At 37.8% G+C, this 72,089-nt stretch overlaps 1 protein-coding gene across 4 annotated transcripts; it reads left to right on the plus strand.

Moving 5' to 3' along the window:
• Positions 1–15,355: 15,355 nt before the first annotated feature.
• Positions 15,356–58,680, plus strand: LOC135217199 (nuclear factor interleukin-3-regulated protein-like). Of its 4 annotated transcripts, none has more exons than XM_064252932.1 (2): positions 15,356–15,740; positions 56,844–58,680. In XM_064252932.1, exon 2 carries the CDS (start codon positions 56,864–56,866, stop codon positions 58,301–58,303), a length of 1,440 nt encoding a protein of 479 aa, XP_064109002.1. In that variant the 5' UTR covers positions 15,356–15,740; positions 56,844–56,863; the 3' UTR covers positions 58,304–58,680. The 4 variants fall into 4 exon arrangements, with proteins under 4 accessions (XP_064109002.1, XP_064109000.1, XP_064108999.1 ...); XM_064252930.1 differs by lacking the exon at positions 15,356–15,740 and adding an exon at positions 50,725–50,904; XM_064252929.1 differs by lacking the exon at positions 15,356–15,740 and adding an exon at positions 50,957–52,139.
• Positions 58,681–72,089: the final 13,409 nt, after the last annotated feature.

Raw genomic sequence — 72,089 nt, forward strand, 5'->3', positions numbered from 1 at the left:
GTAATGATGTAACATGTCCAACTCCCGGGATGATCTATCTTTACCGATAAGCAAGCAGATAATGTGGCAGGTCAAGCAAATTTACGCTGAACCTGCAAAATAGTGGAGAGCGTGCCAAGGAATCCATCCAGGCTGTGCAACTGCAACAGTTCACACCACGTGACCCTGCCTTGTGGTGCAACGGTTCCTCGTTTTAGCTTGTTTGGGTTTTATCCCCACTCTATGAAGTTCGTTAACAGCCAGTCTCTTAATGAAAAAAAAGTTATGAAGACACGACATTTATGACAGCTATATCCTCTGTCATTCCACTTGCGAAAAATACGACTTTTTCTTGCAACAAAATCTCGAGCGCAACTTTGCCGACATATATGAAACGCTTCAGCCATTAACGCTCTCTTCCGAACGATAGAAAACAACGAAGATTCTTCACTTTATGATTTTCCTGTTGTCTGTTTACTCGGAAAACAATCGCTTGTTAAATCTTATCCCAAATTACCATACAAGGTGACGTCATCCCACGGCCACGTGACCTAGAATTACGGGTTCCGAACACCTGCACGATAGCCAACAGCTATGAGTCATCATCGCATTGCCAAAAATTAAATCACCATATCTCGATGATGCATTCCCGCTACCTCTTTACTTGCTAAACAGTATGGCATCAGAACAGAACTGCTTTCGCAAAAGGACATGAGATGAGAGCAAAGAGAAACTCTGTCAGTAGCAGATGCTTGTCCGAAAGGGGGTTCGAGTTACAAGGACGAAAAATCAAGCTTTGCGAGCTATGTTGGCAGACGTGTCGGTGGCCATACCTTAGTAACCGACCGTCGTCAACTCCTCCCCGTCACAAGGCAGAGCAGTGCTCGTGTGCAACAGCATCGCGGAATAAGTTGGGGGAGGGTGCTAACACAGTATATATCTTTTCCCGCTGGATAATTTACTAAGAAATCTTATTAGTTGTATTACACTTGGCACTATCTGTAGCCAAGGTCCAAATAATGAGACTGGCTGTAGCAAGTGCAATGGACAATCCAAACTGAGGCGTAGAAAGGAGGCCAGCCTGCCAACAAAATTTAGAAATTTTAAATCAATCGGATATTATATACTTTTTATTAATAAATGAAATCCTTCGATTCTGCCTTGCGTCACTCAAAAAAAGATTCGTCCAGTATTCTGAAGCCCTAGAATAAATGAATAGGGCCTACGACAACACCAAATCCATAAGGCAGCAGCATCCTGAGCTATGCTTAGCGAAGGGGTTATTTTTAGGCTTAATTTCCCTCCAACTGTGGTAGCCCAGAGTGCACTGAACGCTGCGCAGGGACGGGAGAGGGAGTCTCGGCGGATGTGGGTAGCAGAAGGCCTTAAAGGTCGGCAGGAGTGGCGGGGGGGGGGGGGGGGGGGGGGGGGGGGGGGGGGGGGGGGGGGGGGTGGGTGGGGGGGGGGGGGGGGGGGGGGGGGGGGGGGGGGGTGGGGGGGGGGGAGGGGGGGGGTGGGGGGGGGGGGGGGGGGGGGGGGGGGGTGGGGGGGGGGGGGGGGGGGGAGGGGGGGGGGGGGGGGTGGGGGGGGGGGGGGGGGGGGGGGGGGGGGGGGGGGGGGGGGGGGGGGGGGGGGGGGGGGGGGGGGGGGGGGGGGGGGGGGGGGGGGGGGGGGGGGGGGGGGGGGGGGGGAGTAAGGCAACGATAGATACCACCAAGTAGTGATTGCAGCAAGGGAAAAGTAATACCGTCCCGAGTTAGTGATGATGATATTCAGAGAAATAAATTCTGCAATGTTGAAACGTTTTACACAACGCATAATGCAAAAGCCCAACAGGGAACCTTAGGTAAAATTATAACATGAACGCCCAAACAGCGGAATGTTCCTGTCGTTAAATCCGCTCAGGGCATTATTTCGTTATTTCTATAAGAAAGCCAGAATGCATCACAACACGCGGGCCACACGCCATGAGAATGCCAATGACATCAGAGACACAAGCGGCGGATGTAGTACATAATGTCACTCTCCGACCCTAGGCGCGGGAGTGGGAAGCCACTATACAACAGCATATTGCGCAGATCGACCCATCGTAAACAAAACCGTATGGGTGGCTGCATTTCACCCATTAGGCGACGGTTATTCTACTCAGGTATATTCGTGACTGGCCGAGAGAGAACATTAACAGCGTTACGGGCCGGTAAAGCTGGCAGGGTATGAATCTCAGGTGGTGTTGTTGCTTCAGGACAAGGCTGTTGCCAGGCAGATCCTCTCGGGGGAAGCGGGACAAGTAGTTCATTCTAATAAACAAGCTGATTTAGAAATTGCGTGCAGGATCTTGCTTCACTCTTGACTTATGATTTAATACTACGCCCGCTCTCCCAATGCTTCCTCTGCTGTTAAACGATGTTGTTTTTATTCTTTACGATGTTGATTTTGTTCTTTATTTCTTTTTCATTATTTTTTAATTATCTAGGCCCCTCTGCAGACCGTTGTGTAATGTTGTTATACAGCCTATAACGATTAAATAAATTTTGGTTTACTTTGGACTCTTCGCTCTGACTGAAAAACGACATATTTTAACTAAAAATTTTAAACAATATTCACACTATCGCACAAAATCGTCACTCGTCAGCTGACCATAATTGTTATGAGAGAGAGAGAGAGAGAGAGAGAGAGAGAGAGAGAGAGAGAGAGAGAGAGAGAGAGAGGGTAAAAACTCAGCGACTCCTTGTTCACCTTTTTAGAGAAATATTCATAACAGGTAGTCCAAATCCTAATCTCAAGTATTTATAAAAACGAGAAATTCTGCCTAAATGAAAAAACCAAACAATCACTAATAAGATTGTGTTTCTCATGAAACAGCGAATGTAAACCATCTTCCATTAAGCAAAGAAAGGATACTAAACACTAAATATTTAAATTTACTATCTGCCATAAATTTTAGAACCCAGACTCGAAATTAAATTTTATCGCTTTTGGTTACATGAATCAAGTTAAAATAAGCTTTGTACAAAATCGTTACACTTACGACCATCCTCCTGCTGATGTTGCTTTGAAATAGCAACTTCCCGTTCATATTGAGAGATATCTAACTAATTGCAAACATACCATTCTCATAAAAAGGTGAATATGTACTTGCTAAGCACAGGCTGTGCGTAGTCCAAGAGGCATTGATAGCGTTTCATTTATGCCTAATATCTATCTGTGGACCTAAACATCAGATGCTAAGAAGACCGGGCCTGCAAAGTGAGCATATTTAGTTTTCTCTTTCAACAATGTATAGTAACTTTTCGTACACACAAACACACGTATATATATAAATATATATATATATATATAATATATATATATATATATATATATATATATGAAATCATAATCACACTGCCACATGACCTATATATGAATTAGTAAAAAAAGGTACAATGAAACCCTGATTGTAAAACCTGACCAGTTTCGTCTTTACATTTAAGACATTTCAGAGTACTAATACATAGTGGTATAAGTTTACAAAATATATGTAAGAGGGACAGTACAAACGACCATACAGACCGTTGGAAACCAAATATTCACACCTGACAGGTGAGAAGAGAGAGTGGAAGGTTTTGTAAACTGGTTAGCGTCTGGGGGTCAAGTACTCTATTTACAAATCTGTTTATCTTTGCAGCTGGCCTCACGCCTTATTCCTTAATCCAATACCAAGTACCCTTTTTAAAATCCGTACATTTTACACTTTGCTTACGAAATTAATGGCCCTTAGACGCTAACGAGTTATGGATCTTCCCACTCTCTCCCCACCTGTCAGGTGTGAATATTTGTTGCCAACTGTCCATATATTTGTTTGTAAGGAAAATGTTTTAGATTTAAAGACGAAACTGGTCGGGATTTACACATAGTAATCCTTTAGCCAAACCCCTGATTAACGTCCAACAAAAGCCAATCCGAATAGACACAGGAGTATACGAAATCCCTTGCTTTGACTGCAGTCAATTTTACATTGGCTTTACAAGAAAATCACTCCCCCCACCACCCCCCCCCACCGGATTAATACAACATAAACGTTCAGTTAGGTATGGACAACAGAGCTCAACAATTCTTCATTTTTAATAACCATAACAGAATAAGCTGGAATTTGTCACTTATAATTTATAGCAGCAATTGTCGGTTCAAAACCCAGATGGTAGAATCAGCTTTCATTAAAGAAAGAAACACAATCAATATCTCAAAGGGTGTGTGGAATGCAGGTATTATAGATAAAATCTTCTTCCAACCAGCTATTAAGAAGATTACAGAGAAACTGTCAACCGGGGTGGCTTAACGGCTGACCTGCGACCTCTTGGTATTAATACTGCTTTTTCTGTAACTTTTCTCATTCATCCCTTACCTGAAGAGAGAGAGAGTTTGGTCTCTGAAGTATAGTATTTACTTTCTACATTTTGGTGCTTTTATGACCTCCTTTCATTACATGGCATTCTGTTTTAACAATATATTTCACACACACTCACACACACACACACACACACACATATATATATATATATATATATATATATATATATATATATATATATATATATATATACAGTAAAATATAATGAAATCATACACATTTCGGAAAATTAATTCAAAACATTTGGGTACCACTAATTCTGACATGACGAACAGACAATACCAAACAAACATCGTTCTACATTATAAGAAAGGTATAAGGATCCGACATTCTGTGAAAATTACCTCCAATACGTTATGGTTAACTGACCATTCTGTTACATAAATTATTCAACAAAATAAGAATGGATCTTCATGAATGTCCTAGGAACATTAGCCACGGCAAAGCCACTTACTGTACAGGGAAATCCTTATCCACTCTCTTTGAATTGGTGAGATCAAGATCGCCATTTTCCGGCAATTTTAAATCCCCTCTTAAATACCATATTCCATTTGTCCAACATTTTATTTCAACTGACACTTGCTCTTTGCTCAAGCTGTTGCTTGTACATTTACACTAAACACGTGGTGGACAAACAGGGTTATTACCTTTGATGAATACGCTCGTCAAAACTTCACCGGCAATTTTTTTTAACGTGTCACACATTAAAAAAATGGTCATTGCATTCATTATCACCGAGGCGAAACATCCATGTCTTGCCTCATTTTTTGTCTTTTTTTTCTCTCCGTTAGTAAATCAAACATTTTGTATATTACTTTTATCCAACTTAAACATGACTGTTTCTCGAGTCTGAAAAACACACATGTCCACAAGAGGCAATAGACTCTCTGGCATGGAAGTCTTCTCTCAGAACATATTCCAGTAAGTTGAAGTCCTCACACTGAGACGCCATGCCCTTGTGGAAGCGATTGACATCCATTTAATATATGAATTTAGGTCATTACTTCCCATGCTCTGCCCAACAAGCGTGGAAAATGCAGGGGGCGAGTTGTGCCATGGAAGCCATAATAATTCAAGTGTACCATTCTGAATTCACAGGCCTAAGATCGAGGTCTGATCCAAGGGTCTCCTTCCTTTACTGATATGATTCTGTGAATGACCAAATATAATTCTATTCAAGCTTATTTGTTTCACTCCCATTGCAGAGCTGCAACATCACCAAAGGAAAAAAATATTCTTAGCAACAGTCACACACTAACAACTCTCTAATGGAGATGTGAATAATAGCAAATCTCAGTGAAACATCAAGTAACATCCGCTGAACATCACCCAACTTGTCTTTAAAACTCGTCTAGCTCACAGTATCCAAAAAACTCATTATATGCATAAGCACCCAAAGTCGTATGCCCCTTTTGCTTTTGCTGTAAATACTGTAAAAATAAAGAACTGCAATTTTCTAAAAAAAAAAACAAAAACAACTGTGACATTTGTAACTCTGTGACAATCAAAATATATTTTCTTATTACTTCGCTAATAATAAAACTAACACATTTCTGTTATCTTGTTAGGGATAATTAATTCTTCTAAAAGGCAGGACGTTTGCAACCAGCTTTCACGTTTCATGTAGGAGTGTGACGATATAAAACCCAGGGGAAGTTGCAAATAGGTTTATTCTCTTAATTGTGTGTGATGCTTATTCTGTTTCTTAGATACAGCACCTTGGCTGCTTTTTTTGGAAAACAGTGAACAAGGTGAGCCCTCGCGTCCTTGTCTGAATCAGAATTTCGTCGGGATATAATTTCTGGTTCAATGGTTGTAGTATTTTTACCACAATCGAAAGTTACTATACGATTATACTTACTTAAAGAAATTTCTTTTTGTCGGAGAACACAATCGATGCTAACAGTAATATTCATCATAGAAAAGGAGATTCACTCGTTATATCAAAAGGAGTCACAGCATTTTCTTGAATATCCTTTTGATTTTCCAAGGACAAGGCAATGAGATGGCCCAAGAAAGTCCAGGGCTATTGCACTAGCCCTGTTGAACGATAGGCGATACCGATTTAGAAATTAGCGCAGTAAAATTATACAGAGAAAGGGGTAAAACCATCTGCTGATTTTTAACACAGAAGAAAGTGGAATGGTGCTCGTTTGCTACCAGCGTCTTCAACATGCGCCTCATGAGATCTGTGTTTAAAAAAAAAGCCTGATGGATGCCTACATAAGTCTCATTGGTGCCACTTATAATCATAATTGTAAATGAACACTCTACATGCGAAGAGTTATATGGAACCAATATCTTTGGTCCTCTTACTATTCTTACTTGAACCTACAATAACTTCGAAAATTCCGAGATGTAAAACAACTGGGCAATCCGTGAAGGAAAATTACAAAGAACTGCCAAGGTCACTAAATGTACCCTGGTCATGAAAAGAATCTCGCGAAGTTTTTATATCCTGATTAAACTAAATCCTCGAAATGAGGCGACTGTAAATAATGTGCCATACCTCGAGCAGAGTTCTATACACTTTGGTCGGAAAATCTCCGTCTTCAAAGTTTGATTACTATTTCATACCATATTCAGTAAAAGGTTGAAAATTCTGCAGACACCGAAGTAAACCTCTCCTGAGAGAGTCTTTCTCCCCCCTTTGTCCTCCTCCTTTGAAAACACCAAGAATGGTTTTGACAAAAACGTAGACATTATCCAAAACTGATTCAACTATTCTAAAATTAAGTCTTTTTATGTTGCTACTAGTGTAGGCTGAGATTTTGTTTACACTATTCTTACCGAATCTACGCTTTGAACGACAAGGGATAAAAGTAGAAAAGTTACGATCGTGCGAAGAGGTTACTGCTGCCATGTTCACAACCGAAAGGGCAAAAGCGAAACGGTTGCCGCATCATTTACTATGAATGAGAAGCACAGAAACAGAAGATCCTCTCTCAGGAATCACCGCAAAAGGGCGGCTGAGCAGGAAACAGTATTATAATTAAACTTACGGAGAAAAATTCCCTTTGAAAAGAAGCCCCCGCCCCACCTCCAAAAACAGAACAATCGAATTGGGTTGCAAATATAACACTCTCTGGATGGGCAGACAAATTTTTACTACGGTCAACCTACAATAGGAATTTAACTTTGATAGTTTTAGTTACTTGAATAAACATCTTTACTAGGCAATCATAATCTTGTGCTACAAAGGACAAAGTCAGAAGCTCTTCTACACAAAGGAAGTCAAAACAGTGTATTATAAAGCTAGTTGTGTCAACGAAAATCTATTCTTAAATGGCAGGTACACCACTTCTAAGTAAGAACAAGTTCAAACATGTAGATATAAGCATAAACTAACATAATAAAGTAAAAAAGATTAAAAAAAAAAAAAAAAAAAAAAAAAAAAAAAAAAGAAAAAAAAAAAAGGGGGGGGGGGGGGGGGAAAAAAAAAAAAAAAAAAAAAAAAAAAAAAGGGGGGGGGGGGGGTCTGGCAGCACCATCCGCCAAGAACATGCGGCAAGTGGAGACATCACTGTCATAGCACTATAAAGACAGGCGAAGAACGTAGACGCTACCCATTACTAACGGATGTTCTTAATCATAACACTTATATTAACGAGTGCTTTTCGCTATATCAGAGAACTTGACATAAAACACCCTTCCCTCTACTTACTACTGTTCGTGCAAACAATCGGAAAAAATAGATAACGAGACTGGGGAAAAGGTATATATGTGTAGCTTAAAATATTTTCGATAACCAGCTCGAATCTAAGCAAAGTTGGCCACAGCAGTCTCTGTCACTCTCCTTCTCAAGTTGTTTTTTTTTTTTTTTTTTTTTTTTTTTTAACGAAATAATCCATGTTTTGACTTCTAATGTTGTACATAATCGTCAGTGTACGCATACTGCACTCTCCGATTGATTACCAATTGCAGTAGAATAATAAGTGTTAGGAACATGTCCCATATAAAGGTTTTTGGTAGGTCTTTGAATACAAAATAAGGTTTACTGTTTAAGGCTTTAATACAAAAACAGGAATCCATAAAGTTAAATAACACTTCCGTAAATTATCAGCATAGACATTCTTCTACATATGAAAAAGGTACAATTGGTTAGAATAGGAATGAATGGTAAGGACTATTATAAAAAAATATATATATATAGATATAAAATTGTTTACAATACCATAAATTGCATTTAACGGCATTCAAAAAGGTTTACTTCACAGTACCTAATGTAAAGCAGCCTTTCAAACACCGACTTAGATTATATAGTTTCAAAATAATGATTTTTGCTTCAGCAAAGGACCTGAATTTTGGAACCTGTCACATGTCGAGAAGTACGAGTGGAATAAATAATTTTCCAACATATCTTCATGAAAACTCGCTCCTTGTTTTTAATAAATTTTGTTAAATGCTTTGTTAATTAATTTTTTTTTTTTCATTTCAAACACTGAAGTGACATCACGCTGACAAATAGCGCTAACATGAACATTTATAGCATTAAACAGATGATTTCGTTCAAGAACGCAACTAGAATATAAAACGTATTCGATGGATTATATTTCATGGGGTAGAAAATCCTAAAAATGTCAAGTACACTGGGTACGTAGTGCTTACTGCTTCTTAGAAGAGCAGTAGCTTGTTCCTTACACTAATGTTTTGATAATAAGTAATGAAAAAACAAATACGTTAAATGCAATCTATCACCACTCACACGGAGAATAACTATATACGGAGAAAATATTAAAAGAATACATCATAGCATCTAAAAAGGGCAAAAAACGGCAACTGTCATATTTATTTGAAACTGATCTGGAGACGTGTTTTATAAGCATATACAACTCCATCCAATAAGCATTTTCTTATCACACTGAGGATGAGACATATTCATTTGTTTGACTGCTATGGAAGATGAAAAAAAATATGCAAATATACAATGGCAATCAATATCATTCAACATCATTTAATCTGAATGAATAAATAAAGAAGGGGGATATTAGCCAAAAAAGAAAAAAAATAATGCTTCATAAACGGATCAAACTCCACATCATCTGGACGCTACCCGTAAACACCAGCGAAACGGAAGAGGAGAGCTACTGTGCTTTGCAAGTAAGGAGGAGAAAGAGGAGCAAAAAGTTGGGCCTAAGTGAGGAAACCTCTGAGAGAGAGAATGGGGGGATGGAGGTAGAAGGGGAGAATGAAGAGGATGGAGGGATATAGGGAAGCAGAAGTCGACCGGGTTCATTGGGTACTATGCTAGTTGCTATGGAGGGGTGAGAATAAAGTCTCCCTCTCCCCGCCCCCAAATGGCATTGACATTCCAGCCCTTATTCTTCCTATCTACCCTTTTAATTTATGTATTTCAGGCAACTTTGTTATTTTCAGAGCGCCCTAGTATCGCTGCTCCTCTAATGACACGAAAAGTACTGTTCAGAAAACAAAAGACTTCACAGATCTCAAGGACGACTAAATTAAGAAATGATGCACAGTGGTAGATTTGCAGCAGTCGAGATGTTCAACACAGGGAAGGGAGCGCGCGCAACGGTCACCAGAATAGGCCTAATGTAACCCTCCACAGCGCCACCTATGATGACGTAATAGGCAACGCCCGCTCCGAAGAAAAGCACGGGGAAAAGGGAAAGGCAAGAGGGGGGTCGTTGAAAACCAGGGGGGGGGGGGAGATAGGAGGAGGAGTAGGTGGTTACTTGTCAAGAGACTAATATGTGTACCCACTGACCTTTTGTAGGCCTTGTTGAAATCCCTGAAACGATACGTCATCTTGCCAAGGGTGTAATAAATTCTTTGGTACCTAGTATTTCGGAGTCATTCTCCCTCAAATTTAATGTTCACTGTCCAACTGTAATTTCTCAAGAGAAAAGCTGAAAACAGAGTTGGGTAACTATATTTAACGCGGAGACAGCGCTTCACCTTGACATTCAAAAGGACACGAAAGGCAACTCATAGGCCTATTCGCTGAATTAAAACCCATTCTCATTCTAAAGGCATAAAGAGATAAGCTCAGTTAGGGTTAAAAAAGGAAGGACTTACTACAGTACATGCAATGATTTAATGGCGTCTATCCGTTAATGTTTTTTGTATTAGTGTAGTTTCTCCTGCACACAAGAATGAAAGAATATCAACGAAGACTGCTGAAGACCTAAGCTCTACTAGACAGAGAGTAAGGCTAAGACTTAACCTTCACCGGGAAACCTTCAACCAGTTGCAAATCGAGGAACATTCCTTGGGGTCTTTGGCAACATTTCGGAGAGAAAGAGAGGTCGATGTCTCTTACCACGTAGGCCTAAATAAACCCAGGGTTGGGAACTCGAGACGCGCGTATCCTCGGGTGATGTAACTGACGCCGTCATCCACTAGGCCTATCCATTTTTTCTGCGCTTCAAGCAACCCACCTGCTCATTGCCCCCTGCTGTACAGCAGAAATATGCATCACGCTCCCTTCACACCTCAAACCAAAGTATTCACTTGCCAAATAATAAAATATCAATACTCTGCGATTATCATATCACACGATTTCGGCAGCCTGGCACCTCGGGCATTATATTATTTCGTAATAGCTATATATTAACGCCGTCGTCCGTATTAACAGAGAGCCTACGTACGTAACATGATTATCAGGATTCTCATTCTGCTTATTTTGTAGCGCACTCGGAATCAGTTACAAGTATAACATTAATGCATCTACTTCATTAGGATATCTCAAAATATTAATGATTATTCCGAATGTTGACGAATGCTGTAGATTGACATCATAAATAACTTCAATACTACAGCACTGAGCATTTCTAAAGTATAACAAGGAGTTAGTTTGATGAAAATTATCAGAATTCACTAATTATTGAAAGTGCCTACAAATTTGAAATAAAAGTAATACGAAAACTGACAAAAGACAAGAAACCTCAATACACAGTATCCTGCATTATCATTATCAGCTTGTTAAAAAAAACTATTTAGTCATAATATTTCCTCGTTCTTTCCAACAAAGATTATTTTCTAATTTCATTTCAAGTACATTTGATGACATAAAGACTCCATATTGCCAAAAACTTGTTATTCTATTTGAACTGCATATTGATAAAAATTCACAAACTCCTAAATCCTACGCCACTTCTAATTTACTACCAAGTTTTTAAACCCTTCCGCCCTCTCTTCTTTAAATCTCTTCCTGGTCCTTTCCCCATTTTATAGTCCAAACATAACTTGGGTTAGACCCATACAGTATTCTACTCCCAGTCCCTACACAACCCACCCCATCTGGTCCACAATGAGAAGGTTCTCCTTGAGCAAGGCTGAAGCCCATTCGTTGAGAATAATATACGTGTACTCTATGACCCTGGCAGAGCTCCGACGCACTTAATTCGCCCCGTCTAGGACCAGAGACTCTGTGACAGGGTTGCCATATTCTCTCTTCTCAGGCCATTTAACGGAGGCAGAAAAATATTGTCTCCCCTCTGCTTCTTTGCTGAAAGACAGTTTAACATCGGCAGGTCTGATTTGAAGAGATAAAATATTGCAACACAGATCAACTCCTTTACACAAGTGTGCAAATCATGGTTAGTTCGAAACATTGAACCAAACATCATGCGCTGGACTAAAATTCAATATCATTCCAGGGCAACAATTTTCTTTCGCTGGAAAAAAAAAAAATAAAAGACATACTGATTTTCCTCAAGGGTGAAATAAATCTCGACGACTTAGTGTAATAAAGATAAAGTTGTTTCCCTAATATTTTGAAAATTGGTTTTCACAAGAACTGTCCAAGTATTCGAAGACAAGTTATCAAAGTTATCAAGTTATCCGAATTTCGGTTTCTGCTGCCATTATTAAGATAGAGGAACATCCTTATTTTCATACTACAATTGCATGACGTCTTTCCTTCATGAATGGACGTTCTTCCTCCCCAAAACATTAACAGCGAAGAATAGAAAAATCATACGCGTTAATTTCATTATTATAAGTTATTGTGAATGGTGTTCAAAGGTCTTTTTAATGTCTGACATATTCGCTCATTCAAGTTCGATTATTTAATTTACAAGACCAACGGCGACATGAAATGATACAATGTAAAAAGCACTAGAAATGTTTTATAATACGAACTGCGGATATAAATCAGAACACAGCAACATGATAATATAACACTTAATTAAAATGATAACGTTGACTTCTTGTGTGAAAGCCGTTTTGATATCTACTCTCTTCAGTATCAAAAGACTGCCATCCCTTGAATTTCTCATTGATAGAATGGAATGAAAAACATTGTAATATTCTTATATTTCCTTGTCCTTCGTAGGGCCACAACACACACACACACACACACACACACACACATATATATATATATATATTATATATAAAATACTATGAGAGAGAGAGAGAGAGAGAGAGAGAGAGAGAGAGAGAGAGAGAGAGAGAAGAGAGAGTTCATCTGTCACACAAAACCCCAAAAAAATTAGTATGACATCATCAACCATAAGGAAGAAAAGTAACAAAAAATGCCCCATCTCGTGTCCTTTAACGTATGATGTTACACCACTTCTTATATAATGTCAACGAACGTTCTTAATCTTTAATTTCCAGCAGCATAATTTACGCATTGGGCAATAAGCTTTTGTTTTATAAACTAGCCAACAGATCACATAATTCTGAACAAGCCAAAAGTCAATCAAACGTGAAAGAACTCGTCATAAAAGTGTTTTTTTTTTCCTTTTTTTTTATTTTTTACAAAATCTACGGTGCTGGATCATGTAAGTTTGGATCATGTAAGTTTGTTTGCTATGGCAGAATGGCTTAAAATAAATAGAAAATAATACCTACATGACAAATTGTCACATGTCCACTGAAACACGATACGCATGGAAAAAGAGTATTCCGGAAGTTGTTAGTCAATATATGTTTATGACCGGATTTCATGAAGACACGTACTTTTCAGAAATATATGAGCGTATCCTCAACAGTACCTTTACGATAAATTCTACTTATTCCATTTCCATGACTAATTTCATTTACCGTTGGGCCAGGAAAATCTCCCCTAAATTATAAAAATATGCACATAATTAAAAATGAGTCTTCCCATTGATGAATGAAGTTCTTGATAGCACAACAGTTGTATTGATATAGACAATGCTCAAATTCTTAAAGCGTATCGTAACAAATTTATGACTGATTTAGCACTCACACTTTAGTCATCCACTCTCCATGTGATAATAGCATGACAGAGATAACAGCTTATTTCATAACCTACCTCTCGTTGGCACTGTGGGCTCAAAAAGCAAATACTGTACCACGAACAATTGCAGCATAACCGCAAAGCACAGTATATGCAGAATGTCAGATTTCCTTACTTGAAAATCATATTTTTGTATTTCAGGAAGACAAAGAAACGACTTCCTTTTCTTGACGCACAATCATCAAATTTTTACTACACACTTTCGTGTTTGTATTTTTCTTATTAACGTGCACGTTCCATCTAAACAAGCAAATTCATCACATGCCATCAGCAAGCGTCAACGGAACAGAACCCCTCAGTACGAGAAAATCAGAAAACGCAAGCAACATGTAATACTTATAAACCAGGTACAACGCCACATGCGCTACCTCAGTGATTCATTAGCTCGGTTGATATTAACTAAAAAAATGTTTCCTCATCACGGATACGATTTACCGTGTTTATATATATATATATATATATATATATATATATATATATATATATATATATATATATATATATATATATATATTCTCTTTTATCTAAGACATAACCGCGTTCATTTGATGAACGGATATTTTATTTCTGAGGGGCACCTGCAAGAAAAACAGAACACCTTCTGTACAAGCCATGTCTCATTCGTTTCCTTAGAAATCCATCAAACGTTCCATGAGATGGATGATGTCAGAGGATGAGATATAATGAATAGTTGCATCCCCAAAGAGGAAGGATTGCATCGTCGAGGTCAGTCCGATTTTAAATGTTGAAAGGACGGAACAAATTCTGACAATGAGAGAGAGAGAGAGAGAGAGAGAGAGAGAGAGAGAGAGAGAGAGAGAGAGAGAGAGAGAGAGAGAGCATTGAAAACGGTTACGGTTACACATGAACTAAAGCACGAAACCAAAATTGAACGGATAGCGAAACAAATTAAACTTGAAACGAAAGCTTTCTAAAAAGTATAATACAAGCGTGAATATACTGCATGTAATTTGCAGGTGTTCTGGGCCCTGAATTTCTACCCAAAGACCTTTCAAGTAATTATGGACCAGGGTCATTACAACCATCTACTTTAAATCATCCGAGCCACTAAGAATCTAAAGAACTTCCACAAAAGTTGATCGCCATTCAAGCATTTCAAAACTAGAAAATAAATAAATTTTCCCTCTCTCTGGATCGAATACCGTCTCCGAAGTCTTGCTCTTTCCCTCCTCAATTTCCTCCTTTTCGTCCCTCACTTCCCATACGCACGGTTTCTCATCGTACCTAGTGACCTCTGTGCCATCAGGCTTGGCTCTAGCAGACTGCTCTCTCTCTCTCTCTCTCTCTCTCTCTCTCTCTCTCTCTCTCTCTCTCTCTCTCTCTCTCTCTCTCTCTCCAGCGAATCTACCACTCTAAAGCGGGTTTGCGCACGTATCGAATATTTCACGTTTTGTAAAGATGCTTTTTCATCGATGGCATTCTCGTGTACAGAAGACACTGGCTATCTTGGGTTTAGAAACGTTATCGAAGCGAAGCTTATCGCTGCCAGTGCTATGGTCCTCATAATAGCTGTGGCGGTGTTGTACCCTAACAACCTCTTCTTACCAGGAGTCCGCTTGGCTATCCTCCTCCTCCTCAGAAGCCCCTCCCGGTCGAGGCTCCCCCAATCCTCTCTTTCTCTCCCTTTGTGACGTCACGCGTTAAACCCCTCCCCACGGACTGTGGGGCTCCTCTCACCCTCCCTCTCTTTCTCTCACTCACTCTACGGGCAAAGTAAAGTTACTCTGTTCTCGGCTACGCGATCTGAACGTCCGCTACCAGAACCTCTTGTTGTCATCGGATCGTCCTCGAAGCCCCCGGGGTTTTGAAAAACGTTTCTTTCAACGTTTTGGGAGTGCTGTGATAACAGTGTATTCGCCTGCGGTGTATTTCACTTCAGGAGGTAACATTACAGTGGAAGAAGTGGCATAACGAACGGTTTTACGTAAGCGCTACAGGTGTAGTCTGAGGAGAGAGGCTAGCTTACTATCTATAGCCACAACCGACCAAACAAATTGGAGTTCATCTGAACGACTGAAATTAACCGGGCTTCAGTCTGCAAGCAAACGCCCCAACAAAAACAACTCTGAATATCCTATTGTCGACTGTGCATTAAGAAAAATGGAACCCGCCAAGGTAAGATTATTTTTTGCATTGTTGCCTAGTAATAAACGTAACTATTCTAAGAGTATGAAAGTAGCACGTACTTCAAGTGAAGGAACGGATCCTAAACCTACATTATTTCCTGCTAACATTTTTAATTTGGCCAAGCATTAGCGAAACTGCGTATGTCCACTGGATTGATTTAAAAACAATGACCCGGAAACATTCGCGAGCTAGTGGTTACTAAATGTTATTTATGCAAAATATTGGTAAATAAAGGAGTGAATTAACTAGGTTACTGAAAACAAGCGCTGGATAGAAATAATTTCATACAGGACTCTACAGCAGTTTTAATATGGCGGGCGATTACCAGTTGCGTAATGTTTTAGAAAGGAAACAAAGCAAGAGAGAGAGAAGGCGAAATTGCGTAACTGAAGCCATAAGTAAACCAATCTACTTGCAGTCTACTTGCATAAGTAAGAGTCGCTGTTGAGTGCGACTCGTTACCGAACACATCATACCAGTCATTGCTTTGACGCGTCTCCATGGCAACCAGGAAGTCATTATTATTATATATGAATTCCATTTCACTTGAGTTGACATATTATGAATATTCAGTTCAACCTACATAATTGTTACGTGTGTTAATAAGCGAGACACGTGCAATGGAGGTCACGTGCAGAAAAAACAATTACATAATGTGAAGCTCTACCTTGCTTCGCTTCTGCTGCTTCCATTATTGCATATTATTATACAGTGGTGCTTTAGTTTACCCGAGTTCTCTATATCGGCGGATTTCCGCATCCCTCCGATAAACTTCTAATATTTCCAATCGCTTGAGTCCTTCGTTATTTTCAGACTCGCTACGCGGAGTAATGATGCCGTCACGTGCACAGTTGTAACTTTGAAACTTCTATGAGAGAGAGAGAGAGAGAGAGAGAGAGAGAGAGAGAATTTGTAGTTCACATGAAGATTTAATCACAAATTTAAATCTCTTAAAACAAGACTTAAAAAAGTATCCATATATGCGTACTTTTAAACGTGGTAGTTCATAAGTCACGCAGTATTTTCTTTTTTTCACTCTTCCGCTAAAAACTACGCACAAAAGGAAATCTCCGGACCTTGTAAAAACGCTGTGCTATGCCTCTTTTCAAAGCACACGTCCAAAGGAAGAAGAAAAACAGGACGTAAAAGGAGAAACAAAGTGTGCCGAAAATAAACTACTCTTCGGAAGGACTGCGTCACGTGCAAAACTTGGGACTCACGTGACTGAAACCTCAGGTGATGTGACTGTCAGCTTAAGCGGAATCTGCTGAAGGAAAGGAAGGGGGAGTGGAAGGGGATGTTACGAAGCTGGGTGTGGGTTGGGGGGGATATGGGGTATTATATGGAACAAATAGCCCCGAGAATTCCTTGACAATCCGTTGCCAGGGAAGGGGACACTGCTACAAATTTGAGACAAAGAAATATTTGCTTTGGGACCCTGTTCATTGAAAATGCCACGTATTGAATTCGAAAACTTTCTTTAAATTTCGACGATGACTGCGACGTGACTTAATACCTTAGAAATTGGGTTTATAGATTTATGGTTACACTAATTTCTTATGACTATCGATGTTTACATTCATATACCTACTGTTCTTCTTATACTTATATAATATATATATATATATATATTATATATATTATATACTACCTATATGTTTGTGTGTGTGTGTGTGTGTGCGCGCGCGCGCGGGCATGCTTGTCTATTATTATGTCATGCATATTGATTTAAATTAACTACTAAATAAATTAAAATTTAAAACGGTACTGTTATTTTTGGTAAGCATAAAATATACTATATTATAAAATGAAAATGTCGGCTAATTCAAGATAAATTTCAAATGTAACAAAGAGAAAATGGTGGATTTGTACAAAAGTTAAGTTTTTCGTTTAAAGAAAGATTCTATATATTATGTATAATATGAACATGAATATGAATATATAATATATATATATATATATATATATCTATATATATATATATATATATAAACGCTCAAAGGTTACATCATATATATGTTTACAAAAAAGCAAACACTATGAATTGGCGCGAAAATTACAGATAGGTTGGTAAGTCTACCTCTATTATATTTAATTTCAATATTGATGATTAATTATATCAAAGTTGCTTTTTAGGGCGTTACGGGACCATGCCTTTGTGATGCAGTATCTAAAATTTCCCAATTTAACAGACAGGCTCACAAATGCCGTTTCTAAGACTACTGGTAGCTCATCCACTATGATATCTGGCTATACATAACACAAAACATCAACATACACGTATGTATATATATATATATATTATATATATATATATATATAGTATATATATGAATATATATATATAGTATCTATATATAATATATTAAATATATATATATATATATAAATATATATATAAAATATAAATACACACAATTGCCCAGGTAAATTTCCAATGGTTAAATTATAAAAATACAGATAGATTCAATTGCTAGTAAGACGGGCAATGTTCCGCGTCACCTTTTTCATGAGAGCGAGGGAGATAGACTGAAAAGAGAGAGATGATTATTATGTCTCTAAAGCGTTCTGAGTGACCTCCGCTCAACGATCTTTCAAATATCATTAGTGCCACCCATCTGACGCGTCTTTTCATTCAGGGGAGGATAAAGGGGAAGAGGAAACAACGGACCGAGCAAACTCTGGAAAAACAGGCTTCCCACGTTCGCCTCAGGTCACGTGAATCTGCTCTCTCTTACACAATCAGTTCGGGTGAGCCGCTACCGCTTTGCTCCGGCTGATGTGGTGTCCTCCCTTTGCCTGACTCACATGATCCTCCAGCCTCAGGGCTGCAGCTTTTCCAGGCAGCCACCCACTTTTACACACACACACACACACACACATACATTACATTCTTTCCTTTGTGCCGAATATCACCATTTATTAGTACTCCAGATATACGAACTTTAAATAGGAGGATGTAGGTTCTTTTACATAAAATAATTCATCATTCGGAATTCTTTTTAAGATATTCTTACTAACCACTGGGTCTTTCGTATCGACCTCGGTACTCCATTTCTGAGGTCACTTGAAATAAAAGGAGATATAATCGTCGCCAATTGTTAAAATGATTCTGTCTGCATCATAATCCGGTTTATAAATAAATACAATATGTGTATGTATATATTATATATATATATATATATATATATATATATATATAATACGTATATATATATATATATCATATATATATATATATATCGAGCTACAATGTCCTTTAATATCTAATTCACTCTACCTCGGAATTAATATATTTTCATATATGCTTAACCGAAGGGGAATTTTTTCTCGATAATAGATTTGCCTGGACCAGGGCGCGAACCTTTATGGATCCTTTCAAACCCAGGAACGTCAGTGAAGCGTTACCTACTACACCAACGCTTCACTGACGTTCCTGGGTTTGAAAGGATCCATAGGTTCGCGCCCTGGTCCAGGCAAATCTATTATCGAGAAAAAATTCCCCTTCGGTTTAAGCATATATGAAAATATATTAAATTCCGAGGGTGAAGTGAATTAGATATTAAAGGACATTGTAGCTCGATATATGTATATGAATCACGGAAATGTGATATGACTTGTATATATATATATATATATATATATATTATATATATATATATATATATATATATATATGTACATATATAACATACTAATAAAGGATGTGACCATCTTATTTAACTTAGTATATATCAAAGCAATGCAACACGTGATTTCAGATGTTATTACGCGCCGCTTCTTACTGAAACCTTTCCCCTGGATTACCGGCACACATTATCGCCCTCACGAGACCTCAACTAAGTCCTTCCCTACCTCGAAACCTGCTGGAACAAACGTCAAGGAGAGAGAGAGAGAGAGAGAGAGAGAGAGAGAGAGAGTCGGAGTGGGCGGCTGTTGCATATGTGTTGCTAACCGAAGGCCTTAGAGACGGCGAGGTTGTTGGGTTGGAGGTAGAGCACGGTGGGGCAGGGGGTTCTTTCCATCGATCGACCACTTACGTCCCTATGAGTTATTTTGCACAATAATTCACGTTTGCAATGGAGGATATTTATATAACGGGCAGATTACAATGCGAAGATAAGCAAGCAAAGACGTAAACATGTATATCCAGATAAACATTTGATTTGGAGGGGCGCCTCTCTTCGCAAAGCAAAAGCTTACACTTTATGCCATAATGCAGAAAGTTTTCACCTTTAAAAATGAATTAATTGCTTCTAACTTTATCATACACATAAAATTACAGCTTTTAATGGGCGTATTTTTTTTTTAAACTGAATATTTTTAACTACATACCAGTGATAGAAGAGAAATAAGGCATGTGAGAGAGAGATCGAGGCAGAGAGATCGAGGAGAGAGGAGAGAGAGAGAGAGAGAGAGAGAGAGAGATGAATAACTGACACAGCTCGAGCGGTCGGGTTTGTCACGTGTAATGGCTTAGCAACTCGTGTGACTGAAAAACGCTGACTGCTGGGTTTTCTATGACCTCTCGAAGCAATTGCAAACAGCCACCGTAATATGGACTCAGTCCAAGGCCGCCTCAAGGTCAATGGGCAGATCGTATCGTAACGAAGGGCGCATAATATAATATTATAATATATATATATATAGTATAATATAGTATACATTATACCTTATATATATTATATATATATATATATAATGTATGTATATAATAATATATAAATTTATATTATATATTATATATATATATGATATTAATATAATAGTATAGTATAATATATATATAGACCTCCAAAGGGTTTAATTCAACCTTTTTATGTCCCATGCAATTTCTCAGCCCTAGATGCAGTCCATCACAGCCAACTAACTGCCTGGTACGAAACTTCCTGCCTATGTCCAAAGTGACACAGTTGAGTTCTAAGGAAATGAGTCTAAATCTCGCGCACACAGATCTTTAATAGATATGGTTATAAGCCCAATCCTTACTAGTAATTGTAAACCCTTATAAATTTTTCCAATTTCATGTATGAATGTATATGTACGTATGTTCCTCAGAGTACAGGTATGTCTTTATATATGTATGAGATTTTCGTCACAACCAAGAATACACTTTGTTATTTGCTTTCGCTATCAGGACTTCTCAACCGCCTCCTTTCCTTTTCCTGTCTAAAGATAGCTACATTCCAAAGTATCACACTTAACCCTGCCGCACATTCAGAGTAGTTGTCTCGACCGCCTTTACTTGCCCACACATTACGAAATATGACGTAAGCACCGAATCCGTGATGTTGATGGGCTGGACTTAAATACTGGGAAGGGGTAAGTAACATCACCCTGCCATAATGGTCCTCTTTATGTCGCGCGCATTCAGTGCAATACGAGCTCATCATAACTCTCTCTCTCTCTCTCCATAAGAAAGTTTCTCTTATATTTTCCTTCAAGAGTTACTCGTTCAAGGAAAACTATTTTAAGATCTGTATAACCCTGTTGTGAGTTCTTGTGTTCCACTTAAACTTGATTTGCCAGAGGTACAATTCGGATGCAGTGAGGACTAAAGACAATGATCCCCGTCTGGAGATTCTTCTTTACTGATTACCCGAGTCAACTCGTTTCATAATGTAATCTACCTTTTAGCTATAGTATTTATATAGATTATATATTCAAACCCCGACTAAAATAATAAAGTTATTAACATGTTAAGTAGATAAAGCAGATTCAGTTACCGATTTAGGTTTTGTTTATTTCTTGAGGTTACAAGGCTTCTATCGGATTTTTTCTCTTCTAGAATATTGCAGGCCTAGAATATGTAGTAGTAAATTATTATTATTGCTAAAACAATAATAATTGTAATAATAATTTTACATTACATATTATCATTATTATTTACGACAAGTGCCAGAGTCACGTGCAGCGGGAGAATGCCACGTGCGAGGGAGGGAGGGAGGGAGGGAGGGCTGCATCAGCAAGGGATGCCGTTCCCGGGACTGGCCTTCATCCTTCTCCTCCACTTCCCCACTTCGACCATGATTATCTTCGTTTCTTGTTTGTGCTTCTTCCTCGCATATGTCTTCGACTTTAGTCTGCACTACAGTTAACCTGATTATTTCAGACATCATTATATCATCAGCTAAAATTGTTTGGATCGATTACATCACCACCTTCGCAGCTGATGAAATATTCAACCGCTATATACGGTAATGTGTTTATTTTTCTCTGGCGAGGGTTTTTACGCTTGAGAGAGAGAGAGAGAGAGAGAGAGAGAGAGAGAGAGAGAGAGAGAGAGAGAATTATTTACCCTATGCGGCAACTGTGCATAAAACTTGATTACGTGAACCTACATGTTTGTGCAATAGCCAGCATCACAATAATTCTTCATCAATGAACGAAACAACTTAGGCTACGCAATCGTGCAGCAATTTTTGTCGTCTCTCATTCCGTTGTTTACGACAGGTGTTTGGAAATGAAAATTATGGCTGAGGACAATGATTATATGATGACAATTGTTTAGCCTCATTTCATAAGCTCTTTGCTGATCCTTGAATAGCCACACTTTCATGTTCACATACCGCATGCGTTTGCAGGATGATTAGAAACTTGAGTTTTGGGATGGCGGAAGAAGTTGTATTGTGTGAAATTAAGAAAGACGTCTCAGTTTTGATATCGGCATTAAAAAAAAAAAAAAAAAAAAAAGCTCTTATATGACTTGGTGTAAATTTAACCTTCTGTTCCTTATAACAGCGAGGAACGTTTCAAACCCGAGTGTACAGTTTGCTAACCAGACTTCTGCGTAATTGCAACTGCTGCTTATACAAGAAGTTCAAAATCTAGTTAATTCGTCTCATATCCTTCATTCTACCTATTTAGAGTTCACGTCGTGGTATGGAAATATTAACGACGTAGCAGAAACGTGATGCTCAGCCGCAAAATGTATGCGAGAACATTTTAGCGAATGACCCTTTTATTAGCTTTTTAGTTACACAAGTTCTCAAAATACGTCTTACGTCAAGACTCGCAGTTTCAAATTCCAAAAGAGTTACGTCATCTACAGTCGAGGCCTGACTGAATTCTTTTTATAAAGGAGAAAAGATAGAGCTAAAAATGTAATAATAATAAATTACACTCGATAGTTGTTAACGTTATGTAATGAATATCTTTACTCTGCATACTGGGGACCTAATGAAAATACATTTTTTTTCAAGGTCTAGCGACCACTACCTTTCGCATGGGAAAATAAGCAGGAAGCATTTTCATCATATACCTTATTAAAACTAAGATATCGCGTTATTAACACTTGTAGCTTACATACGTGCATGCACATCAACAATGTTACTTAAGCAATCATATATCATGGTTTTATATTAACTTTGCTTCAGACCCCTGTCAGCCCTGTAATAAATCGTGGCAAACGTAATTTTATAATGCGTACATCTGAATCTATAATCAATAAAAGTAACAGGAATTATATTTTTATTTACGAAATATTATCACGTTAAAAAAAACGTGTGCGTGTACACACGGTATGTATGGAAACTGATGATGTTACTGTTTACTTTATGCCAAAACAAAGTGGCTTCGATAAGGCAGAACCTCTGAATACGACAACACTTCGATATAATTATTACTTCTTATTTACAAAAAAGTGAGACTGCAAAACTCACGTCATTGACAATCTTATTTCTTATAGAGGAGTAAATTCCGTTGGCTTTATTGTTTCTTCTTATGAATGTACAGATAAGATTTACACCGTTTCTATTTCAATAAAAAATTTAAATTACAATGTTATTAATTCCATCTTAAAATAGGTAAATCGTGTAATTAAAAAAACACAGCGCCTCCATAAAATCCTCGTTCGTTAGTAATGAACTTTGTTGAAATAGCTCCGTACCTGGTACGGGGAAAGAGAGAGAGAGAGAATGTGTGTATTTGCAGCATCCAAGGCCTTTCCTTGGTTTCCATGGAAACCTGAGCCGGGTAAACGCTCTCTACAGCGATGCTACCGAGGCAGATAAAATTATTAGAGCGTAGCTTGGATTTTAAGTCATACTACAAATTCTCAAATTCACCAGTTACTAAAATACAACCGCGGAAATGATACGAGACAAGCTTCATCATAAAAGGGCGCTTCCTGTAATGATAAATTGTTATCCTCTTCTATGAAAACAACGGCATTAATTGGATCTCGCGCCATAGCATAGTCGTCAAAGAACATCCGTCAACCTCAACCTTTCGCTCTTTGCATGTCATGTACCCTATCGCCTTTGCTCGTAAAGGTCCATGAGTGGGGGACCCCTTCACCGGGGACCCTGCGATGGAGGCATAGGGGTCTTGTTAGGGAATGTAGAGAGAGAGGGTGACGGGAAGGCTATAAAATGAGATGAGGAAAAACGGGAGGGTGAGGAGGAAAAAAGGGGTGGGGGTGAGGGGGGTGAGGGGGTTAGGTGACGTTGCCCTGCTTGTGTCTATGTGGCGCTGACATGGAGGTACTCGAGAGGGGGATGTGAATAGGCTGGGAAACGGAAGGGAAAATATTGGGGGAAGGGAGAAACTGGGGGGGTACGATGGTGAGAGAACGGGAGAGGAGGGGCGGTGAAAGACTTGAGGATTGCCGGGGGGGGGGGGGGGGGAGGCTAAAAAAAGGGAGATATTGTTGTAATAGTGAAAGAGAGAAAGAGAGAGAGACAGTGAGTTCACGGCGACTGTGTAAGGACCGCACATAACTCTTTTCACTAAAACTGTCGGCTGTGTAGTATTTATGTTTTCACCTATTTCACCCTTATGAATAAGACAGTGTTGCATCAGTGAAACTTTAACATTAAATGTTTGCTTACATTATTCTCGCAGCGAATGACTACAATTTAAATCCGATTGAATGATGAACCCACGTGAGTTCTCAAAAAGTCTTGAGTTTACTGACTTCCTATTTTTTTTTTTAATAATATTATAAGCGAGGGCTATGATTCTTAAACACTTTTGATGATCCATTAAGAAAATTAAGATAATCTTCCTTATCTGCTTCCAAGATCCTTCAGGTGACGGACTAACTTCGAGGGCTATCTTCTCTGCAAATGCCTTGTTACTTTGAGGACTATCGAGGCCTCCTTTGTAAAAGTCATATATTAGCATTAATAACCGTTACTGACCATGAGAGACCTTCGGGTCTCTCTTAAGAACTTGACGCGATAGATAGCTAGATAATTTGTAAGAAATAATTAGTAAACACTTTAAATATCATGGATAGAAGGCGAAGTATATCCAGTGAAAGTTATCAAATTAAAAGGAAATTGAAGAGCTATCAAAGTTAAGTATATCTTAGTTTAACCAGACCACTGAGCTGAGTAACAGCTCTCCTAGGGCTGGCCCGAAGGATTAGGTATTTCTACGTGGCTGGTGACCAACTGGTTACTTAGCAACGGGACCTACAGCTTATTGTGGGATCCGAACCACATTATATCGAGAAAATGAATTTCTAATCGCCAACAATAAATTCCTCTATTCCTCGTTAGGATATCTATCATCGAAAGGGAGAAACAGACTCTCCGCTGTTTTCAGGTTCTTCAGTTCTCGCTTTTTTTTTCTGCCCTTGATCAGTTTTTACATTATGTCTTTTACATTTGTAAAACCTTAACAGATGTTGCTCGTAATCGGTCTTTGTTAAGAGATACAGCGATAACGTTCTTGGTATGTAAGCTAATACTTCTCAATAATTTGTCGGTCATTCCGAGGCTGTTTTCGGTTTGTATATTGACGACGGAAAGCAAGATTTCGATAATAGCTGAAGCATGGTCAGAGAGAATCTGATATGGTCGTTTTTAAAAGTGGACTAATTTTATAGTCGCGGTGTGCAGGTTCATTAGTTCCAAAGGTTTCTCTGCGTCTAACTAACAGATAAAACCTTGCCTTTACTAAAGACATTTCCCATTCAATTTCCCCAGGCTTTTCTTCCTTTATCAGTTTGTTTTGTTGAATATACGTTCACATCATCTGAGTGATTTCAGAAACACAATAAGTCCACTCCAGTTTTTGTCATCATCAAGTTATTACCTCGGGCGTTTTCACAGATATCAATAAGTGAGTTCTAAGTCTTCTCATAGATTTTCCGTTACGCTTTTCTGAATGTGAAATACAGCTCTTTCTCAGTCAGTTTCAAATATCGTTACATACATTAATATGAAGGTTTCTCACATTTTGATGAATATCCCTTCATAAAAACAAATTCCTTGTGATGTCCTTATTTCACTGAGAGAGAGAGAGAGAGAGAGAGAGAGAGAGAGAGAGAGAGAGAGGTTGGGGGGATGCTAGTAGCACTTACGTGATGGAGTTTGGGGGGCTAACTCTCAACGCAGTAGGCTTAACTGAAAGGCTTAAGTTTAGTGTAGGTGTGCAGCCTATGGGGGTTGTCGTTGCTGCTACCATCTCTCAGTAAAAGGCAAAGGCGATAGGAGAAAAAGAGTTTCTTTTCTCTCTCAGATTCTTAAGCATATTTTGTCACAAAAGAGCCCCAAACAGAGGTTCTTCCTCTTATACAGTATATATTATATTTTGCAATATACAAACTTTTAACTTGAAGCGTAAACAAAGGATTCGCACATGGTCACTTCACAGTCTGCATTTCTATTCACAGCATTTATAAATTCCAGGATCTGCGATGTATCCTACGAGAGTTTCATGAAAAAATATAGTTCTTTAATCATCCCAGAATCGCGTATTAACTTGAATAACTGCGTTCAATGGATGAACGTTATATATGCTTAGTTTCTGAATATGGGCTAAGCATTTTCACTAAACATGATCACGCCATTTTCGTCTCTTAGTTTATTGGTTAGATGTACCTTTTACTTTTGCTTTCCTTATACAGTATATTTTGTTCTCTTTTTACATATATGGCCGTTTTCCCAAATAAAACCTCAGGGCTTGTAGTAGCATCTTGCATTTTTAGCTACGGTTGCAGCTTATATATATATTTCACTTATACAATTGTACCCGTGTATTAATACAATTACTAACAGGACCTCATTGAAACTGGATGGTAATAAGCGGAGATATTTATTCAAAACAAGTTACAAGCTTTCCTGGACTAACAGTCCTCACTGTCAAGTATCCACGGAAACTTGGCGATGAGGACTTTTAGTCCAGGAAAGCTTGTAACGTCTTTCTAAATAAATGTCTCCAATTAATACCATCCAGCTACAATGAGGTCCTGTTATATATATTATATATATTTATATATATATGTATATATATATATACATATATATATATAATATATCATATATATATATTATATATATATATTATAATAGTATGTACGAATGTATGCTCAAAATCACAATAACATTTGATTCATAAATGCAGATGTACCACACGGAAAATTAAACACTGTATAAATCCTGATCGGTTTCGTCTTTAGTACTTGAGACGTATTCAGGATTATTGTGTATATATATACAACACCCGTATGTGCGCACATATATATATATGTATATATATCTCTATATATATTAATATATATAATAATGATAATATAGAATATATTATATTATATATTCACGTAATAATATATTAATATATATATTTTATTTTTATGTTTATAGTTTATATAATAGTTTCCGTTACCGTTAATAAATTTTCCCCTCAACTTTAAACACATGCATTTAAGTAACAGAACATGTAAATTACTTTACTTTCATTTACGTTTGCTGTAATATTTGTCCTTTATTTGAAAACATTCCAGTAACCTTGACAATGCTGTAATATTCAAGAATATTCACAGTATCATTTGCTGGAATTATCATTTGAAAGAAAAATATAGGCTTATCATGAGTACGCAAAAAATTATAATGATAAGTTAGCGAGAGAGAGAGAGAGAGAGAGAGAGAGAGAGAGAGAGAGAGAGAGAGAGAGAGAGAGAGAGAGAGAGAGCAGCTTGCAAATGGTAGTCTAGGAACCCTACATTATGTAACGTCTCTAATGCTGAATAGCTCTGTCGATTATATAACCAGGCGGAGTCATCGATCAGGACTTCTAAAGTGTGTATTCTATAGCAGTAGATGCTAGAATAATCAGATCTGAGGAATGTCATATCCATCAACAGACATTTGCTTTGGGCCGAGTCTTGCAACGAAAGATCATTCACTATTTTAAATTCATGACACCATCTACGACTCTACGGCTCATTACTGACATAAAGGTTTATTTTGGTTACCCGTTACCAAACGGCGTTACGTAATACTTGTGGTGGATTCTTCTGTGTGCGCGTAAGCCATTAATTGAATATTAGTAAAATACTGTGACAAAAAATGATTACATGAATCCAGACAGCGCCAGACAATGAGAGAAATAATCCCCGTATGTAAAAGTCTACGTTTATGTTCAAAGGTACGAGTTTGTACGTGCCAACATAATCGATGAAAGAGAGAGAGAGAGAGAGAGAGAGAGAGAGAGAGAGAGAGAGCTCGATCGCTAGAGAAGTTGCATCAGCCCCGCGCTCTGGTGGTAACCAGTACAACTATCCAACTCACGTTTCTCATACACGTGAAGGGACGAAATGCGCGCAATCTCTCTCTCCGAGCCCATTTTCTCCTGAATTTTATACACAGCGCTAGGCGATGCGGTTACATCTCCTGTCGCATCTGCTCAAAATTTCAAAATGGTTGTGTTATCAAAGTGGAAATAATTCCAATCAGAACACAGACGGTGTTCGGCAGCCATTACATAAAGCAACGAGGATGACCTACTGAAGGCCAAAGCTACCTCACCCTGGCTCTCGACTGAGTCGCAGGCGAGGCCACGGGAAGACAGCTTCAGAGGTCGGCCGAGTGACATGTGCAACCGATGTCACGTGACTGACTCCTCCCTTTTCTCCTTACTTGACCTCTTTCTGGTTTTGGCTTTCCAGGGCCCACGCCTCCTGCTCTTTCAACCAGCATTACCCTCTCCTTGTTATAGTTAAAGAAAACACGGAGAAAGAAAGGCTCTTTCTAACTCTGTAATTAATACCTGTTGCCAAACATATACATATTTGGCGTGCAGGAACATTATTATTAAGGACAATAATCTTCGACTGGCCTGCAGTAAAGACTTATGATTTCGAATTATACGTTACCTTCATAGGTCAATCAACTTTGGTTGAAGCATGCAACACAATATGAGAAATTAAAAAGAGCAAAAGCCAGTGGACGCACCAGTTCCAAATATTTGTGATTCATCATGCATTCTCATAAATTTCGTATCTCGTAAACTAAAGGTAATTTACGGATAGCTTCGACGTTCCCCACATTTACGCAACTTGTATACGGGCTTACAGAATGCAAGCGTTGAATTACAGCTAGTTAATTTTTAATTTTCGGGAAAAATTAAATTTAGAGTTCACTTCGCATTTCTTTGGTTTAAAGTTTTATTTTTGGCGGCTGCCCTCCATCACCTTAAGGCGCTTATGACTAATAAATCTCGATAGCCAGCAGAGCCACCTATGAAGACATGCCTCGGTTAAAGGAGAGAGATCAATAAAATACGAGAGGCCACTGTGTACAGAGAGAAGAGTCAAAAGTAAAGAAGAAAGGAGTCGAAAATAAAAGAGCAAAACAGAGAATGTGAAGAGTTGGAGGCAAAGCAAAACACCTGATACTAGGAGTGGCTAGCTGACAGCAGCATACATGGACAATGACAGTAGAACTCCCATTATCATGTCCATTCTGTCTGAGGCATCCAAACCTTCCCCTATTCCCAAACATATGGGTGCGAGGATTTCACCCAACCCCTCGGCCCTAACAACACAACCTCCAACATCAAATTCTATGCATTCCCTTGAAGGGCCAGTCTGCGACCCAAACACCTCGACTTACCGAAGACTTGAGAGTAGGGGTAAGAGCAGTGGAAGTTTAAATTACATAATACATAAAATATTTTAATTCAAAACAGAAAAATAGCCTGCGTTAATATATTTTCTTGAGAGAATGGATACCATATCAATTAAGCAACTGCATTCGTTTCTCATCAGTCTATCCCCAAAATATAATACAATCAACCTACAAATTATTGATAATCTACTCATAAAACAAGTTTATCAGAGACCAACTCAGGACCTTTCCACCACGTGATTGCGTTGTTAAATGTTATTGTTTATCTTTCTCATCGTCACACAATAGGTATTGGCGACCTAATATGAACGGTATGTTTGAAAAGGATGAAATCGCAGTTCTTTATAAGGACTCGGATTCAAGTATGTATACAAGTGCCTGGATTGGTAATCTTCGTACTGAACCCTTATTTATTGTGAAGAGAGAGAGAGAGAGAGAGAGAGAGAGAGAGAGAGAGAGAGAGAGAGAGAGAGAGAGAGACGCCTCAGCTGGAACCTCAGTTTCAATGGTGTAATCTACGAATGTCTCAATCAAATTATGGATGCAAATTCGAGGCACTTTCGCGTCCACTATTCCGTAAAATTCATGATACTAATTTATAGCAATATTTTTCCAATATTTTTGGACACTATCGGGGACCGTCATGATTTGCACTGTGTGCAAGTGTGTGAACTATAATTATTATTGTAATTCTCTAGTACATTCATTATAAGAGGAAAGATCGTAAGGAGGTTACAACCTCCACAGGTAAAGAGTTAATGATATATATTAATATATTAAATATATATTATATATATAATATAATATATATATATATATAGATATAGGTTTTTTTTTTGTTTGATATAATATATTAATAATATATATATATTAATATATGTATTATATCTATATCTATATATAGTATATAATTTCGTGCATAAAATTACAGAACAATTTAGAAATTTCCGAAGTTTTAGGATGAACAATTCATTTGTCTAGATGTTATATAATTATCACTCCCTGATCAAAATAGGAATCGCTAATAAACTTTATCTGTCTGCATAATTCTAATGATTTTTACATATTTTTTTATAATGATTAAAGAACTTACAAAGTGCTAATTTTCACTCTTCTTGGCGTATCATAGATTGATTGTTATATTTAAATTTTCAACAGTTCATTTCATCGCCCCTTGACATTCCGTAATTGTGTCGCCTTACGTAACTGACTCGAGCGGAGAGGTCAGGGTGAGGGTGGTCGGTGTTCGCTGCAACGTCTCAAGGTTTATGTGAGCGAGGCCCATAAGGAGTTTTAGGAAAATGGACCTGGTGTGAGATGGAAAAGGAGAAAAGGGTCGAGAAAGTTCACAGATGTTTAACAGACAACATTTTTCCCCCAGTAACAAAAACGAAAAATATAAAGCGTAATCTATAAATAAATACGAAGGGCAAAGGGTGCACGAACTTAAAATAATTCAAAACCATTAAACAAAAAGGGGAAAAAGAATGACTGACACTGTTCCATGAATTGGATGGTCTTTTTTTTTTCCTGTTATCACAATATAATTATAGACTTACTTATAACTTACATTTTAGGAGAAGGAAGACTGATACGACAGTTCTGTTGGGCTGAAAGTGCAAGGCTGCAGAAATTTTAAAGAGAAATGGAAATGTTATAGATCAAATACCAGAAAAAAGATATGAGACATTGTTGTTGGTGATAGAAGTGCAAAGATTGGTAGGAACAATCAATGTATAGCTGATGGAGTAGCCATGGAAAGCCTGAGATTCGATGCAATTTACTCGTTTTATTATTTATGGTGTAAATAATTTGGTAATTGCGAGTACTTTTTTCAACATGAGGACATCCATAAATACACAGACATCAGCTGGCTGATGGCAGTCACAGAAACCAAATAGATCCCATAGCTGTTATTCAAGAGAGTAAAACGGACAAAGAAAAATGTTAGAAGCTCCAGAGGAGCAGATGTCGGTAGTGATCTACTTAACATCGCTATATGCAAGCTACAATAATTACTCGACAAAAAAAAACTATCAGAGAGTACCAATGTTCAATACAGTAAAGCATTTTGCCGATGAACATCAAGAGACTGTTGCAACTAAACGTCTTGATACAGTTGCAATTCGAAATCAGATCTGAGAAGCAGACTATTAGTGTGGAATGGTTTAGTATAATGTATATTAATCTGCTGGAAAATAAGTACAGGGATATCGGGTGATAAGACTTAAACCTTGAATATCAGATGAGACCTTGGAATTGATAGTACAAACGTAAATATGGTCATTTTCAAACGGGATTCCTTGCGAGAGAGCGAGAAAGTAAAGAAACAGAGTTCAAGGACTGTTCGAACTCGTGCGTGAAACCATTTTTCATCATGTAAGCACACATAAAACTTCACCTCTCAAAAAAGAAAATAGAGACATTTACAGATTCTCTACACCTTATGCGTGACGTCACAGCTTTCCTCAGCCGAGCCCGGAACTTATATAGTTTTTCTCTTTCCTTGAACGTCATCATATTTCTCCAAGCTAGGTTTAACCGCTGGAGGCCATCGCCGTCGTAAGACGTTGGCTGACTTTTCACTCAGTTGGAGATCCTACAAACTTTGCAAGTGACACTAAAAATTTCAGCTTTGCGACTGCAGACAGGTAAACCAGTATTGTCCGAAGCAATTCCCATTTTCTTTGAAAGAAGCGAAAGTCGATATCTCATCCCGTAGCTCTATTAGAATACACGTTTGCCTTTTAATTCTGTGAGGATGACGCCACTGGTTTTGATGATGTTGCTTTTGATCAAGCTGACCTTGTGTCAGCACGGGCTCTTGCGTACCGAGCGGCCCGTAACTGGTTTTGACCTGTCTTTATGCCTAAACCAAAAAGGTTTTGAAGCTCGACACCGTAATTTTACGTTAGTTACTTCAATTTTGGGTATCGAAGAATGTGCTTGAATATGCCCACGTTTAACGTAACACACATACACATATATAATATACATATAGTTAACGTGTGACTATGTTGTGCGCAGTGAGCGAAGGGTATTGTATCTACTGTACCCATTACCAAGATGCTGACAGCACAATCCAAATTAACCGTTAACATACAATGATGAGGCGACTAAAATATTTTACAGGACTTGCACGTTTAATAAGAAAACCAGAGTCGGTCCGCTATGATAAATTTACCACCTAATGTATTGCATAATCCCGAGGGGTGGTTGCATAAGGCCGACCGCTGTTGGTTCTAGGTAAAAATTTGCGCGAGCGCGGTACGACCAAACTCATGTGTGACGTCATCTTCCAAGAGTATGTTCTCACTGCAGGTGATTGGCAAATGCACTCTGACGTTATTCTCTACGCTTATTTCAAAGAAGCTGATTGGCCAAGAGGAAAAGGCAGCATTACGATTGGCCAGTTTGAGTGAGCGAGGACGTTAATCCCTTACTTCGCATTTCAAATGTGTCTTTTGCGCTAGAAGAAAGACTTGTTTCATATTAACAATGCGTAAACCGAGTTTTTCTGCAACACTGAAAACAGATTGCACCTGAGCTACCGCATTAAAAAAAAAGATCATAAAAAGAAGTTCCTTATCATTCTCGCAAAAGCCACAGAGCATTGAACAAAGAAAATCGCAGTTACGCGCAGTTCCTTATTTGCACCTTACTAATCCCCGAATTCCTCAGGTATACAAGAGCGATTCCCAAGCCCACCTGTTCACCAGGGTGGGCTACGTAACTTCGCCGAGAGGGTTCGATGACCACCGTACGAGCGGTCTCGTAACAGCCCGTGTGTTTAAAGGACTATTATGCAACGCTACGAATGTCTGTGATCACCCTTACTGTCTTGAATAATGGAGTTTTGGGCGGGTATCGCGTGGCTGGTGCTAGGTTTCTCTGGAAACATGATCTCGGTGCAAAAGGTGGAAATGCGCCCGTGCATTTCCAGGGGCATTCTGTCGGGATTCCGTAATAAGGAGCTTTACAAACGCCTCTCGTATACCGGATGATATTATATATAATATTATATATATATATAATATATAGAAATATATATATATATATATATATATATTTATATATATATCATTCATCGCTGTAAAAATAAAGCTGATCTGAGAAAGTGTAAAATTGTCAAGAATATTAAAACAAAGAACTTCCGATATGAGATTTACCAAATTGAAAAATACAAGACACCGCCCCGTGGTAAAGAGGATTGGCGATTAACTTACTCTATTATAAACAGGTATCACAACAATAAATATGAGAATAAAAAAAAAGGGGGCTGTTTATGAAAAACATTACAAATTATCCAGCACAAGCCATGCGAATGAGAACATTATTTTTGTTAATCGCTGACCAGGATAAATCTGCGAAAAAATTTAATCTGTTCTTATGAGAACGGGTAAGTGTTGATCTATTTTCTTTGTATCTTCTCTACATGTAGACTGAAATACGAACGTCACAATGCAGAAAGTGATGCATTCTCTCTCTCTCTCTCTCTCTCTCTCCTCTCTCTCTCTCTCTCTCTCTCTCAGTCATCTCTCTCTCTCTCTCTCTCTCTCTCTCTCTCTCTCTCTCTCTGTATGTGTATGTAACATGGCTCAATTTGCCAAGGCTATTGGCGCAAACCTTTAAAATAGTTGCTGGTGAAAAACTCTTATCATCAAGCAAGACAGCTCAAAACTATTATCATTACTGCCTTATCTTCTTTAAATGCCATTCATGAACAGCATGAAAATTATAATAATAGAAAAAATGAATTAATACATGATACGGTGCGTGCGTCTATCTGTACTTAAAAATATAATTACGAGGAAACTGCAGACGGGCTTCAATTAATGTCGGACGATGGAACAAAAATGAAGATATTGAGAAAGCCTTTCTCCATATACCTGGACAGACTTTGTTATCGCGAGGAAATATTTTACTCTAATATTCCGATTCATTTTAAATATTGCCCCCATGCGTCCTTCAGCAAGTAGCCCGTAGTAAACTAGTGGGCAAATGTTTGAGTAATGCTGAATTTCTTATCGCAGAACTAGTTTTAATTTTTTAGATTATCGTTCAGTTAACTCACTGTCCGTGTTTCATAAAATTCATTTCTCGCGCGAGGTTCAATGCTGCGCAATGTTCAAGACATTTTAAATCAGCTGAGACGAATTTGTGGATTGGTCTTTCTAATCATGAGGTTGAATCATTCGGATATATGAAGTTATACCTGAGCGCAACTACTTTTTTTGTCTCCTGCATAGTTTTATACTTTATTTATGTATATCTTGCCTTATTTGGTTGATTTCTCAACTGCAGCCTTTGGTTTGTAGCTTCTGCTTTTTCGTTAAAGACCTGAAGCTGAGCTAGTAAAATTATCTATCTATCTATCTATAACATATACATTCATTATCTCCTATGACTGTACAAGTAGGAAAAGTAGAGCAGTATTATCGTTATTATGAATGGTAACCAGTGTACGGAATTACACCAACTAGCGTTTACCTACTTATCTCTATTACACTTACCAACGTTTACCTACAAGTTTAACAATTGTAGCATGTGCTGTGTGTCTAAGTACAACTTTATGCATAGTTAAAAACATTAGTAATTTTCTTTAAAAACATTAGTCATTTTCTCTATCATTTTACAACATGCTTTAATTTTGATTTTATCACTTGATAGTTCAATAATGTAAAATACATGTAATCATTTCCAATTATATACTTTATTACTCTCAACCACACGCATGAACAAGGAATGGGCATATTGATAGGTCAACACCATCTTGTGCCACCAGCTGCATGTATATGTATTATATATAATATATATATCTATATATATATATATATATATATATATATATATACTGGTATATGTATGTCACTCACCTCTATTTGCATGCATTCTCTCTCATCCTTGATATTTTATAACATTTTCTTTCTAACAGCTCTTTCGGGACATCTATCCAATACTTCTTAGGACTTCTCTTCTCCTCCCCCGTAACAATAATGAAATATGCCCTATTCATGAATCTTCCTCCTCTTTCGGTGAGACCAAACCATCTCGTCGTCTTCTTTTCTTTCTCCATGACCACCCCACTTCACAACAAACTGTCCCATCCTACCATCTATGCTACCTTTCTACCATTGCTTTTATGCATCTTCACATTCTTATCATTTAAGTTCTTCTAGGGCCATATTACGCAAACAGTTCACCACTGTAGCTTCAACTCCCTTCTCTCACTCGCGTTCATCATCCACACTTCACTTCAAAAAGAAGTTAGGTCAAACCTCCTTTCCTGAAAGTTCTAAGTCTCTCCCTAGTCATCTGTGCACTCACAGATCTTTCCTTCACTTGAGCTGGTGACTCACGTCTTCTCCCAACATACCATCCTTCATTTATTATATTTATTCCTAAATACATGAACAAATCAACTGCTTCCATTCTTACACCACCCATAAAACATTCATTGCCACATCCTCATGGGTTCCATTTACCCCTATTACCTAACTAGTAGTTACATACCTTCACACTCGCCTTTCTACTCTTGCAAACTGGTTCAAACACTTTCAATAGTTTCAGTAGTTTATATTCCCTATTTCTTATCAGTAATGCAATATCTCTGAACATCAATCGTTCCTAACTCATTCATGACTATACTCTTATTCGAGAACTTTAAACCCTGCGTTTAATTTTCTTTCTTTGGGTTCTCACGCAATCCATTCATAACAATATTTAGCAACCATGAAGAAATAACACATTATTATCTCAGACTCACATATACCCTAAACTATACTCTATTTTTTTCCTTCTGTCCACACGCCAGTGGTGTTTGGGTATGGTAACACTGCGTCCCGGGCTTTAGATAGTTACGCTATGTGTAACTTTTAGGTAAATAAAAGGATATCTGGGTGTACATTTGCAACTGAAAAGTGTTTTAATGATTTACTGTATGAGAATTACACTTAATATTCGAATTAGGATATTGGTATTATTGTTGAATGTAAGCTGAATGTGACTATCTAAAGCCCGGGACGCAGTGTTACCATACGCAAACACCACAGGCGGATGGGAAAAAAAAAAAAAAAGAGAGAGAGAGAGAGTATAGTTAATCTCACATTTCCTTACACTTTTTCCTCTTAACAAGTTATCTTCTTCACTATGCATAACGCGCGTGTGTGTGTGTAAATCATAAAATTTAATGATATTCGATTATTTGATCAAGAATGATACTTCACGAAGCTAAAAAAATTAAAATTAATGAGCATTCTTTAAAATGACGCGGAGATTTTCTTAACATTCAAGCTGTCTAGCAGATTTATGGGTTTTCGTTTATGGTCTTGCTTTATTTTGGCTTGCTGAAGAAAGAAAATAAAACGGTATCGCTTTCATTAAATATTACTGGGTCTAATTATTTACAAGACAGAATCTGCATATCTGATTGCCAAAAGACTTATTTAATACTGATGAAAAATTCCCCCAGAGTATATATTATCAGGTAATTACCGAGAATTGTATTCATTCGTTTATATATAAAGATATTAAATTACTCCATTAAAGATGTGGTTTTCTTCACTACATGTAAGGTTATTCTGTCAGCAGTTGTTCAGTTACATAACTAGGACAGACAGTCGACCTACAAAAACGCTGCCCATTAGTATAAGATAATATATTCCAATGTGTGCGAATCTACGTATGAGTTTCTCTCTCTTCCGTATGATCTATTTCCTTTTCTTGTTAGTCTTATACGCAGAGATTCTGAGGCATGTGAAGCGTAAAAAATCCATTTCCAAAGACAGAAAAAACAACAGTAATAAAATCGTTTCAGTTTTATATATTATATATATATATATTATATATATATATATATATATATATAGATATATATATATATATATATATTCTTAGCACATAATGCCAAACTATGATAAAAGCTGCCGGTCCTTTCTAAAGGACATTGAATGCTTTCGCCCGGGGTTGTCTAACAGACCGTACGCCAACTTGAAGCACACTGACAAACTTACAGACTGACACGTGAATTCATGGAATAAAATATAAAATAAAAATATTATTCTTATTCCTAGTTCATCTAAGATCCCCTCACTGTGTATAGTCGATACAACTTATGTATGTGTTTATATATATATGTGTGAATTAATAGAAAATGGAATAAAACACAAAATAAAATTAGTATTCCTCATTTAAGAACCCATCACTGTGTACATCAATGCAACACGTGTGTGTGTTCATGTATATACATACATACATACAGGTATAGATGTATGTATGTATGTATATATATATATATATATATATATATATATATATAATCATAATGTATATATGTGGATATATATACAATACATATGTACATGTGCGAATTATATATCTATATATAAGTATACATGTGTATGTGCATTTATGCATATTCATAAATGCTTATATATACTTATATGTGTGTGCGCGCGCGCAGCTTAAAAATATTAGATACCTATTTACCATCAGAATAATTGATAAGAACAAAATCGTGTGAGGGGAATAATCACGCTCGAAAGCTTGCCAGTCTGTAAGGCATGTGGATAATGGTGCTGGGAGGTCATTTACAAAATGTTCTTACTTTATTTGTTCGTCGCACTTATACTTCCATTAGGCCTTCGATCGATTTTTCGAATTGGACAGATCAAGTGACTTGATCCACGTAACTGTTGTAGGGATCATATATATACCCTTTGCGTAACAAATAATTACGTAACGACCTCCGGTATTATGCAACGTGGTAAGAAAAGCGAGCAAACTCTTTTGGATCAATATGTCAACCCTGGAAAGATTACATAATTACATCAGAAAGCATTGTTATTTGATGATATCCACGAGTATACAAAAGAATAATTTGTACTTCGTCTTTAAGCAATACGTCAGCTCGTTAATATGTAATAAGTCGAGGTCGAACATTACTGAAAAATACTAAAACCGTTACGAAAGAAATTACGTACCATACCTGCTTTTTGTTTAATAACAAGTAAATCTAAAATACTAGTTCAGGCTCGTTCTTTGGTTCAAATATGGCGAGTTCATGTAAGATATAAAATACACCTCAACAATTTTTGAATGTTTACCTTGTTTATATTTATTTATAATAAACAAATCCACATATACACAGTAGATATATATATATATATATATATATATATATATAATATATATATATATATATATATATATATATATGTCAAGTCACATTTCCGTGATTCATATACATATATCGAGCTACAATGTCCTTTAATATCTAATTCGCTCTACCTCGTAATTAATATATTTTTATATATGCTTAACCTAAGGGGAATTTTTTTTCTCGATAATAGAGTTGCCTGACGTTCGTGGATTTGAAAGGCTCCATGGGTTCGCGCCCGGGCCTCCAGGCAAGTCTATTATCGAGGAAAAAATTCCCCTTCGGTTAAGCATGTATGAAAATATATTAATTTCGAGGTAGAGCGAATTAGATATTAAAGGACATTGTAGCTCGATATATATAATATATATATATATATATATATATAATATATATATATATATTATATATATATAATCTAAATTTGGTTGAGGATATATAATATATATATATATATATATATATATATATATATACACACATATGTATGGATGTATGTATACATTCCCGAATATTAAGCGAAAAATATCTTTTAATGTCCAATTCACTATACTTTAGGAGTAACTTACACATGATGGGAATTATAATTAATAGTGCTTCATTCGGGGCAGATGCCGACCGGGACGAAGCACTCAACATACATATAATTCTGGTTAAGTGTAAGTTACTCCTAAGGTATTGTGAATGTGAATTGGATATTAAAGGATGTTCATGGCTTAATACTCGAATTATAACAAATGTAACGCATGTGTGACAAAAATTCATATTTCTCATTACACCATACATTTTAGTATATATAAATATATATATATATATATAATAATTATTAATATATATCATATATATATATTAATATATATATAGTATCCTCCTCAACCAGAATTATTTACATAGAATGTAAATATGTATGACTTTATATATTTGAACAAATCTATTTTTATATTCATATATTTTAAGACATTTTTATTTGAAATTTATTTAAATTTAATCTTTTTCTATTTAAATTTATCTCGGTGTCAATAACCTAGACGTTTTAATGGACAGTTTAATGGACACAATCAATCAATCAATCAATTCTATATACATATATACATACATACATATATATATATATATATATATATATATATATATATATATATATATGCAAAATCAACGAAGGAAAGTGGAACAATTACGTACCGCTGAAAGGCCTTTCGATTCTCGTCTTTCTGTAAGGATTCTCTTTATATATATAATATATATATATATATATATATATATATATATATGTATTTATATATATATATATATATAATATATATGTATATATGTATATTGTTATTAAACTCTAACTGTTGCAGTTTGCATGAGAATCGAATTCGGTGTATATGAACGTCGCCGTCTCGATTACCGGCTCAGACTAACTTGTGGTAAAATATACAGAATATTGTTAATGGTGATCATCAATGATTGTCATTTTTATACGAGGGACAAGGACAAGTAATTTTCCAGAAAGCACCTTCAAAGGCGAATCTTGGATCGGAAATTCTGCATCAATGGGATGTGTAAAAGTCGAATCTCGTTGAGCTAAACTACATCCATATCTACATCACTATCGTATTAGTGTCTCGAGTTCACCCGTAGACCCACTTTGAAAAAGACGTTGGGTTAGGTCACGTTGCACTTAAACCTCCTCGCGAGTCATGTCTGCGTCATAAAATGATATCAGCATTACAAGCACTTCTTTTGTGCTGGTGAAACGATTGCAAATGACTCCATAATGTTACCATTACCTGTAGCGTGAAATGCTCCTAAAATATTTATTAATGGACAGATAACAGAAAAATTAGTATATGTTGGCGCTTATTTAGTATCTGAAGGGAGGAGTCTTCTGGCACCATCGTCCTAATCATCACCCTACCATCACATCCGCCTAACATATACCGGTCACTCTCGTAAAGACATTGCTCGTAAGTCTCTTAGACAGGCTGGCCATCACGACTCGTATCGATTACTACATTTCCTGTGCAACAGAAGGAAATCTTACAAAATCTCGTATTACTGCAGCACCCTTACTTATCTTGGGGAAAAAAAGGGGGAGGTGGGGATTTTTACTTACTTATTTCTTTTTGTGTTTTTCTTATCTTACGAGGGAATTTATCTAGCTTTCAATTTAGTTGAATCGTTGTAACTGGCACTGACGCATGCCATAGCATATTGAAAATGATCACCTCAGAACTTTGACTTCAATACAAACTGAAGTTTTAAGATGAGACAAAAACACAGAAATAGAACACGAATACAAGTTACGCTAGTCAATGATATGTTAGTGAATCTTCAGACTTGCCATGTCGCAAAAGTCACGCATGTTACAGCACAAAAAAGGAGTTATGGAGAACGTATAGATGGCAGCATTTGTACCTGATACCGCCCTGCAAGGATATATATTATATAAAATTTCATGCTAAATATTAGTATCTTTAATTCTTTTGGCTTCCTTCGGAATTTTTCTCTTCATTACACTAAATTTCACCTAATGATATGAAAAGTTATTGATGGTACGTCAATTTAAAAACGAAATCGGTTATACAGGATGTAATTTATGAAGTTACGGTCATGCAAATGAAGTATCGTATATATTTATATCCGTTTCTGACAGTGTATCGAACTCCAGCCTTGAAAAGTCTCATTTTACCTCGGTATACACTCAATACAAAGATACGACTAGGTAAACAAAACAGAAATAAAAATTCATTACGGGCTGTGTTTCAGAAACTGTAAGTTTGGAAATTACTGACTGCGTAGGTCTATCCAACCAACATTTTTTAAAAACAGATCTTGACTGCACTCCATAAGAATGAGTCCTGAAATATGTCGATTCCGGAAAAGCTATGGTGAAAATTTCCCTCCTAAGTAACATCTTGACTGTTCTTTATTATAATCTTTATGTAATATATACTTGTAATAAATATTCAGCTCATTATCTACTAACTAAACGAGTTACATTACTTTTATTTTATCGCTGTGTGTGTGTGTGTGGGAGAGAGAGAGAGAGAGAGAGAGAGAGAGAGAGAGAGAGAGAGAGAGAGAGAGAGAGAGAAGGGGCCGAGGGGAAGATTTTCTTTCGTTTATCTTTTTAATTATGGAGACCCAGCACCATCATAACGAACGACTGAACAACCATCATCTTCCGGATTTGATGAATGGGGAAAATATAAGACATTTGTGAAAGATAACAGTAACATGATGACGAAAACCAGTATAAATATAAGAATTGAAACGAGAAGATAATGTTTACGGAACTGGTCTTGCACATAGTATTGCTAACACTGAGAAGCTGATTGTCAACATCGTTGCTCTACTGTTTTTCTTTCATACCCTAAAACCAGCGATTTCTGGTTACCCTAAAATTCTGCCCACAACTCACTTTAAGAAAAAAACATCATACGTATCTCAAAATAAGAGTAAAGTTTCGCAAGGCTCTACATGCAGTGCGGTTAACTCGTGTGTGTGTGTATGTATGTGTAAACATACATGCGCGCGGGCACACACACATATATAATTATAAATATATATATTTAATGCAGTATCTTAAACCACAAAAATAAAAACAAGAAATTTTGGTGCCTGTTAGACCTAAATATTTATTACGAATCTTGAAGGATATACTCGTATAAAGCCCAGCACAGTAAATAGTCAAGAGGCTAATAAACCTTATTCTATATCAAATAGATATAACACAACACTCAACTTAGTAAATGTGTCTTAACTTTCTTCACGACTGTCATCACATCATTAACATTCCCAATAACGATATTTTTTAGACGCTTCCATTTACTGGTGTGTACTCACAGAGTTCTCTACACTCATTTCTCTCTTGTGTGCATCCGCCACAATTCCCAGACGGCTAAGGTCTCTATGCATGCCTGGCCCTTCTCCGTGATATTTTGAGTGTTTCTTATCTTCAACCTGCCTCCTTGACCCATTTCCTGACTAACTGCTCCTCTACGGCTCCACCATAAGGCCAAACCATATCAACATTCGAGACCCGAGGCTGTCTCCAAGCCTCTAGAGTCTAGTCAACACACCCCTCAACAACATCCTAGTTTGTAATATGATTTCGTCAGCGCACTCAGTTCAACACCTCAGCATTTCGCAGCCACGCCTTTCTGACTCTTCTTTTTCCTTTGTATGTGCCCATGTCACCGATGAGTAGCGAAGCACAGGTCTAATGCCAGCATCGCATACCTTAGTTACCTGTAGTCCAGCAATCCAGAAGCCTTGGGATGGGCAATCTCCCCCTCACTCTTGCGAAGGACGAGGGGGTTAAACTCTCTTGAACTGTTTTGTGAACTATTGTACGTACCACACACACGGGAAATGAACAACGGAGTTCAGACAGACAGACAGATACACACACACACACACACACACTATTGATTATTTAAATGGAAAAATGCTGACTTTGATCTTTAAAGAAATTTGTCAACTTAAGGTGTGAAGTTGACAGCACATGGAAAGAACATGTGTCCCCCCCCTCTTTTTTTTTTTTTTTTTTTTTTTCTTTTTTTTTTTTTTTTTCGCTGAAACATGTATAGCTTAATTAAGTTTCAATGGTCGCGGAAGAATACAGCCGTAAGATTCAGTCATTTTTTTTAGCCGCTGCTGAAAACAGAAATATAGCTGTTATTTAATCAAACCATTGAATTACATAATGCTTCATGCCTATAATAAAGCAGTCACTAAGTTCATGTAAATACCGACATCAAACAAAATTATTCATATCAAATAATTTTCCCCTGTAAAGAACACAAAATTCCATATACAATGTATTAAAGAAATAATGAATATTTCCTGCCGAAGAAATGGAGTACATTCCTTAATAACAAGGAGCAAATGTTTGTTCTTTATCAATAAGAAGCTTGTACCCGCAACTTATTTTACCATCCCTCTTGATAAACAAGTGCTCAAAGGTGCTGATAATATTTCCCTCAGACAACAACAGGATTCCTAACAACTAAAATATTTGCAAACGTAAAACACTGGAGGAAGTAGCATGAATAAGACCGTCGGGAATGACGCATGTCCTTTGAAGATAATACATAATTGCAAGCCTAAGCGACACTGTGACGTCACATCCTACAAACTGTCTTGACGTACCTCGAACTCTAGAGATTTTTAAAGAAAGAAGCAGCATGACGCAGCTGTTAGCCCAATCGCATCTATGGACGTGAGCATTTGAAGACACATTCCTATTTACCTCACGGAACAGGAAGTCGTTTCATTCCCCAAAAAGAGGAGGGCCCAGCTTCCGTTAAATGTGGCAGGGGTAATATTCATCTAGACAGTGACCCATAAGGGATTTAACCTGGCACGGATCCACTTTGCGACGTCTTTAGTACAACCCCGTTAATGCTTATCGTAAAAACAAAATCAAAGACAGTAAATATCATAGAGGTAACGACCCCCGAAAACCCTAGGACGGGGTCACTATATCTAGGAGGGATCCGGAAAAAGAACAAGCGTATCTTCCCTATTACTATACTAGAACGACCTCATTCCTTCGGAAAAAGAAGAAAAAGCATCATAAATTAAAAACATTTTACATACATTATTGGTTCTTTCATTAAAATGCCAAATTACTTAATACGATAACTTAATGGATACTACATTTATACGAACGTTTGTGGCTACTGCACTGTAGGCGCGAAGCAATAATTCAGTGTATTGTTTCAATGAACATCTCTTTTTCCGTTATCAGCGACATCTACAAGAATCACTGGAAATTCCAGCTTTATTTTTCAGGGGTCACTGAAACTTGCCAAAAGCCAGAAACTGTTTACTGGTGTCAAGGTGTACAAACATTTACACAATATTGTTCTCATTCATATACTAAAAACTACTTCTGCGAACTAATTTCATTAAAGATGAAAAATATATTGATATAATACTGCTATGGCGAATTTATGTTAATAAGTTTTTTTCGAGACTAGTATACTCTTCCGAGATTAAATTTTAACACTTCTGCAAATATATATATATATATATATATATATATATATATATATATATATATATATATATATATATATATATATATATATAATATATATATATTATTATATATAATAATTATATATATAGATATATATATATATATATATATATATTATATATATATATATATAATATGTGTGTGTATGTATGTGTCTAAACGTATTCCTTTCTTTAAATACGTTTTAATTTTATTTGAATTCTTAAAAAAAAAAAAGACGGATATTGGAGAGGCAACGAAATTCTTATGAAATACCCAACACATGATTCGAGAAGTAAAAGCAGGACACAAATGAATCAAATATTTCTGTTTGTGTAATAAATGTAAATATCCTCAAACAATGATATGAATGTGATGTGTATGAAGAAGTAAAGCCTTATTTTGCACGAATGTTTTCTTTCACTTCATATCAGCAAAAAAATAAATAACTAAATAAATAAATCCAAAGCGCACTACGGTATTTGCAAATGAGAACTAAGGGGATGGTGTATAATGTAGGTATTCCTATTTTTGTGTGGTTAAAATAATAATTCAAGATAAAAATCTGCTACATACAAAACAAAGCATGGCAGCAAACATTCCTGACAGTTCGTTTACTCAGAGAACAACAACGCAGACCTAATGTGAAAAAGTTATAACTACAGAGATCCCGATCACTTAAACAATATCCAAACAAATCGCAAAGATGACCATTGCACAGTCTTTCAAGATTTCCGGCAAGCTTTCTTTATGAACTGGCGATGCCAAGTCATCTTTTGAGGAATCCACTTAAGAATGCTTGACTACGTGACCTACGATTCCTTTCGGCGCACTAATCGGAAGCGGGGTCGTTCGCAAAGGAACTGACCTTCCACGTCAGAGGGCCAAGGAAGTGTCATCACACAACGGATGTGTTACTCGCAAAAGATGATAAAAGGGTGTCATTCTTACATCTTGAGGAAGAAGCTCAGCCGGCGAAATCCACATCCGGAGAAAAAAAAGACACGACTCGTTACATAAATGTCCCAACCTACTGCTGGGAGCGAAGGTACTCTGACGTCACTAGAAACGGGCTTGGTGTATGTGTATGATTTTAAAAGTTCGTCTTGGTGATCTAAGTGATTTTCAACTGCTTCCGGAGTTATATTCCCTTGCAGAAAGGGACAATGAATGACGTGGGTCCTATATCTCATGGAAGATCCGTAAATGTGAGAGAGAGAGAGAGAGAGAGAGAGAGAGAGAGAGAGAGAGAGAGAGAGAGGTCACTGGGATTGACAGCATTTTCTAAGGTGAAGCCATTCGGTACGTTGCTGTTGCCAAGCGAGTCCTTGAGGTGGATTGTTCGAGGGTCTCCTGGGTTCAGGCACTGAAAAGAGTGACTTTGGTTAAAATATTCACTAGATTTATTTCTATACATGCAGTACGCAATTATGACACTATTCATTCAAAGCCAAAAGCTTGCAGAATATTACAATTCACTCCCATTGTTATAAGAGCATTTCGGTTCATTCATTTTGTGATTACACACACACACATACATACATACATACATATATATATATATATATATATATATATATATATATATATATATATATATATATATATGTTATATTCTTTACTGTGACGTTCCCAAACGAGCGGAACAGTGTATCGCAAACGGGATCAAATGAATATCTCATATACAAGGAAAAAGCACTCTTAAATCTCCATTACCTGCGGTCGATGCAAATAAATTGCTTGCAATTATGAAAACAGGAAACGTCTCAAGCAAAACTAAGCAAAAATAGGTGAATGATGTCATATTTGTTTTGTAAGACACTGATGCTAACAACGCTTGATTCTGCCCACATCAGCACTTGTTGCAGGGCTATTGTGACTATGCTTGGCTTGCGGCAGCATCCTGTTTTTATATAAAAATTATACAGATAAGCAAAATGATATCCGCGTTTTGTTCGTGAGAAAAAAAAAAAAAAGCAATTTCCCAATTTTCATAATCACGATGAAATCCTATCGAGAGAGAGAGAGAGAGAGAGAGAGAGAGAGTCTCGAAATTTCTATAAATTATTCCCACACAAAATGCACATAACCAAGAAATGGCTGTTGGCTATAGGCGCACACAATAACTACCATTCAGTGCTTCATGTGAAGTTACTCAAAGGGATCAGAAGCAGACCCAGATTTCAGGGCTATGTCCTTTTTTACTTTCACGAGCATGACGGAAACTTCAGAACCGAAGACTTATTACGACAGAAATTTCGAGGTATTTAGGTTTAATAAGGCGAAAAGTGATAGAGGTTCAGCTATGGCTTTATTGAATATTTAGAGACTGACATCGATATATTATACACACACACACACACACACACACACACACACATATATATATATATATATATATATATATATATATATATATATATATATATATATATTTATATGTATATACACACATAGGGCACATAAAAGGCAAAATGACAAGAGTGGGAGAATCAGTCTTATCTTGTGCGGAGCTTTACTGCATTTCATAGTTCGCATTATAAAATGACAACCGCACAACAAAACAAACTACTTGAACAAAAACCAAATGATATGAACATCATATCAACAAAGAGTAAACAATCCGTTAGTCATTTCCCCAGCAGTCTCTACTGCCTGGAGAAGCTCATAATGAAAGACCAGTTTCGCTGGAGTTGCTGCCGAGAGAACCCGGTTAACTGAGCATTAACGATTAAAATCCATTCATTTAAATGACCTCCCGATGCAAAAGCCAGCAAGATTGAAGGTTATCAATTCCAGGCATAGAAAAACCAGATCTTTACGTGAAGTCTTAACCTTACAGGAATCCGCAGACTCAATCTCTAGAAAAAGTTGTCGGCTGAGATCTGAGATCCTTCTTTCGTTTATGTGCATGTAAACACAAAAAAAAACAAATAAACACACACACACACATACACTTAATATAATATATATAATATATATATAGATATAAGATATATATATATATATATATATATATATATATTATATATCATATATATATATATATGTATATTAACATAAAATTTCACCATTCGCTAGTTCCATGCCTTTTCCATCAAGTTCATACTCGCCACAGTTGACTGTTAGATATCTGATTCCCTGCATCGCTCAAGTTAAAAGCAGGACAACGTCCCATCTCGCAAAGGACTCGAACACTAAACTACTCTCGCTGGTGAGGGATATAGTCTCTATATAAATCATTAGCCTTGACGTCCCTGGTTACTATGTTGCTCTGTGTGCGTGTGCGGTTTTTTTTTTTTTTTTTTTTTTTTTTAACTAAAAAGTTAAGTATATCTTAGTTTTACCAGACCACTGAGCTGATTAACAGCTCTCCTAGGGCTGGCCCGAAGGATTAGATATTTTTACGTGGCTAGGAACCAATTGGTCACCTAGCAACGGGACCTACAGCTTATTGTGGGATCCGAACCACACTATATCGAGAAATGAACTTCTATCATCAGAAATAAATTTCTCTGATTCCGCGTTGGCCGAGCTGGGAATCGAACCTGAGACCACCAGATTGGCAGCCCAGCTCGAAAACCACTCGGCCAGCGAGGAACTTTTTTTTTTTTTTTTTTTTTTTTTTTTTTTTTTTTTTAACTAAAAATGACGGTCAAACTGTAGTGTTTGTTTTGAATAAAAAAAGGGGTCTCAATTCCTTCAATCCAGAAAAGACACATAAACTACAAAATAAACAATCGAGACAACACAGATCGAACAACTGCACCACAAACCCAGCTTCGTAAACGTACAAAAGACGCGACCGTACAAAAGACACAGACGCTCCAGACAAATCAATATTCATATCCACGAGCATATCTGTCCTACAATTCATAACGGTTGGTAAAGAAATGATCGAGAACCTGTTAAGTGTTTCAAAATGGCTTGATTCACGTTTACAAAGACGTCATTAACTGATTGACAAGGATGCAATACCAAATACACAGACTAACATATCTTCAAAACTGTTTCTTGTGATTAACAAATGGCGAAAGGAAAGAAGACTGAGCACTTCTACTGTTCTGATTAAATATGGTGAAATGATAAGAAAAACAACCAGTGAATAATATTTCTAATATTCTAAGTAACACCAATAAAAAGTCTTCAGTGAGTTCATTTTTTCATCAAGACAAGCTATCTGGAAATCTCTGATTTTATCGCTGTTAAATTCAATTCTCACTTTTCGTGTTATTGGTTTAGTTTAAAAGTTCCGAAAGACCGGTACTCTGATCTCGCCTAAAATAAAGATTAATCCCCATAATTACGAATTCCCAAAAATTTATTATCTCTTGAGAAATCTGGGTGAAATCGCAGTCAAAACAACATGAAGTCTTATTTGACGTGGCATACGGTAAATTTTTTGTTCAAAACAAAAACGGTCTTGATTAGTGGCTCGATTAATAACGGGAGGAATGAAAGCCCAGCCCTGGTGAACAGCAATAAAATTTCAGCACAAATTTCACTCCTTACGGGAAACATACTTTATCACGCATACATACAAACACAAAAAAGGATAATTAATGAGAAAACTGAATAGTGAAGTGCCTCGGTGTTATAAAGACGAAATTCGCATTCAAATACATCAATGTGTCTTCACTGGCTTATTTAATTTTTATGGACAGTGTGATATCTTTTACTTACATAAACTCCTCGATCCATAGTGCCGTGATCCGTCGCGTTAATGCTAGGCAGTGACACGTACAAAATAATTTATCTCATGAAATATCTCATTCTCACTAAAAACATTTGTGTTAAATTTCTCTCGCCTAAGATTCGCCAATTTTACATGCGAATACTTACACATCAGACATTATCCTCCTACTTACTCCATTCATTGTTGAATAACTATTCACTGGCAGGAGTCATACTCCAGGAATCCTTGAGTGCTATTCAACAAACACCACTCTCTCTCTCTCCGTCCGGTCTGGTAGGACGGTTCCGGATCTGCAGAGGAAAAGACTTCACCATGACGTAACAGTCTCCTTCCGGTCAGACGAAGGGCTACGGTCATAAGCTGAATATAAGTTGTCCGTTGTAATATATGATACTTCATGTAGCTTCTTTGGAGATCTCGGACTACATTTTGTGCATTACAACATTTTTACAACAACAAGCTACGAATATTGAAATCGATATTTATCTCTACCTCAGGCATCTCTCTCTCTCTCTCTCTCTCTCTCTCTCTCTCTCTCTCTCTCTCTCTCTCTCTCTCTCTCAATTCCAGCTCCGATCGAAAGCAAAAAAAACCTCTGTTCATTATATTCTCTCGAAAAAAGACGTGTCCATCGGCAAACTTACAAACGTCTCACAATACTTCAGAAAAGAAGAATCTTCCTGCAACGCTTAAAATAAAATAATCGTTCTCCACACAATATCCTGCCCCCCCCCCCCTCCCCCAAAAGTTCACACCGTATTTCCCCTAACCAGTGTGAATTTCCGGCCGTTCGTAAGGATGCTGGTGTATTTTTACATTCTTGAACAGTAATGACCCCAGCCAACGTAGCAACGGGGAGGCCCCAGAATAATTTTGCCGGCAAACGCAAAGCAACTGACTTCCCTGTACTTCAACCACTTCATCACCCGTCTCTTCTTACCTACAGCGATCATTTCCCTCAACGAAAATAACTCCCACTGACAGGGCTCAACAATAATTTGTATTATATCAGAAATGTAACACAAATAATATTTTTAAGTGTTCAATCTGTAAACAGATGCATCACAAACATTTCAAGATGCATTGTCAGTGAGTACGGTGTACAATGCGAGCTTGACAACATTACGCAATTGTAAGTTACATGACGTCACACCGACGTCACGGAGTAGCTCCGCCTCGCGCATGGCATTGGCCAAAAAACGTGATCGCGGGGCGGGGATTTGAGAAGGCGATATAGTGTATGAACCGCTGAACCTGAGGTTCAGTCTTCAACCAGTGAACACTCAGTTAGTACCCGCCTCTGGCGTTGTGTCGACTTGTTTCAGTATTTTGAACATCGTAAAGTTGTTGTTCGCAGTAACACCAGCATCATTCTACTCCAAGCCTAGACAGGCTTCAACATCATTTAATTTTCTATTTAGTGGGTAAGTTGAGAGGTCTTTTTCGAAGTTTGCTATGCACAGTGCAGCGCAATATGACTACGGAGGGTTGAAAAGTTTTCTTTTTGGTTTTATTTCGTTATATGGACCCAACTGTGTTGTGAAATCCGTATTAAATGAAGTTGCAAAAAAGTGTTCTTGTGTACACCATTAGGTTGCAGAGGAATTCTTGCATGCATGTTGGTTGGTCAGCGATTGTCCGTAACCAGACGTCGTGATGCAAATCATTCAAGAGAGGCTGGCACTGTCGTGTTTGTGCGACAAATGTCCCGAGATGCATACAACGAAGAGAAAGCGGAGAAGACGTCGGACGGAAGCGGCACTTCCAACGCTTCGCCAGAGATTTACTCGAATCTCAAGTGCCACTTGCTGTCATGTTCGGGGCCAGCGCTTCAATCAACCGAGGTTCTAAAGAAAGCAGCGGCTCACGAACTCGAACCCATCTCTTTGGGAAAAGCTTCCTACCATTGCAAGGCAGTGAGGCTGATCGGAGCGTGACAAACCCGATTGAAGCAACTACACGAACGCGTTTTAAAGTAGGTCAGTGACAGCTAAACGAGGTGGATGAGTAGAGCAGCAGGAATAGCAGCAGCAACAACAAAAGCAGGAGGATCCAGCCGGTAGCAGCAGTTCGGTAGTGATTGAGAGTTGGTCAGGATTGGCTGAAGCATCGCATGGCAGTGCCTTGATCTCTAGTGGTGATGATGATGATGATGGATCTTTTACCTGTCTTCGAAAGCAGCGGAAGGCTTCAGTTTCTCTTCAGCTGATAAGGTGGTGGTGTGTCTGCTCCTGCTATGAACATATCCACCTTCGGAGGAATCTTTGCTGTGGGGACTTTGAGTTCCGTTAGGCCGTCATAGAACTTGCGAGTGTTTGCAGTGACTATTCAGTGGACTTACATGTTTGTGTACTGTACTGTACTCCGTTGAATTTAATCGTGGATACGCTCAAGAGAGAGGACCAGACTCCAGTTTACATGGAAATCAACAGGACACGTTCGGTGTAGTGACAGTTACACTTTGCCATCATATCACCTGAACTTACGCGCCTTTGATCTGAAATGACTTTGTCCTGAGCGACGAATCATATCCTCTGATGCAACTGCCACCAACTCTATAACAGAACCACAGGAAAACGCCGTATATACGATAGATATTTGTGCAGAATACGGCTGATCGCTGACATTGCCAACATGACTGCCATTATACATAGAAGTAGTAAGTGTAAACGTCAATCAGGTTGATGCTTGTCAACCTTCCGTAGCGCAATGAAATATGCACTATGAATAATCTTAATGAAAAATTTACATATTGCTTCTCTGTTGTAACTGGCTACCAATTTTTGACACATTATAAGTACTTGCGTTTATTTATTTTTTTATTTTCATTTTATAACTTTTCTTGACTTTAGAAAATTTTTAGAAAATTTTGTCATTCTTAATATTTTTGTGTTACTGTTCTTGTCGCTGAAAAATTTCATCTATAAATACTAACCTATTATTGTATTAGGCTACCTACATTATTTAGGGAGTTTATTTAGGGAAATGCTGAAACAGCACAATTCAAAACGACCGGTTCTGACTACGCCTTTACTATGTACCTAAAAAAAAGTTCCAAACTCTGCGGAATTGAATCGCCATATTCTAATACACCACCTTCCTTTTTTCTTTATGTAAACTTTAACTCTAATTAGATATATTGTTCATAAGGTAACTACGAATGACCTTTATCTGCTTTAGTTCCAGTTTTAATTTTCAATGACTATTGTTGAAATATTGTGATCCTGTATGGGACCATGATAACTCAAAATTTACGTATGGAAACTAAATTTGCCCAGCGCTAGCATACTTATTCTACAATAGAATATTAAAATAACTGGGGGAGGTATATTTTTCAGAACGAAGTGGGGTCACTCGGTACTCTGTGCAGTACGGATAAAGTATTATCATTCAACGCAGCATCTGTTTTCAGCTTTTGTTTACTACCATCAGAAAATTAATTGCGTGTTTTGTAATGAATAAAGGTATGAAAGAATAATATTCGAAACAGTCATATTTATGTAGAGGCATATATTTCACTCCTCGAAAAAGTTTAAAAAGAGAATTCTTGGTTTTGTAACAGGACTTATATGATGATCCTACGCGTCCCAGCTCTTAGGTTATACGTAATGAAAACGGTGGAAGTTTCTCGTCAATGCTGGCAACATCCGAGAGCTGCGAGAATTTTGTTACGTCACCCAACCCATTGCCCTTAACTGCCTCCTCCCAATGCCAACTAACATCGTTCACTGCATGTGAATGAAAACGAACAAAATCTTTCGCTCAGACTCTCGCAGAGCTGTGCAAGAGCGCATTGGGTAATCCAAGAATGTCGGGAAAAACGTCAGAAGATCAATGATATTTTTATCTATTCAAGATGGCAATTAAGGTATGCTCATAGGATTAACCAAAAGAATGCTGCTTTTCATCCTCCCTTCCTTGCTTCAAAGCTGATCCATAATTAATCGTGATTCCTGCGATACACGTGAGTCGGTCTGCACGTGTCTTCTATCGACCGATTTTCTCGGGAGAGAAGGAATCCCCTCCCCCCCTCCTCCTCTTCCTCCTCCTCTCACTTCCCCCTTCCCCACCTCCCGCACCATAGTTTTCTCGGATGCCAAAAGACGTTCCTATATTTTTCACACGTTAACGTTGTTACAACGATTCAGTTTGCACTGCTTGTGTAAACTTGAAAGCTGAATATGCTGGCGTGAAGGCAGGATAAGGTTATCCAAGTAACTATTAGTTTCGTCTTTTTCCTCCTGAACTGAGTAAATGCACCTGACATGTTGTGCCTCGTAACCCTTGTGGTATTGGGATTATTGGGGGTAACTGCATCTGCGAAAGAAATGGAGATATGCCTTAAAGATTTTCTATATGAACTCTCTCTCTCTCTCTCTCTCTCTCTCTCGTAAACATTTAAAAAAATCAGTGGAAACCTTTTTCCACCTAGCAGGACTATTCGTTTTCAATGAGTATTACCTCAGCTTGTTTTCATAATATTCACGAATAGGTGGTCACGTGCTTTCGCATTAATCCCTCAGTATGTGTGTATGTGTGTATGCGCGCGCGTCTTTGTGCTTGAAACAGTCCGCGGTCGCGACGTCCTTGAATGCACTATTATAGATACGACGAAACTGCCGACGGCCTTCAATAAATGTCGGGACTATAAAACGGAATGAGGATTTTCAAAGAGGCAGCCAACTTGAAATAAAAGTGAATAACAAAATAATATTATCACAGTAAATCCTTACAGGAGACATGGACGTTGATGTAGGGTATGACAGGAATTTATGCAACCGTTGAGAGGTAGAGAGAGGTAACTTGCGGTTATGTCATAACGTTTCTCTGGAGAGCAAGAGAAGAGAAGCCGAGGCCGAGGACTTGCGCACTCCCTCGAACCCGTCTGTTGCGTCATACCTCTCTAACGATTTTATCCCAACCGTTCGGGTAATTCATTTTGTTTCGTTTACCTATCCTTCCTTCGCGTTTAATAAATGAAAAGTACTGTTTTGAATTTAGATCAATTAACGCAAGCTTAACGTCTCGCGAGCACAGCATATTTCTTGAGGTTGATTCAAATATGAGAGAAATTTCCTAATGGGAAAACATTGTGGGACGAGCTAAACGAAACCAGCAGATGACAGTGTTTTCGACGACAGCGTTCGTGCTGGTGGTAGTGTGAGCGAGTGCGACGAGTAGCATCAGGCAACAGCCCCACACTCACAGCACCAGCAGACGGGTAGTCGGACGAGGGACGGGTAGAAAGAGCTCCTCTGTATCTTTGTGAGGTGTCGCCTTAACTGAGATATTACGAAACAAACTACGAATTGGCCAGCGCCTAATCAAAGTAAGAAGTGCGAACTATTTCTTCAATGTTTACCCTGGAAGTCAGAATATTTTTTTTTTAACATTATTATTGTGGAATTATGTAATGCATTTACGTAACGTGCAGCGAAGACGTTCTGTTTGAAATAGAGCTTGGGTTGTGAAACAATTACAATTGGTGAGCGTTAATACATCCCGTGTCGCATCAAGAATCCATTCCCGAGATAATACTTGAGCGGACATATATTAAATCATTTACACACAAGCCGCTACCTATTCTTATCAAAAGAACCAGTGTTTTCTGGTGGAATTATTACAATTTATTAGTGTTGATTCAATGAAATTTTCTTCCTAAATCCGCCGATTGAACGCCTTAATTACTAAGGATATGCATGAATGGGGTTGTGCGAACTAAATTCGTACCCAATTCACGTAAATCACTTTACACGGAGGCAGAGGAGGAGATGCGCGCAGCCTTCCGAACACATTCGTACCCAAGCCGTGTGCGCCAGTTTGTGCGTGTGTGAGCGGCTGTACATGTATGTGTATTCTTACGTCACACACACGTACGGTCATAGTCATACACACCAAAATGTTTGTTGCGGTAGTGCGGTGGGCCTAAATATAGAAAAGTATGTTGTTTGTGTTTCAAACATGCGTCAATTATTGCACTGACTAAAAGAGAACCGGTGATATAAATAGGCTCCGCGCCAGAACATGACTCCCCGCATAACGAAAGAGCAAATGCTTGTCACATCACTTCATAACCTCTTCCTCCCCCACCCACATCTCTTGGCCCTCTCTATCTTCCCCGCCTCTCTGCCTATTTACCCTAGCAACAGAGGTTCTCTTCATTCCTGCCTGCCCTCTCCCCCCTCCCTAAACTTGAAGCGACAGGCTGAGGTGTTGAACAGTTCTGTTCTATGTACTGTCATACACAAGAGGTTGTCAGGCTGCATCGAATCTGACTGCATTGTCTATGCATATACGCCGTAAACAAAGGCAAACAAGTATCAAGGTTGACATGTGACGTAACAGTTAAAAATCTTGAATTAAGACGGAAGGTTGAGCAACACCCTCCACCCCCTTTCCTTGCCAACTTTTTTGGCAAGCTGTTTAAAGAGAAATCAATAGTTTAGGTTAGGGTACAGACGCTGGCAACGATGCAAGGTGGAGGAAGAGGAGGAAGGATTTTTGCACTGCAAAAGGCGCCAATGCAGACGCTCATTGCAGTTTCGTGTTATGCAACTTCAACCAACTTCAACTTACCAATCTTGTAACATACTGCGCCATACCCATAGAAAAAGGAAACGTTATGTTACAACGCTTTCTTATGGGTATGATACACACCCAGGCGATATATATATATATATATATATATATATATATATATATATATATATATATATATATATATGTAATAATATATATAATTAGTGTATGAGCAGTTTATACGAGAAGACCAGTAACCGAAAGTTTGAGCAATCACGGTTGCTGTCATACGCAACAATGCAGTACACCCCCATCGGGCCTCTGGGGTCGGCGTCCGAAATTCCCGGTGCAGCCTGATGTTCCTTGTGTACCGGAAGCCCAGAACGATCTCTCTCTCTCTCTCTCTCTCTCGTTGGATTGCAAATAATTCTCATGCGATAGTCCAACTGCGAATTCTATGTGCATTATGAGAACAAAGACTTGTATCTTAAACCCTTATTATCAACATGCAATTTGGAATTGTTTATATTTATATATATATATATAATATATATATCTATATATTGTAATATATATATATATGTATATATATATATTATAATAATTATATATATATATTTTATAAGGGTGTGAAAGAGTAATCGATACCATTATTATTACCATTATTGTATGAATGCCTATAGGGTTTTATTAACAGTATTCGTATAAGAGGCTTTTCATGAATTTTTGAACCAAATCATTTATAGAAATCACGTTTAGTTTTCTCATGTTACTTTTAAATGTTTATGATAATGTCTATTATTATCGCAAACTCGACTAATGTTTTTTTTTTCTTCTTCCTCAGATGTTCTCCAACATCAAATTATGGTTGCCGAGACAGTGAAGTATCCGGTGAATTACCCGGCTCTCATTCCTCTTTCCCCGACAGTAACGGGACTAGGCGGAGGATACTCGTGCTCATCTTCTATGCTCCACGCCAATTTTTCGCCAGCACACATCATGGATCAGAAACCATCTCAGCAGCAACAGCAGCCCGCTCCACAGGGTCCACCAATTGGTAGCCCTCCACAGAATGGGCAGGACAACGCACTTGTGGGTCTGGGTGCCCCAGGTCTTCACCTGCCCTCTTCCTTAGACCTAGCATCACACATGCGCAAGAAGGACATTTTCACCCAAAGGAAACAACGCGAATTTATTCCAGACAGCAAGAAGGACGAGTCCTACTGGGACAGAAGGCGAAGGAACAATGAAGCTGCGAAGAGGTCCAGGGAGAAGAGGAGGTTCAACGACATGATTCTTGAACAGCGTGTAATCGAACTCTCCAAAGAGAACCACATCATGAAGGCCCAGTTAAATGCTATCAAAGAAAAGTACGGAATCCTGGGTGAGAGTCTCATAAACATTGATCAGGTCATTGCTAATATGCCCCAGTCTGACCAGATTATAGCTATTAACAAGCGGACCAAATTCAACTCAGCTATCATGGCCCTAGGATCAAGTCCATCAGTAACCTCTCTATTGAGTCCAGAGAGTGGTATGACGTCACCAACACCCACCCCATCCTACCACAACCCCAGTGACAACCCAGAGTCCCCACAAAATTATTCCCACTATGGTAATACACACGATGACCATGACAGTCATTTTGATAATAATGAACAGTACCCTCCATCCTCCTCCAGTGATCTCTACTACAGATCATCAGCACTCAACCTCTCTACCCACACATCCAACTCACATTCACCAATGTCGCCCACTACCTCACAAATGGAATATTCTCCAGCGAGTGATCCTGAAATATGCCGACGTTCCCCTGTTGGCGAAGCTGGTTCCTCACTGCCTCATAAACTTAGACATAAGAGCCACCTAGGTGACAAGGATGCTGCCCAGTCTCTCCTGGCTCTGCAGGGGATCAAGGCCGAACCCCATGACCCTAACCACGAAGCAGCCGAAGATTCTGTGGGATCTTCTGATGAGAGAGATTCAGGCATCAGCTACTCCTCATCCTCCTCTTGCTCAGATGGATACCCAAGATCATCTGACACCACCTCCTCTTCACCCACAAACTGCCTGATGGGGGACTCTACCAGTATTAGCAGTAGCAGAAACCAACAGTCCCTTCACTTGCAGCATTACCAGCACCAACAGGAACAACACCAAAAGCAAGACTTAGATGATGTTGCTGAGTATGAGAATACCCAGCTTAGATCAGAGCTGGAAAGGTTAGCCTCTGAGGTTGCAACACTCAAGTACATGCTTGTGCGAAGACCAAGATCAGAGGGAGATTCTGACGGATCCCGCTGAAAAGAATAAGAAAGAAATCAACAATCTCTTCTCGGTGTAGGGTTTTAAGCCTTCACCGTCTGTCCGTGTGTGCGTGCGTGTGTAAAACATGAGCATGGCTGTGACAAGGGCGCAGCGAAAAGTGACAAATACGCCCATGTGCCCCCGTGCAAGTGTTTAGGGGGGTGGTGTACATAAGTGTGATATTCATATTTTGGTATACGAACTATTACCCCAGTCCTGTGCACTCTTATTACAATATTTCTATTTTATTCTGACTAATTTTAATTATTATATTGTACACAATTAAGAAGATTGTACCTATGTATTTTCTCTGAACATAAGCAGACTGTACATACTTTTGTGCCATTAGAAAAATATATGTTTTGTGAACTTAGGTCAAGTGTTTCCATTATCATTTATTTTGATTGGTATTATTTTTAGCTGTCTAGAAAACGCACATCAAATAAAATGCATTGCAACAATATACAAAATCTAAATACTGAGAAAATGTAAAATTATAATTTTCTTTGGTCGACTCTACTGAACTGTGCTAAATTCGCTAGTCCGAGAATGGCTACCCACTGCAAGAGAGGTATTACTGATTCTAGAATCACAATAAACCTACTTCATGATAGTTTATCAAATGAACTTGAGTTTTTTGTTGTACTGAATTAGTTTTTTTACTTGACAGTAATTTCTAGTAATATGCAGTAGAGCTTTACAGTAGCAAAAAAAATCATTATATACAAAATGAATTAATTATCATAATCAATACTTGCACAATTGACAGCAGGATGAAGGAAAAAACAGAGAGAGCAGCTTATCGAAATGCTCTAAGTAACAACGGTTCATAATTAACTTTATGCTCCCCTTCGTAACCTTAGATTTTTAGCTATTCACAAATTTACAACACAATATTATGGAAGGAAGCTCAAATTTCGTCTGGGTTGCGATTTTTGATCAACAAAAAGAACTCCGAATAAATCGAGGTCATGAGATAAAAGGTCATTATAAAAAGAAAAACATACAAGGCTGAAATTTGCCCATAAATTTAAAATAATTCATTACGAAAAAGAACACAAGTTTCCGGAGAAAAAATTAGTTCCAGAACGGATTTAAATAACAGACATACTAACAAAATCACACGATGAATGTAGAAGATATAAATGAAATAGAAGCGATCAAAGTACTGACATTTGCTCGTCTGAGATAATTCGGGTAAGTAGTTAACTGCCCGTCCAGACGTCCTAGAAATGAAAACTTGGAAATTATACAAGATACGTAGCTGAAAAAGACTTGAGAGTTAAATGAATTCTGCGTTAATTTATTACCAAAGAAAAGCAAATGATACTAAATAAAAAAAAATCCAAATTGAACATAATTCTGTTGGTTTATGTTATATACTTAATTAAGTACATAAGCAATCACAGCGCTCATAATGGAACCTATTATTTGTTTGATGAAGAAAATCTCTTCAAAATGGTCTGTTGCCAGAGCTAGATCAGCCCGAAACAAAATTTCAACGAAATATTAAGTCTGGGCAATTTTCACAGAAGGGCATTTTGGGCATTCTCTCGAGAGTAACTTGGTGCAGCGTAGGCGTTACTAGCTGCACCCACTTTTCAAGTCTTTCAACTGTCCATTCTTGCTTCTTTCTTCCATCTTGCTGCCCAACAACTTCAACTTCCTCTTCCCGCTGCCTCAAACTGTAGAGGGCCGAAAAAGGCCCCAGTATATATTAATAATTAGCCTGAATTTCATAATTCATTTATTCCTGAAGTGAATAAATACTGTTACCGATAAAAGGCAAGCTTAGCAGTCAGAAGAAAATCTGGCAGGAATTCATCCTCTTGAAAGCAAAACAAATACAGGAACAACTTCCGTATATAAAAAAAAATTGACGATAAATACCGAACGGGGGTATGAACAATATATTATAACATATATGAGATTACATAAACCTGAATTCTTAACAGAAGAGATTCTTGCAGAGACGATAAAAACAAGATGATTTTTTAAAAAATATCTGCTCTTTAGGAGCTTAGCATAAAATGACTGTATAAGACAGTATAATTCCTACCTTCCCTAAGGCTCCCAGGAAGAAATTCTGATGTTATAATTAAGGTTTTCACAAGGCAAATAAGCCCAACTATTAAATAGATACGCTTCAAAATAAAAAGCCTGAATAAGAAATGTTATACATAATAATGGCAATGATATAAATAAAATGACATACCATCAAGCTGCCTGTGAAGAGAGAGAGAGAGAGAAAAAAGGAAGTGATAATTCAAGCTCTTACTTCCTTCCGCCACTATGGAAGTTCAGATTCCTTCAAACTTGTCTTGAAATGGTCACACTTTTGGTTTTGATGGCCTCCACTCAAATCACCTAACCTTTACATCAGCCTCATCTGTAGTTGTTTTAACAATTATCTGTGGCTGGAGTTTCGTGCTTCCATTAATTCATTTAATGAATGGCCTCTCTTACACTGTTCTGAAGAAAGAATCCCCTTCGGGTACATTCGGGAACATTTGTTTTTTACAGTTAAGCTCTGGATTTTTTGCCTCAAAGGTTACCCCGATTCCTATAACCTTACAACTTCCACGAGACTGGGAAATGCGCAGCTGGGGATAACCCGCTCCCTTTTTCATATTCTTTGTTGTCATTACGGCCAAACTTGATAAGAACAATGCATTACCGGTCACATCGATCGTTGCAGTGAACCCTCCGGTAACAAGGTCATAATAGTAATTGTTACGGGATTTTACTTAAGATGTTACTCACATATTAAGTAAAAATAATTAACCAGAACCAATACACAACGAAATATTGTTTGCAAAACATTTTTTTAGTCTTATTCAAAATAACATTTTACTCAGGGCAGCATCCTATAAAAAAAAAATAAAACTATAAGCTTTTAGTAACAGATTATCTTGGCAGAACGCATATAACTGTCGAGTGGTATGCCCTTCCATTTGAGGAATTCCTGTTGTATCCACAAATAGATTTTACGTATCCGTCTGGATTCTCGAAGCGTTGGAGTCTTAAATAAAAATCTGAATAAGTTCTAAAAACTTGAACTGAACGATGGTTCATAATACTGCAAAATCTCTCTCTCTCCCTCTCTCTCTCTCATAATTTGAGCAAGAGTAAGGATTGATGCCAAACACACGCAATGAGAAAACGGCTCGAAAAACAACTTTTACGAAATACAATGAAGAGCGCAAGCAAGTAATGAACGGAAACCTAGGCAGAAATTACATTCTTCATCTTTCGTCTATTTGGAGATTTTTACACGATTCCAACCTGTACTGAAAATCTGACCTTGAAACAGTTAAAGCGGACCCTTTAATGAATTGCAGTGTTAATCACAACTATAAATTGTGGCCGCTCCAGTTGATCTACAAACGGAGTTCTCATGTCATTTCACTTTAATCTCTACTTTATCCGCCATTATCAGATCTTAAATCATCAATAATCCAACGTTTCGAGATCCGGATGGGTACATCATATCTACTTGAGGGTACAACAGGTACATGGATTTGTCGTCTTGTTTTCAATGCGATAATGTATCATTTGGCAATGAACGAAAGACACGAATAGCTTATTTGTTGATTAAAACACAACTACAGAGCCAAAATGGGTACCTATGTTTCTAATTTGATCAATTCAGTCTCCTCTGTATCAAATGAAGGTGTCAATAGTCTCAAAGATTTCATCTTTTATCCTTTAAATAAAAAAAAAATAAAAAAGTGACGGCATTAGTTCGCAACTACGCCCATTCATTTAAATGTACGCCTACGCCATAGGTGCCGAGATGTAAAAGAGGATATGTTCACCGAAAGTCTTCTTGCCCAATTAATGAACAACTTATCAAGTGAATAATTCTCCATTTTTGGCAATATGAAATTCCCATTACCATTAGGTGGAAAAAAAAACTTCCGGACAACAAAGAAAAAGCATGAGGAAAAGCCGGACCAAAAATACGAGTGTGGCTTTGATTTTTATGACTAAGCTGCGGCTGACACGAATCTTCTGTTGATACGTAATAACAAAATATGCTGAGACATGCTCAATAACAACTTGAGCGCTGCCTATTAAACCGAAAACTATTCAGTCTATTTCCCTTGTACCCTGATAAAATGAAACTTATTACTATAACAACTTTGCCGGTATATTCACAAGAAAAATATTTTTAAAAATAGGGCCCTATGTAAGAAAAAAATTGTATATCAGCTGTAGTCAATTTTAGCCAAGATAGAATTTCTACATAACCCCTGACATATACGTTGGCCTTGACTTAACCTGATTTTGCATGCTGCTTCGTTGGTGGATTATGAATTACAAATACAAACCTTCTATACGCTCAAATCTGCTGAGAATGCCAGATTTTACAAAAATGTAGAAACACCACTTAAATCATATAATAAATTCTCTTCGCGAAAGGGAGAGGGCAAAGATGGACGCAGCCTTGGGAAAGATAGTGTCCGATAGCAGCCCAATCATCGACAAATGAAGTTGTGGACTTCGATGAGATCCTTCATTTTTTATGTATTTGGATGCAATAGGTGAAGCTGCAAGACCTACGCACAACCTTCCTTATCCTTGGCCCCAAATCGGGATAATCTTCACATAAGTTCTTCCTCGACTCTTGAGAAACAAAGGGGGCTTACCGCTTTCTGAAGTCTGCCACATTTCTGCATCATATTTTGTTTTGTAACCTTGAATACCAACAGAACATCTAGCCCAGCTTGCTCTATAGAATTCCTTCCGTAATTTGCAAATGGCCTGTGTACTTCTTCCTTTCTTCCTGCTGTTATGGACGCTCTCCAGCTTTTCTATAAAAAACGGCTTTTGATTGCTCTACTAAAGCGAAAAGCAGTAACCTGGACTGCTCAGCCAGGGCATGCTAATTTTCTACTTCTGCCAAAGTTAGCTGTTATTTTCCTGCTTACATTTCCCGTACGTCTTACAATATTACAATTTTCAAGAGGCAGGTCTATCGCGTCCCTTGAGGATAAGCGACCAATTCTCCTTTCCTTTCGTATTTCTGTTTCCATCGCCAAAATGACAACTGTCATTCCGCAGACTTGTCTTATTTACAAAAGGCCCCGATTAATAGTTCTCCATGCACACGGGCAAATTCCTACTTAGTCTGTGACTCGGCATTTTCTGCATAATCATATCCACCAGCATGCTCCAAATCTACGTGAGTCAATGTAAAAGCTACCGTCAATATTTACATTAATAATATTATTGTTGATTTCTAATGATGTAAAAACACATTAACGTCCAGTTTTCCTTTCAGTATTACATACTGCTGTATATAAAATAATTTCAGGGTAAAATGATTTCCATCTTTCAAAATCAACAAAATAATCTGATGAACACCGCACTGAAAAGGCAAACCAATCAAGCTAGATTTTATGAAGGTCAACTTCTTCAGCAAACAAATATTTGTAGATGCATATCCAAAACTCTCCAAAGACAATCATTTTCATCACCCTCCCGATTCTTGGAGAGGAAACCTTTCTTATAATCAAGCAGAGTCCTGCCCAAGCAAATACCCTGCACCCACGTGGTCACCTCAAAGCGACTTTGATTAACAACTTTGCAAAAAGCCTTGCAACTTGCATGATACATATTAAATAGTGACCTTGCAATGGTCCACTTTCTTGGCTGCAGGCGTAGCTCCACTGTTGGAGTAATCTTCTTTACGTGTCTTTCAATAAAGCTGAAAAAGTTTCTACACTTCAATAGACTCAATGCAAAGTCTAAAACGATTTGCTTGCGCATGTCATCTTTCTTATCCTTTCCCGTCACACGTGTGGTCACTAGTACCAAAGGTAGCTAGACTTCCGATTTAGACTATAATTAAAACAAAATTTACACACTCATACATCAAAATCATCAAATATTCAAGTTTAATTTGACATTACTTGATGCATTATGTATCATAAAATAGAATCTGTCCCCTCACCTTAAAACTGTTCGGTTATTGATTTAAATCTGAAATGAGTATCACACCAAAGCCAAGTAAATACTATCTACATTTACTGTCAACACCCTACCAGTCCCAGAATCACGAGGACCAATCTACATTTTCATTTTATAGTAAACACTTAAAAAGTCTACAACAGATCTAGTAAATACCAGTGAGAAATAGGTCAGCATCTAAATACCACAATAATAGGCTTCCAGCTTCTCAAGTAAAGGCAATGGTGGCGGTGGTATGTAAAAGCAAAGCTCAAGGAGAGTTTTGGAGTATTTAATACCTAACATTAGATTAATTACATAAAAAACATGACGTCATGTTTTCGGAAGCAGCTCTCTCAACACGTCAAAACACTAAATGAAATTGAATGTGATTTAAAGGCATGGCTCTGATTAAGTTATCACCAAAGGTCAAAAAATGGAAACAAGTAGTGGATTGTGAATTACAACAACTCTTGATATTTGGCAGAATAGACTTCTATTCTTAAGGACACATTACAACCATACATTTCTGTCCCATCTACTATTGGATAACTGAGTGAAGAGGTCTCTACGCTACTACAGAAGAGAGGATTAAGTTTTATTATGTGTACTTCATAACAAAACTCAATACTCTTTAAAGAACTACCCTTACTATACCATTGACAGCCATTTCGAAACGGTAAATACGTACTTGGTGCACTAGCCTATGGCAGTCACTGACTACTAATAAGTAATATCTTGTACGTGATATGGATTAGAAAAATGGACCATCGTCAAAGTAAAACTTATGAAATGGCATCTCTACATGTAGAGTTCAAGGTGTTTTAAAGGTCGCTAAATACTAAGATTAATATTCAGATATTTACGCTTGCAAAGCAACATATCTGCAGTGAAAAAGGTTTGCAGATGTAAAGTTGGAAGTATAAGCTTGTCAGGTTCACAATTTATTGACCATTTTCCACATAAGAATTTTCAGCTATTGCAGCCCCAAATGCTTTAGATAAAATTACTCATTAAGTAATTTCAGCCCTCAAATCCATTCAGAGTATATGAAAAGTCATACGGACCAAGGGCAGACTTCCGACTTCGCTTATGCTCGCTTCAAACTTACCGCGGAAGGGAAAGAACTTTTCTCTTTGACGACAATGTGATGCTTATAATCGATATTTTTATAAAACAGTATCATACCTTGAACTTTCTTTCCGATTATTTTACAATCCTAAACAGCTATCTTTCAACATTCCAACCCATTCTGAACTTCTATCTCACACTATTTTTACATCATTTGGACACTTTCAAAGATCAATGAGAGATCAGGTACAATTATTTTCTTAAATAACAGCAATCCATACATTACTCGACTCTCGAAATTGCCCCAGAATGCTCCTGAAAAAGTTGAATGAACTCCAAAAACAACCTTAGCACCAGAGTCAAAACTTCCAGTACACATATTATTTGCAGTGTCAAAGTTGAACGTCGTGTCCCTGACTCGATATCTCGTGAAGAGATGCCAAGGTTTCCAAGGTCGCTAACCTCTCTCCACGTGACAACTATGTGCTGGAGGACCACGTACTTTATGACTCCATCGATAAGTGTGTGCCACACGTATAAGACAGCCTCACCAGAGGGATTTATTCCGTGCCTGTTATAAACTTACGTCAGACGTTTTGCTTCCAAAGAATTCTTTATTCTTTTCTGACCTCCAAGAATTCAAAATTCTGCCTTCTTGACTACACAGTCAATTAATTAGCAAAGGACTTAACACTACATGCACGTTTTGTCAACGTGCTGCAACAGAAAAAAAAAATGTTTTTACTGAGTGGGACAGGTCATGTAACTATCAAGCAGCAAAAAAATTATCTTTTAGCCGCCAGGTACTCCGAGGGATCGATATTTATACCGTAGGGAAAGAAACCTTAGTCTCCTAATCACGGCAGCCAAGTCTAGAAAAAGAGACCTTGTACAACTACATTCGTTTCTGCCAGTCATTCTCCTCTCTCTCTCTCTCTCTCTCTCTCTCTCTCTCTCTCTCAAGATTGTGACCCAGTAGGGTCCACTAACAACCACGTACTTGATTCATCTGTTAGAATTGGGCAAATTGTTATTTTTTTTTATGAAACTAGTCTGAATCGCTTCCCGCGCTCGCTTGGATCAATTTTGGGATTAAGCTGGTGAAGTAAAGTCGAGAACCACGAGAGACTCACAGAGTATAGGATTAATTAGCCCCCTACAGAATGAAACCAGTTTTCCAATATGTAATACAATACTTTTCATATCCTTCAATATTTTGCCATTTTAACTCTAGAATAATGATATAAAGGCATACAGTAAATATCCCTGAGCAGGGACAGTTTCATGACTGAGCATGGATACGTGACTATCAACATATAAAATATATTTGTACGGCCGAGAACATAAGATAATTAAAACAATAACATTAAACTGTTGCCTATCAGCAAGAAAAAAGTTTGTTATATTCAAGAGGGGTCAAAAGAAAATTGATCAACAATCAAAACCGCTCGAGTGAAGATAAGATAGAAGAATTATTACGTTAGAGAGGAAGGATTATGAGGGGTCTCACGCGAGGACGACACGTGAGATTTGATAAGCAAGTGGCGGGAAAGAAAAAGTTTTCGGGGCCTTGGCAACGCCTTCCCCTCCTTAAGCCCCCCCCCCCCCCGCCCCCCCCCCCCCCCCCTTCCGTCTCTTCCTTCAACGTGTCTGATGATTGATGAACGGCATCGTTCAAGTTTATTATTTCTATACTTTATTATTATGAAAATGAGAAGAGGACTTCAAGGTCCGCATTCAAAAACACTCAATCAAACTAACGACGAAAACCAAGGTTAATTTAAGAATTGAGGCCGATTCAAAAGTAAAACAAATCTGCGTTCTTGTTCAGTTTCAAAGTGAAGTTTTCTGAAGTGCGAATGGACCTTCGTGGCGCCGTTCACGAACCCCTAGTTATTTGTTCCACGTGACCCCTCTACTGCAGATATCCTAAGGACAATTCACGTGCAATATGCATGGTCAGTGACCTGTGCTACTCTATCTTATCAGTGCCTCTTTTTGTAACGTTACATTTTTATGATATTATAGTCCTGATGCACTTGTAAATCAAAATTCAATTTTATGGCCTAAAATTTTATAGGGTTCTTTTAGTAGTCGGTGATAGTCTATCATTTTTTCCAACTAAACCTCCAACCCAAGATGTCAAAAAGAGAGCGAGAGCGCGTTCGCCCCTCTCTGACAACAACACAGAGGAGAAACTAGCCTCGTGACTCGGCAGTTCTGGGAGCTAAAATAAGACCCCCAACCTCAGGACCATGGCCCATATTTACATACCCCAAACGTCATCGTTGCAATGCCCGTGCCTTAACCTGTGCCAACTCCTGAACCTCACACTTGTCCATAGGACCTTGGATGGCTATACAATGCTCTGATCAGCCACCACAGGTTACGAGAAGGCTACAGCTGGTTCTTTCGAAGCAAGTTGCTCAAGTTGCCAAGGAAACATGAAGACCAATTGCTTTAGTTTTCACGTACCCCATAAAGGGTCATCATACCACTGACCTCGAAAATGTCTACCTGTATCGGAATATCAGCAGCCATATACAAAATAGCTAAAGGTAATAATAAACGACATATCATTGCCAATGTTAGTGTAAAAAAAAAAAAAAAAAACTTTGGAGGAGAATTTTATCACTGCCAGTATAATAATAAAAAAAAAAAAAATGGCGGAGAATTTAACTCCCAATATCATGACTGTTGTTAATTTAGCATTTTAAGCCGAACAGAGAACAGGCTGTCACAAACTTCTGAAGTTCACCGTAAAACGAGACACCTAAACACCTCCTGTTTTGACTTGATCTAAACCATTTCAAATAAATGAGTACAACTGATGGTGAAAAATGAAGTGAGAATACGACCATCACTACTACCATTCTACTACTACTATCACTACTACTACTACTACTTTTGTTCTTGTGATCGTTTCTTGTCACTGCTAATATTATTGCATCTGATAATCCCAACTAAGTGCAAGATTTACACGACAGGACATAGCAACGTATTTACAATAACATTTCATTACAACAACAATTTAGCATAGAATAACTCAAGAAAACATTAATGAAATATTCAAAACATATATTAAATGAGTCACTAGTGTCACGTTCCTGTCAAAAGTGACAGCAATGATACATTTTTCATCTGCAATAAATTTATATAAAGAAAGTTCAATACATCACTCCGCATTCCTTCTGTAAGGTTCTGAGGATTACACAAAAAAATAAATACAATTATACACATTGTTTATATAACGCAGGATTAGCTCTTGTGCCTGTGAGACAAAACATCGCTGACCTTCAGTCAATTGGTGTGTGTACCGAAAGCACCGAAGTGCTATCGGTATTCAACTGTGGATAATATTCACACCTCTGCTTGGTGGAAAACTGGTATGATTTAAAACGATGAAATTTACTAAGATACTCTACTTTCTATATACACAAGACATCATACAGCACTCTGACAAAGAAATTAATTTCCCAAGTAACTAATGTTCTGGCGTTCTGTAGGTTTTTGGGTAGTTTAAATCTTCGTCTTGCGCTACATACATCTATCATAATGATAATAATCTTTTATGAAATGGAATGCTTTAATTACAGTTATCGTCATGAATCATGTAAATTTGTAGCAGAATGCCTTTATTTCAGCCATCAAGGTGCTTTCTTAACGTTTCTATTGTGTTTTATGTCTGGATGGAGGTATAAAGGCTCTTATACACGATGCGGGGACAGTGTCGAGGTACACAACTGGGTAGCATTGCACTCAAGTATATAAACTTTGGTATCCCAGTATAAACTAAGTAGCCCATACATTAAAAGTTTTCCTTACCTTTCCTTACCAAAGAATTGGAAGCCGCGATCTCACATACCTTTCTGAAAGTAGCAAAAAGAAAACGCTATTAGAAACTGCGACTAAAGAAAAGTTTTTGTAAATCATCAAAAAAGAAAATTATTAGAGTAACTGAAAAATCATGGCCGGAAATTGCTCCAATATTCTGACCTCAACTTGACATCGTCGAACCAAACATAAAAATGAAACCTGATTCAACTTACATCTAAACATACGTCCAAATTGTTACGGAAAGAAAAAACACCAAGACGTAGAGCCTTTAATACCAGTAAGCTCTCTCTCAGCGTTAAAGTCACAGCTCTAATTAGCTCCTCAGGATGCAGCAGTGCTTGAATTATGAGCTGGCAATTATGATCACAGAGGTTGCGTGATGGCTGATGAGGATAATTGTCACAATGACAAGACAAAATTCATACACCTCTGCACGCACAACCAACAATACGGTTAAGAAATTCTAATATCTGATCCAAACACTGCTTAAGGGAATTATCATTAGTCACAATAACAAGAACTGCACTTTTAACACCAAACATTAACGAACCTACATATACACGAAATTCCGAAACTGCAAATACCTTCCTTAATTCACCTGAGGTTGTTTACACTAACAGGTCTGAGCTGTCTGAGAGTTGTGCTACACAGAGAATACCTAACATTCATGTGTGTGTATGTCAATCTCTCTATCTATATAAACCGGAAAATGTCTGAATGAATCCTAAACAAATCCATATTCACTGACCGATTTTGGTGAGATTTTAAATGTAAGTCAATATTAAGGGGGGGAGGTCACGGTAAAAACAGAATTAAAATCGGACCACTGGTTAGGTAAGGGGGGTTATGGGAAGGGGTGAAATGTTAAAATTACTGAAAACAACAGATAGTGTCTAATCCAGTTTTTGAGGTTGCCGAGAAAAACAGTGACACTCCTGATGTCCTTCAAGTCCAAGTTGAGCCCTGGGTGTGTGTGTGTGTGTGTGTGTGTGTGTGTGTGTGTGTGTTGAAAAGGGGCGACAAGTAAAAATAACCGAAAATAACACATATTAGTGTTTAATTTATAGTTTTCAAGGTCGTTGAAGTGAATAGTGACACTCCTGATGTCCTTTAATTCTAAGTTCAGCCCCAATAGGAGGGGGGGTGAGAGGGAAGTGACATGTAAAAATAACTAAAAACAACAGATATGAGTGTATAATCCATAGTTTTTTAGTCGCTGAGATGTAAGTGACTCTCGATGCCCTCCGGGTCCAAGTTTAGCCTCAATAGGAAGGGGAGGGTGAGAAGGGGTAAAAAGTAAAATGACAGAAATGATGGATATTAGTGCTTAATCCATAGTTTCTGAGGTCACTGAGATGATTAGAGACACTCCTGACATCCATCAAGACCAAGTTCAGCCCCAATGGGAATGGGGGGTAAGTGGTGAAATATAAAATGTCAAAAGTGCTGGGCAATGTAACTGAAGCAACTATCTTAACAGGGAAGGGAGAGAGTGAGGAAGTGAGAGAGAGTACGAAGGAGAGGAAGAGAGAGAAAAAGAGTAGAGGGGGTCTGTGGGGCGAAAGAGAGAGAGTGAGTTTATCAGTTGTCATTCCAGAGTTTTCCGGGCAGCGCCGGGTTGGTCAGCTTTCTCTAACAGGCCTTATGTATCACCCAAAAGGTGAAGTACACATTTGAGGCTATAACTATTGGATTCACCCCTTCCCCGCCCCACAAGCAATGAGTAGATTAACTGTGGTTTCACCTCCAACAACCCCACCCTCCCCAAATCCCACCATACTATCAGTTGGTGGACGCATTTAATTCTCCTGTCCGATGGGCCTGATGTGGTAAGCACAGTTTTGCCTTTAACAATGGTTTAACTCCCTCCCCACCCCACCAGCAGAGTGAATCCGTTTAATCCTCCTTACTGCCCAACCAGCAGTGGATGTGTTACTCCTACTGCCTCAGTGGTCAGCGGTTTGAATCCCCAAGGAAAGAGCTTACCGTGAGGTCACACACACACACACACACACACACACACACACACATATTTACTAAAAAAAATTATATATATATATATATACTATATATATATATATATATATAGTTTGCAAACCATAAAATAATGATCAAATTGAATAGGACTGCGTTAGTTCTGAGGTTGAAACAATTATCACAGGTAAAAAGCAAGTATGTAATACCCCCAGCCATCACAAAAGCCCAAGGACAAAAGAAAGCTGTCTACCTCAAATACAACTTTTACTTCTCTAGGCTTATAGGTGAAATTATCTTCCCACGCAAATACTTAAAGAGTGCAATGGCGTCAAATCTCTTTCATACAAGAATAGATTTGTTAACAAGAATCAGTTAACGACAAGCAAGAGTATTTTCAGGGAATTCCTTAAGGAATGATGGAATTCCGTAGCCAGTCTAGCCATTTTACTCGTAAATAACTGATAATAACACGTAATACAGACGTCTGGTTTTACTTCTTTTAATGAAAACACAGATTAACTGACTGCTGATATGTACTGAAAATGTCAGCATGGCCTTGAAAGGTCAAGAGACCTTTACCGCGCGTGTTTATGAAGATGGCACCGTATTCACCACTTATGAGTCAACGTCCTCGAACTTCATAAGAACTTCTCTTTGAAAGGGAAGTGGGAAAAGATGATCTTATGCACAACATGATACCATTCTATTACGCAACTGTTTGATTAAAGGACGCTTCCATAATAATTTGACAAACTGCGAAACCTGATAGCGTTTGAAGTTCCCGAAAATAAATTTAATCAATAATGTTACAGTGTTGGAACAACTATATGATTCTTCAAAAGCTGTAAGCTTTTTCTAAATAAAATAAACTCAGTCGGCTTCATAAATACTCAGTCGCAGCATATTTGGATACGTATCTATCTTAAGCAGACCCGTGCATAAC

This window comes from Macrobrachium nipponense, chromosome 7 (genome assembly GCF_015104395.2).
Source record: "Macrobrachium nipponense isolate FS-2020 chromosome 7, ASM1510439v2, whole genome shotgun sequence".
In the NCBI taxonomy this organism is placed as follows: Eukaryota; Metazoa; Arthropoda; class Malacostraca; order Decapoda; family Palaemonidae; genus Macrobrachium; species Macrobrachium nipponense.

What these genes read in the sequence shown, in the direction of transcription:
- LOC135217199 (XM_064252929.1), top strand. Translation starts at nt 52,115, where the DNA reads ATGACTGCCATTATACATAGAAGTA. An exon ending in TGCCATTATACATAGAAGTA is followed by an intron (nt 52,140 to 56,843) that starts GTAAGTGTAAAC and finishes CTTCTTCCTCAG; the next exon opens with ATGTTCTCCAACATCAAATT.